This window comes from Bubalus kerabau, chromosome 21, assembly GCF_029407905.1.
Source record: "Bubalus kerabau isolate K-KA32 ecotype Philippines breed swamp buffalo chromosome 21, PCC_UOA_SB_1v2, whole genome shotgun sequence".
In the NCBI taxonomy this organism is placed as follows: Eukaryota; Metazoa; Chordata; class Mammalia; order Artiodactyla; family Bovidae; genus Bubalus; species Bubalus kerabau.
The window spans coordinates 15,492,493-15,551,022 of NC_073644.1; the positions used below are offsets into that span (position 1 = coordinate 15,492,493).

The following is a 58,530-nucleotide window of genomic DNA, read 5'->3' on the forward strand; positions in this document are numbered from 1 at the left end:
AGATAAATGCTGAGAACACTGTTCTGGAGAGGAAGAGGAGAAATCAAGACACATGGGAGTTTTTGCAACAACACGAGATCAGTTCAGTTCAGTTCAGTTCAGTCGCTCAGTCGTGTCTGACTCTTTGTCACCCCATGAATCACAGCACGCCAGGCCTCCCTGTCCATCACCATCTCCCAGAGTTCACTCAAATTCATGTCCATCAAGTCAGTGATGCCATCCAGCCATCTCATCCTCTGTTGTCCCCTTCTCCTCCTGCCCCCAATCCATCCCAGCATCAGGGTCTTTTCCAATGAGTCAACTCTTCTCATGAGGTGCCCAAAGTACTGATATGTCAGCTTTAGCATCATTCCTTCCAAAGAACACCCAGGCCTGATCTCCTTGAGAATGGACTGGTTGGATCTCCTTGCAGTCAAAGGGACTCTCAAGAGTCTTCTCCAACACCGAAGTTCAAAAGCATCAATTCTTCAGCTCTCAGCTTTCTTCACAGTCCAACTTTCACATACATACATGACCACTGGAAAAACCATAGCCTTGACTAGACGGACCTTTGTTGGCAAAGTAATATCTCTGCTTTTCAATATGCTATCTAGGTTGGTCATAATTTTTCTTCCAAGGAGTAAGCGTCTTTTAATTTCATGGCTGCAATCACCATCTGCAGTGATTTGGGAGCCCAGAAAAATAAAGTCTGACACTGTTTCCACTGTTTCCCCATCTATTTTCCATGACGTGATGGGACCAGATGCCATGATCTTTGTTTTCTGAATGTTGAGCTTTAAGCCAACTTTTTCACTCTCCTCTTTCACTTTCATCAAGAGGCTTTTTAGTTCCTCTTCACTTTCTGCCATAAGGGTGGTGTCATCTGCATATCTGAGGTTACTGATATTTCTCCCAGCAATCTTGATTCCAGCTTGTGCTTCTTCCAGCCTAGCGTTTCTCATGATGTACTCTGCATATAAATTAAATAAGCAGGTGACAATATACAGACTTGATATACTCCTTTTCCTGTTTGGAACCAGTCTGTTGTTCCATGTCCAGTTCTAACTGCTGCTTCCTGACCTGCATATAGGTTTCTCAAGAGGCAGGTCAGGTGGTCTGGTATTCCCATCTCTTTCAGAATTTTCCACAGTTTATTGTGATCCACCCAGTCAAAGGCTTTGGCATAGTCAATAAAGCAGAAATAGATGTTTTTCTGGAACTCTCTTGCTTTTTCGATGATCCAGTGGATGTTGGCAATTTGATCTCTGGTTCCTCTGCGTGAACATGCAAAGATGGGCTCGATAAAGGACAGAAATGATATGGACCTAAAAAAAGCAGAAGATATTAAGAAGAAGTGGTAAGAATACACAGAAGAACTGTACAAAAAAGATCTTCATGACCAAGATAATCACGATGGTGTGATCACTGACCTAGAGCCAGACATCCTGGAATGTGAAGTCAAGTAGGCCTTAGAAAGCATCACTATGAACAAAGCTAGTGGAGGTGATGGAATTCCAGTTGAGCTCTTTCAAATCCTGAAAGATGATACTGTCAAAGTGCTGTACTCAATATGCCAGCATATTTGGGAAACTCAGCAGTGGCCATAGACTGGAAAAGGTCAGTTTTCATTCCAGTCCCAAAGAAAGGTAATGCCAAAGAATTGTGCTCAAACTACCACACAATTGCACTCATCTCACACGCTAGTAAAGTGATGCTCAAAATTCTCCAAGCCAGGCTTCAGCAATACGTGAACCATGAACAACACAAGATGGTCAAAACAAAATATCATTGTTAGTAAAAGAAAACTAGATATCTCAAATTAAAGAATTTAGTGCTTTTCTGTGTGTGGGAAGATTCAAGATTCTGGTCTCACTGAAATCATTCCTTTGATATGCCCCTTAGCTCTCTGAGGCCAACATCCTGTGCTTTCAAATCCTGAGTTCCCTTAAGCTGCACCATTGGGGGTGTCTGCAGTCTGATGATTGCTAGATGGCAGGCATTTCTTATTTCCATGATGAGTCCCTTCAGGTCTTACCATCTGGGAGGTTGTTAATGTGGTGTCTAGATCCTTTATTTACTGATATGACAGGAAATCTTTTTTTCCACAATATTCTAGGTGGGAGAGAAAGCATGTACAAGTCTTCAATTTATGTGTGCAACCGACATGTACAAGGGACAAGGAGACCATCAGTGTGGACTTATCCTGGGGCACATAAGTAAGAAGGAAATTTGTGCAGCCTGTGGAGCTTTCCATAACTAAGTTATAGGTTTTGTTCTCAGTCCATGGTTAATGGATGCTGGGCAAACAAGAATAAGTCCCTCTCTCTGGATGTTCTCAGAATATGAAAACAAGAGAAAGTGTTTCCCCAATTGATGGAGTGAAGTAGAGCATATCTGAAAGCCTCTTCTAAGCAATGGTCAGAAGGAGGTCATGACAGCAACTGTCTCACCTTGTCTGAGAGTAACTCATTTTAGATTTTTCTTAATGTGTTAAATCAATTTAAGCAGTAATTTCAGAATCGTGGTTTGCATCCTCAAAGTTGTGTCATTCCACGGTCAGTAGATGCTTTGATTCTGTTGGTGGAAATGAAACAAACCAAAAATGTGTGTGGACCAGTGAGCTCCTGCTATTGAGTTTTTTTGTTTGTTTGGGCTGTCTTGGGTCTTCACTGCTGCATGCGGGCTTTCTCTAGTTGAAGCAAGCAGGGGCTACTCTTTGTTGCAGTGCATGGGCTTATCATTGTGTTGGCTTTTCTTGTTGCAGAGCACAGGCTTAGTTGCTGCAGGGCAAGTGGCATCTGCCCAGCCAAGGATTGAACTGGTGTCCCCTGCATTGGCAGGTGGACTCTTAACCACTGGACCACCAAGGAAGTCCCCCTACTATAGTTTATTGCTGTCTAGTCCTCTTTTCTCCATTTACCTCCTGTCTTAGGCTAAGCTCACCCTTTCTTATTTCAACCACAACCTGCACTGCTGAATCTCAAGTTGTACCTCCAGGTAGACTTACCTGTGGGAAGTCAATTTTCATTTGAAGTGGTGCTGAGGAGTGTCTTTTCCCTTTGATTGCAATTTACAGAGCAGATATGGAGAACTGGTACAGAAAAAACTAGTGACTGAATCAGAATGTTCCAAATCAGAGAGCAGGCCAAACTAACAAAGAAAATAAGCTATTAAACTCAAAACAGAAAGCACTGATTACCTCCACTTTTACATTTTGTTATGCCTTACAGTGTCTTCTAATGTAACATTAGTCAAGCATTATTACATTTTCTGTTTTCCACGTGTCTCTCTCTTTCTAGATTTTAACTCATCAAAGGCAGGAAATCTTACTTATCCTATATCCCTGATGCTTAGACCAGGGCTTAGTACACAGAAGCACTCACATACAAAACAAAAAACCCTAAATAAATGAGTATAAAAATTAAAAATACAGCCGAAAGTTTTTGGCTCCTCCACAACAGCCATTAGATCTTAGCAGATTCACAGCATCTCTGAGGCACAGAGTCCACACTGAGAGAGTTCTTAAAGGTCTTCAGGTGCGGCCCCACCTAACAAAGGACCTCCCTCGGTTGGTGCCATCTGAAGACAGAGGATGTCAGAAGACACACTGCCTTCTGAAGCCCTTTGTTCATCCTTTGAGCAGCTTAAATTGTTAGAAAGTTGTTTCTTTTATGAAGCTGACATCTCTGGTTTCCTCCCACACATTCTAGTCATGCCCTTAGGGCTTTCAGTGAATAAATATAATCTCTCAGAAGTTTCTTTGCCATTGATTTGAGAGCCATGTCTAGGCCATATTCGATTTCAGACTGAACTTGTTCCTTGGCTTTGTCTTTTCATTCACAAACCCTAATAAAAGATTATTAGAAACCCAATTGAGATTGCTCAGCACAGCAATATCAAAGTGATGGCATCTTAGAGTCTGATCCCTGTTTAATCAAGAGAGAAAAGAACTGTAAGTTGTTTTATGCCAACAATGTGTCAGCTTGTGTCCACACACTTCTAACTTCAACTAATTTAACTTCTCCTTTTACAGTGCAAATAGTATCTTCATTCTCCTCTTTAAGATAAGCTAATTAAGCCAAATCCAACCTCCGTACCCTATGCTAAATTAAGTGTCAGAGACAAAGTTTTGGGTGATGTAGAAAAGGCTTCCCTGGTGGCTCAGACTGTAAAGAATCTGCCTGCAGTGAGGGAGACCTAGGTTTGATCCCTTGGTTGGGAAGATTCCCTGGAGAAGTGATGGCAACCCACTCCAGTATACTTGCCTGGATAATTCCATGGATGGAGGAGTCTGGGAGGCTACAGTCCATGGGGGTCGCAAAGAGGACACGACTGAGCAACTAACACTTTCACTTTCCCAGAAAAAAAAGAGCTTTATTGCTTTGCCAGGCAAAGGGAGTCTCAGTGAGCAAATGCCCTCAAAATTGTGTGTCCCAATCTGAAGGTGTAGTGAGAAGTTTTATACTAATAAGAGGGCAGGGCGTGATCAGGACACTGTTCTGATCAGTTGGTGATGAGGTAATTGGGAGTCAGCATCATCAGCCTTCTGGTTTCAACCCACCTGGGGTCTGTGTGCTTGTGGGCAGTATACAGGTAAATTCTCACACCTAGTGGGGGCTTCAGCATCTGCAAAACAGCTCAATGGTATTATTATGATCATCCCTCGAGGGGGAACCAGGACCTGCCACAAAGCTGTGCTGTTGTTTCTCCAGAAGGTCTCTGCATCCCCTCCCTTCCCTAATTAGCAACTGTTTAAATCCACTCCAGGAACTCAGGGAAGGTCCTGGAGGTTGAATGAAGCCTACTTCCTATCATCAAGAAATTGGAGACACAGAAAGGCTTTTGTGCCCTGAGCCCCACAGGGTCTTGCTCAGTATCACTAATAAGCATTAATAAGTTAAGGGAGCCAATTGTCCCTGGCTTATTTGACTTTAGATAGATTGGATGAAGGATTGTCATAAATTAATGCATGAATTTTAAAATGTCATGAACTCATGCATCACTGGCCAAGATATTGTCTTCCGCTAGGAGGGCGCCATGGACTTTGGAATCAAAGGGTCTTGGCTGTTTCCTGGTTCTGCCTCTTCGTGCTAAGTAACCTAGAACAGTTCCTGTCACTTCTCTGGGAGACAGTATCTTAATCTGTGAGGAGATGGCAATAACATACACTTGGAAGCGTTGAAGTGAAGATAAAGTGGGCTCATGGATATTGAGTACAATGCCCAGGACATGACACAGTGAACATTGTGCTAAGTTGCTCCAGTCATGTCTGACTCCATGGACTGTAGCCTGCCAGGCTCTTCTGTCCACGGGATTCTCCAGGCAAGAATACTGCAGTCAGTTCCCATTCCCCTCTCCAAGGGATCTTCCCTACCCAGGGATCAAACCCGAATTCTTAGGTCTCCTGCTTTGGCAGGCAGGTTCTTGACCATTAGCGCTATGTGGGAGATGCAGCTAAAGGTCACATAAACTTTTGGAGACAGTAGGCACTTTGGCAAATACTCAGTCAAATCTTAAATATATACATGAAATATATGTATTATAATTTGATATAATAAAACCGGAGAGGACCCAGGTGATAGAGCAAGTCAACACTGACCATCTATCCTAGGTCTGAGTTCTTCCCTATAGTCAGAGTCTGCAGCCTGGGTGGGTCCTCATGGTCTTACACGGGTCAGGCCAGAAAGCAGCAGGCAGAGGAGCCCAGGCCCCCAGCTCGTCCTCCAGCCTGAATACAGGGCGCAGGAGAGAGAAGACACAGGGCTCCCTTCCCAATTAATCACTAAAGACAGTCACATGAAAAATGAATCTTCCTTTCCAGGGGGTCTATCTGCTCCCACCACTCCCCTACATGTGACAGCTGCCTGCTCAGGAACGCATTGAACAGTCGAATAAAACGCTGCCATCAAGGCTGCCTCACTGGGGATGAAAGTCAAAAGGACAGGGCGCATCTGGAGGCAACAAGCTCATCCTCCTTCCCTGCAGCCACGCTCCCGTTCCTGAGGAGGATGAGAAGAGCCTGTCAAGGCGGCTTCCCCAGGATGTGGGGCCCTCAGGCAAACAGATGCGCTGAGTGCGAAGAGGAGTTTTCAAAAGCCTTCCTCACGCCCTGCCTGGGGCAGAGCAAACAGGGCTGGGATCATCCCCGCCAGCCTCTTACCTCCAAGGCGGCAGCCCCAGTTACTGGATTTTAACTTCACCTTCTTACTCTCCCCTGCCACAGTCAGTTTTATGGGTTTTGTTCTTTTCATTTGGGTACATGATTTTTCTTGGATTTCCTCTATCACATTGATGTGCAACAGAAAATAGAAAATGAAAACTGTAAGCTTCTGTCTAATCATGTCTGAGTGACAAAGGTGTGATATCGACAGGGAAGGAGGGGTGAAAAGGGCTGAATTCTGTTTCCTAGTAGCTCTCACTCCTCTTTATCCCTTTGTCCAAGGTGCCCAGTCTAAACAGCAGAGTGAAGGATGGAAATCATCGCTTCTGTACTCTGAACTTTCTATGGGGAAACCACATCTCCCCCATTTCCAATCCATCTTCTATTTCCAATCCATCTCCCATGCCCTGGTGGGTGAATGACTCATGTCTGACCCATCAGAGCAGAGAACTCACCCACACACACTGATGAACATAGGCATGGCTGTGTGATCCAGCCCTGGTCCATCGGTTGCATAAGGCTTTTTCTTACTAATGGAAAAGAATTACATTCTTTCATCTGCTTACTTTAATCTGGAAATACATGAGCCTAAAAATACTAGAGGCCACCGCATGAAATTAGAGAGCAAAGGCTACCCAGTAGAAGGCAGAGCCCAGAAATGAATAAAAACCGAACTCTGATGAAATCATTTTGAGAGCTAGATCTAGCAATGACTGACACCATAAATTATCCTTCTTGCCAGTTTCTGAATCTGTTATTAGTAAAACGAAAGGCAACTGGTACAGTTTCATCTGATAATCTACATTAATAAAGATTTTGGTACGGCAGATTCAATGTGAAGCTGCATGAATTTGCTAGCACAAAATATTGAAATAAAAACCTCATGGGTTATTTCATAACATAATTTGGTTTTGGGTTTCATAACATAATTTGGTTTCTTTGGCTAGTACCACATGAGAAGAAAATTGTCAGGGATAAAATTATTTTAGTGATTTAGTTACTGATATGTCTTGAACAGTATCATAAAGTACCCACCCGTTTACGACTCAGATGAATTTTTTTCTGAACTCCAATTCTCGCTTTGTAACAATGTTTTCCTATTTTTCCTAGACTATGAGCACCCTACCTGGGTTTCTTCAGGTCCAAAAGGTCAGTTTGAGTGGTGTTCCTCCAAGGAAAGAGAATTAAAAGTGTTTTCAATGCCAGAAGGTGAAGTGCTCTTCGATAATAGCCACTGGTGATATCTGTTTGTGTGCTCAGTCACTCAGTCCTGTCCGACTCTTTGCAACTCTATGGACTGTAGCCTGCCAGACTCCTCTGTCCATGGGATTTTCCAGGCAAGAATGCTGGAGTGGGTTGGCATTTCCTTCTCCAACTGGTATGTGTGGCTGGTAGTTTGAGGAGGTACAGAGACTACAGTTTCCAGCCTAGAAACAGTTTCTCTAGATCCCAGTGGGAGACATTGGTCTTTCTTTTGCAGTGCGATGTCCAAATACTGGCACTGCATGCCAAAGCATTCTAGAATCTCAGTTTACACACAGAGCCACTCCTTGAGTGATGCCCAAACTACCACGGTAACTGGGTTATATGCAGTTTGTTCATGAGCAACGTACTGTGTCCAGAGATAACAATATGAGGTCGAGAGGAGGGAGAAAGTAAGCCTTTATTGACCTCAAGAGATCAGTTCTGATTTCTGTGATTACTGACAAAACTGGCATTCTCCAGCCACCTGGTGGGGTAAGATCTGGGGGAAGGAAGGCTCAGAGGTGCACTCAGAGGTGCTGGGCAGTAGCCCCCAATAAACTACCACACATCCTCATACAAGTCTGACATGTATACTTTTCCAAGATCACATAATTTAGGAGTGATTTAAATTTTTCTTGTTGACACCCAGAGCAGGATATATATTTTAAATATATTTATTTATTTGGCTATATGGGGTCTCAGTTGCAGCATGCAGCATCTAGTTCCCCAACCAGTGATCGAACTGGGTCTCCTGCATTGGGAGCACAGTGTCTGAGCCACTGGACCACCAGGGAAGTCCTGGAGTATATTTTCTATGAGGAGTCAACTCTCTAATGTATCAAAGACTAGTTTCCATCTGGGAGGAGGCAATAGCACCCCACTCCAGTACTCTTGCCTAGAAAATCCCATGGACGGAGGAGCCTGGTAGGCTGCAGTCCATAGGGTTGCTGAGTCGGACACGACTGAGCAACTTCACTTTCACTTTTCACTTTCATGCATTGGAGAAGGAAATGGCAACCCACTCCAGTGTTATTGCCTGGATAATCCCAGGGATGGGGGAGCCTGGTGGGCTGCCGTCTATGGGGTCCCACAGAGTCAGACAAGGCTGAAGCGACTTAGCAGCAGCAGCAGCAAGTTTCCCTCTGAAACTAGATTCCTCCATCGTGTGCTGCTTCATGCTTCATCACAATAGTGCTTCTCTATTTTAGAACAATGTTAACATACAGTCTGTGCCTGAGTTCCTAACCCACTTTCCACCCAGTGGTATCTCAGGAAATAACACACCTGCCAACCACTCTAAGATATTAATAGCAATGCCCCCAAATATCCCTGTATGCCAGTCTAGGCCTGCTACTTACCATCAAACAGGTTTTCAAAGTTCCACAGCCCCTCCCCACTGTCAAGGAAGGACTGGCCTCACCATGAATTGTCCTGATTCTATGTGAGAAGTACTTAGACTCAAAAGACCAAGTCCTACTAGCAGTCAGCTTTGATGAGAATAATGCCTTAGAATGAGGGCAGTGAGAGCCACCTCCTGTGCACCAAGGACTTCTGAGATCCCAGCAGAAATGCTTCTGATACGACATAAATGATTGTAACATTTCATCCAGGATTTCTCACTCCACGGCTTGGAAGCCTTTTGAGAATCGAGACCTGAAAGCCAGGCAATAACTAGCCATCAGCGACAGTCAGACCATCCTGAAGGACCACAATGCACTGAAAAGGATGAGGAGGATGAAAAGAAACACCTCGGGGGGCTGGACATGGACACAGGAGATTAAGGAAGGAGACGGAGACTTTGCAGGGAACTCTGTGAGGAGACCTGGCCAGCTCTCCACCCAGTGACAGAATGGCCAGAGTAGATAGACAGGTGCCAGCCCAGGGAGACAGACCTCCTCAGTTGAGATGACCTCATACTGAGTGTCCATGTGCCTTCAGGACTCCATGATTAAATGTCTTTCAGACTCTGCCAAACTAAAGAACCAGGATTTGAAGGGGAGGGAGTCGGAGGCAATATGGTAGAAGAGGAAGGGGTCTATTTACATTATGGGATTCCCAGGTGGCACTAGTGGTAAAGAACTCACCTGCCAGTGCAAGAGATATAAGAGATGTGGGTTTGATCCCTGGGTCAGGAAGATCCCCTAGAGGAGGGCATGGCAACCCACTCCAGTATTCTTACCAGAATCCCCATGGACAGAGGAGCCTGGTGGGCTACAGTTATAGGGTTGCAGAGAGTTGGACATGACTGAAGTGACTAAGAATGCCCATGCTTGCTTGACATCCAAATGTTGCATCTTGAGCAGCTATGGATGTGGTGAGGGCATCTCAGTGCTCCCCTGTGGCCAGTTGATGTCCACCCTCTGGAAAGAAGAAGAATATAAGACCATCCAACATGCAAGATTGGAAGATGAGACCATGACTCTTTCATCTCTCCTTGTGCTCGGTGAAGGAAGGGAGTGAGTGTTGTATTTGTTTGTGTTTTGAGTGTGGGCTTTCTTGTTTGTTTTCAGTGAAACTGTCAATTCTGAGAGTAGCTGTGAGGGAAGTGGAATCTGCTCCTCCAGATGGAGAGGCTGGACCCCGCTCCTGGCAGCGGGGCTGTGGGAAGGAGAACAAGAGGAAAAAGGACGTGGGAGCTGGTAGGCAGTGGGGAGAGCGGGGTGAGAAGGAGGCAGGGTGGGCAGAAGGGACAGGCTTGTATGGAAATTGCTGGTGTGAATCAAGATCCGGGCGGGCCCGAAGTTCTAGCAAAAGCGCTGGGTGAGACCTACCTTTAACCTGCAGCCAAAGGGGGAATGAATCTGGGACCCTGAGGGGGATGAAGTCTTGTCCGCGAGGCAGAGCCATCTGTGCTTAGTCGCTCAGTCATGTCCAACTCTTTGCGACCCCATGGACTGTAGCCCACCAGACTCCTCTGTCCATGGGGGTCCTCCAGGCAAGAATACTGGAGTAGGTTGCCACGCCCTCCTCCAGGAGAACTTCCTGACCCTGGAATGGAGCCGGGGTCTCCTGCATTGCAACCGGATTCTTTACCAGCTGAGCCACCAGGGAAGCCTGCGGAGCCATCAGCCTAGGCTTGAAACTGGAAGTTGGAAGATGAGCAGGATGGAGAGTGGCCCCAAACTCCTAATTCTTGGTTGATGCTGCTGCTGCTGCTAAGTCACTTCAGTCGTGCCCAACTCTGTGTGACCCCATAGACGGCAGCCTACCAGGCTCCCCCGTCCCTGGGATTCTCCAGGCAAGAACACTGGAGTGGGTTGCCATTTCCTTCTCCAATGCAGGAAAGTGAAAAGTAAAAGTGAAGTTGCTTAGTCACGTCTGACTCTTAGCGACCCCATGGACTGCAGCCTACCAGGCTCCTCCGTCCATGGAATTTTCCAGGCAAGAGTACTGGAGTGGGTTGCCATTTCCTTCTCCAATGCATGAAAGTGAAAAGTGAAGGTGAAGTCGCTCAGTCGTTTCCGACTCTTAGCGACCCCATGGACTGCAGCCTACCAGGCTCCTCCATCCATGGGATTTTCCAGGCAAGAGTACTGGAGTGGGGTGCCATTGCCTTCTTCATCAGTATGGCAGATAGCTATTAAATTCAAAATATTTAATTTTTTTCATATTCAAATGCATTTTGGATGCAAATTTTTAAACAGGAGACAAAAATTACAGATGAAAACACTAAAATATGAAAAACTAAAAATTGTACACCCAAACCAAAAATGGCCTAAGTAACCTTTAAAGAATTAAAATGTAATTGTTGTTTAGTCACTAAGTCGTGTCGGACTCTTTTGCCACCCTATGGACTGTAGCCTGCCAGGCTCCTCTAGCCATGGGATTTCCCAGGAAAGAACACTGGACTGGGTTGCCATTCCCTTCTCCAGGGGCTTATCTTCACCCAGGGATCAAACCAGAGTCTCTTACATTGGCAGGAGGATTCTTTACCAGTGAGCCACCAAGGAAGCCTAAAATGTAAATACTTAGGACCAAAGTTTAGTAAGGCAGACTTCTAGTGTAGATGCTGGGGTAGATCACCTTGTTGGATTGATAGTAAAATATGTCTAAAACAAAAGCTGAATGAGTTATAAGCTTCAGTAGCCAAACCTGTTTAATGCTTTCCTTGGCAGGATGCAGATGTAATGTTACTACATAACTTCTAATGAAGAAAAAAATCTTTATTCTCAAACTGTTTAGTTTTAGTCATTATGGATTATGCACAAAGGACTTTTTAGCTGTTTTCAAAACCTTAGGTAAAATATACTGGAATAATTTAAATCCTGTAATAAACAAAGGATATAAGATATAATAACAACTCTAAAATACCAGGGAAAATTAGCTCACTGTAAAATCGGTCTTTAGCAGGTGTAATGAAGAAGATAAATTTCAGCAATTAGGAACTAATGAAGTCTTTGTAAAAAATGCTATTTATAAAGAATAAGTGAGAAAATGCTTGGGAAACATGACATATATTAAGCAATAGGTCTGAATGACAAATGCCCTGAGCTATTAAGGAAATTAGTCAAGAAACTTAATTAACTTACAATGATTTTTTTTCAAAACTCATAGGAGATTGGATACTGGCAACATGGTACCCATTATCAGAAAATGATTGAAAAGAATGAGCTCAGAAATTACCAGGTGGCAATTTTTCCACTAATTGTATTATTAGTAAAATCCTGAGATTAGAATTCAGTGCTTAACAAAAAGATCAGGGTGCCAGAATCATAATAACCAGGAACACATTTTTAAAATTAACCACTCAAAACCAAGTAACCTTTATTATTTTCCATTCAATATCACTGAAATACAGAGGAAAGGAAAATAAAATTCACATCAACTATTGAGTGTGTATTTTTTAAATAATTTTAGAATGTGAAAAATCTAACATTCACTTGCCAAAATGCTTTTAATTGACTTGTTTAGAAGTTGAGCTATGTAAATTGAAACTTGTCCTTGGCAGGGGAAGACTAATAGTTATTATCTTCAGTCAGAAAAAGTCTATTTAAGGGTCACAATAATTGATCAGAGGGCTAATTTTCTATTAGTCTATACCTTATGCTAATGAAGTCAATACTGAACGTTGTGACATTTGTTTGTGTCTCAAGAGCGAGACTGAGTTTAGGATTTAAACTTTCATTGCACAGGGAGTTTGTGGTTAGCACTAATATGGGAAGGAAAAGAGTGTACCTAAAACCTCAAAGCCAGGGGAAAAAATAGATTTAAATGGGAAAATTGGAGACAAGTTGTTGAGAGGAAACAAAGTCTTTAATGAAGATAAATGGGTGGATGAAAGCAAGTAATCAGTGGAAGAGGGATGTTCCCCAGCTGGTGGCAGTCCTAATGAATTATTCACTAGAACCGTGGCCAGCTAGGAGCTGTCCTCTTCTAGCAGGTTCTGCAGTAGTTAACTGGCAAAACAGTGTGAACTTGACTGGAGCACTCTGGGCCCAGCCTGGAGGGGAGTCAGACTATGACACCTTTGGTGGAATTACCTTCTTATTGTTGAGATAGAGAGTAACTTAAGTCCACATTAGACATGGATTCTATGGAGAAGTAAATTCAGTGCCACCTTGAATAGTATTACTATTAAATCACATTCTTCTAAAGGTTGTATCCTGATGTAAGACTGATAGTAACTTTGGGACTTAAGACTTGGCCTTCCAATGCAGGGAGTGTGAGTTTGATCCCTGGTCAGGGAGCTACGATCCCACATTCTAAGATCCCACAATATTACTTCCATTTTATGTTTTACTTTTTGGCTGCCAGAAACCAAAAAGCCAAAGCATAAAATGGAAGCAATATTATAATGAATTCAATAAAGACTGAAAAATGGTTCACATAAAAAAAAAAAAAATGACTGATAGTAACTTCTGACCACATAACAATTAAAAGATTTAGGGACTTCCCTGGCAGTTCAGTGCTTAAGATTTCTGCATCTCCAAGGCAGGGGGTACCAGTCTGATCCTTGGTTCAGGAAATAAGATCCCTCATGCCACACAGCCAAAAAATAAAATTTAAAAAAAAGTGAAAGATTTATGTGTAAAAAAAAAAAAAATCTAACATGATGCTAATTTAGTCCTTAATCTTGGACAAGTTTCTTAGTTTCATTGCCTTTGTTTTCTGTTTTTCAGCAGTAAATAGAGATGATTTTTGAAAAGCCTACTTTATGTGAGCAGGAAGCTTAATGAAGTAAGTAATCACATGTGAAAGTTATTCACAAATTTTCAAGTGTTATCCATTAGTTATTATTTTTGCCATTCTGGGTAGATTATATTTGTACTCCTCTCCAAAGTATTAACATATACATGGGCCCATTTAACAAACATTTATTGTAACTCCTAATCTGTGCTGCAATGACAGGTCCAAGGACACAGTGATGTATAAAACAGTTCTCTGCCCTCATAATTTATGTTGTGTGGGAGAAAAGACTATTACAACATTATGTGACAATGAATCTGATTTTTTAAAAATGTGTATACATGGGAGACACACTTATTCCAGTCTTAGAATAAGGAAAGCATCCTGAAGGAAGTGACATCTAAGATGAAGCCTAAAGATGTGTAAAATTTAGAAAAGTCAGAGATTTTGATGGGGGAGTACAACCCAGATAGAAAAAGCAACATGTGCAAAGACCTGGAAGGCACCTTCATAACATATTTCTGGAACTCCACACAGTCCAGTTTTCATAAAATGAATAATGTAATTCTGTGTATAAGGAGAGATGAGTTAGACTGTTTTATAGAAATGAAATCTTGAAGGTCTTATACAACATACAACAGAGGCTGGACTTTTTCCAGAGGGCAACAGAGTTTTAGGCAGGCTATGGCATGATCTCAACATTCAGAAAACGAAGATCATGGCATCTGGTCCCATCACTTCATGGGAAGTAGATGAGGAAACAGTGGAAACAGTGTCAGACTTTATTTTTCTGGGCTCCAAAATCACTACAGATGGTGACTGCAGCCATGAAATTAAAAGACGCTTACTCCTTGGAAGGAAAGTTATGACCAACCTAGATAGCATATTGAAAAGCAGAGACATTACTTTGCCAACAAAGGTTCGTCTAGTCAAGGCTATGGTTTTTCCTGTGGTCATGTATGGATGTGAGAGTTGGACTGTGAAGAGGGCTGAGTGCCGAAGAATTGATGCTTTTGAACTGTGGTGCTGGAGAAGACTTTTGAGAGTCCCTTGGCCTGCAAGGAGATCCAACCAGTCCATTCTAAAGGAGATCAGCCCTGGGATTTCTTTGGAAGGAATGATGGTGAGGCTGAAACTCCAATACTTTGGCCACCTCATGAGAAGAGTTGACTCATTGGAAAAGACTCTGATGCTGGGAGGGACTGGGGGCAAGAGGAGAAGAAGACGACAGAGCTAGGAGACAGCTGGATGGCATCACTGACTCGATGGACGTGAGCCTGAGTGAACTCCGGGAGTTGGCGATGGACAGGGAGGCCTGGTGTGCTGAGATTCATGGGGTCGCAGAGTCGGAGACGACTGAGCGACTGATCTGATCTGATCTGATGGCATGATCAGATTCGAATTATTGAGGATTGGATGAAAGATTTAGATTAGGGCTATTGCAGTAATCCAGATAAAATTCAGTAGTAAAATGTTCTAAGACAGATCGGCATGCATTTACTGTTCATAAAGTTTTACTGAAGATGGCTGTATTCACTTACATATTGTTTTTGTCTGCTTCAGTGCTGCAGTGGTAAGGCTGTATGGTCATGACAGAGACTGTTTAGCCCCTCAAACCTGGAATACTCACTATCTGTCATTGACTAAAAAAGTTTGCCAACTTGATCTAAGGAGAAAATATAATAGGAATGAAGAACAGAAGGCATTGCAGAAAAATCACAAATTGACAGTTTGTAACTGATTAAAGCTGGAAGGGATTGGGGGCAGGAGGAGAAGGGGACAACAGAGGATGACATGGCTGGATGGTATCATTGACTCGATGGACATGAGTTTGAGTAAATTCTGGGAGTTGGTGATGGACAGGGAGGCCTGGCGTGCTTGATTCATGGGGTGGCAGAGTCGGACACAACTGAGCGACTGAACTGAACTGAACTGAAATGTAGAGTAATAAGAAAGATAAATCTAAAAGATTTTTGACATGGACTGAATTAACAGGTACTAAATAAATAAACTGTATCTGATACCCTATCTTTGTGACTATTCAACTACTATGATATAATCACACTCTGATATTCACAGCTTAGTGTTGAATATATCTAACATGAGCTTCTCTGGTGGCTCAGACAGTAAAGAACCTGCCTGTAATGTGGGAGACCTGAGTTCAGTCCCTGGGTTGGGAAGATCCCCTGGAGAAGGGAATGGCAATCTACTCCAGGAGTCTGGCCTGGAGAATTTCATGGACAGAGGAGACTGGTGGGCTGCAGTACCCGGGGTGGCAAAGAGTTGGACATGATTGAGCAACTAACACTTTCACTTTTTTTAACATTCATCTATAACATACTGCAAAATATTAAACCTCCCAAAATGTCAATCCATATGGTTTAACACATATATTTAATAGACCAGTATTTTATTTAAACTGAAAATTAGAATGAATATTATTTTCCAAGTAAAGTTAAACGTGCCCCTTCAAATCTGATTTTGTTTTTCTTTAATGAATCTTATAGAAGTTTGTAAATTTAAGTGTGCATCTTGGGAAAACCCTTTCAAGTCTCAGTTTTCTCATTTGCAGAATCATTATTTATATTATCCCTAACATCTAAAAATTGAAACATTAATGATTCTAGAGCATTATGATTTTCGTTTGACTTGCAGCAGAGGAAAAGAGCAAAAATAGGGTTTGTGCTGCTGCTGCTAAGTCGCTTCAGTCGTGTCCGACCCTGTGCGACCCCATAGACGGCAGCCCACCAGGCTCCTCCGTCGCTGGGATTCTCCAGGAAAGAATACTGGAGTGGGTTGCCATTTCCTTCTCCAATGCATGAAAGTGAAAAGTGAAAGTGAAGTCTCTCAGTCGTGCCCGACTCTTAGTGACCCCATGGACTGGAGCCTACCAGCCTCCTCCGTCCATGGGATTTTCCAGGCAAGAGTACTGGAGTGGGGTGCCATTGCCTTCTCCGAAAATAGGGTTGAAGTGGCTATAAATCTGAGAAATAAAACATCAAGTGAGAGAATCATATGATAAGAAAGATATTCCTAGGCTAAAAAGGAAAGTTCCAAGCGCTTGGGAGACATATATCCAGTTAAGTATAAAACTAGACTGGATACACAGTATGTTTAGTTGGTTCACACTTTTAAAATGTTTTTAATGACCTATTTCTACTTTCTAGACGCCCTGATGATTTATCTCTATTGAGCCATGCCATGCCAAGTTGCTTCAGTCGTGTCTGACTCTTTGCGACCCTGTGGACTATAGCCTGCCAGGGTCCTCTGTCCATGAGATTCTCCAGGAAAGAATCCTGGAGTGGGAGTTGCCATTTCCTCCTCCAGAGGTCCTTCTCAACCCACGGATCAAACCCAGGTCTCCCACATTGCAGGCAGTTTTTATTTCTCAGCTGCTCTCTTGAGCAGCTCAATACAATTACTGACTTGTTTCTCTGTCTTTATTGTCTAGAACCAAACAGTGCAGTTGGTCTTTCAACTGACCAATCAGTGTCTTGGAAATTTTGAGACGGTTCAACGGATATATAAACCTTGGTGAGTTGCTTTGATTTATGATGTTCTAGAGACTCTTCCTTTCAAAAGTTTCCTTTGCCTTGTCTTTATTTATTTATTATTTTCTTAAGTCCTGATAGAAGGAGAGATGTTGGGTCTTTTGTGGTATGATACATTTGGTGGACTCTGAAGACGTTATTCAGAAAAGGAGATTGGGGGAGGAAAAGTCACATGCACACGAGGTAAATGTTGCATTGTCTATTACTTGAGTACTTAGGTACTTACATTTAAAACCCAGAGCACAAATATTGTAAGTCAGGATCAATTTTGCTTTAAATCAGTTGGATAGAGGCAGAGCCAAGGCATACTGGCAGCCAAAGGACCTGTTTAGGGAGATGATAAATTGAGTCCTTAAGTCCTTGGCAGAAGAGCCGACTTATAGATAGGAGATAAGGAAATGAGTTTGCAATAGAATCTCTACTGATTAGTTGGGATGGAAATCAGAAGGTCTTCTGTGGTCTGGATTGCATTTTATATTATCTTTGCCACTTATTTAGTACATCAGCATATTTTGCAACTTCCCTCCCACCCCTACCACCAACTCAGTCCCTTCAGTAACATTTTTGCTTGAGTGAGCAGTAAATAACAAGGAGAACTAGGGACAATTAACTATTATTGTAGCCCTATGACTAATGAAAATTCGTACATTGCACATTGGGGAAAAATGTACTTATTAACATGCCTGTGGGGGGTAGGTTAATGTTGCTATTTTAACTTTGCTTGGGAGAAACTGAAGTCAAATAACTTACCCAAGGTTATCGAGCCGTCTGTGGCTGTGAGAATTACACAAGCAGAGTTCCTCCTGTCAGTGGCCCCAAGACACTGGTGAAGAAAGTCCAGGGTCCCAGCAGCAACCTCTGGCCGTATCCCAGACTCTAAACACAGGACTCATCTCTGTGTAGTGAGGCTCATTAGCAGGGTTACTAAAAATGCATGCAGCAACTAACAAGTAATCTCAAGGCTTTTCTCATGCACTCACACATTCACTTGAAGATTCACAGAAATCTTCATTCCTTTCTGAAGAATTTTTTTAATTGGAGTATAATTCCTTTACAATGCTGTGTTAAATTCTGCTGTACAACAACATGAATCAGCTCTGTGCATACATGTATTGGCTCCCTCTTGAGCCTCCTTTCCACTCCCCCATCTCCCCTCTCTAAGGCATCATAGAGCACCGAGCTGAGCTCCCTATGTTATACGATAGCTTCCCACTAACTCTCTCTTTTATATGTGGTCATGTGTCTATTGGGCTTCCCAGGTGGTGCTAGAGGTAAAAGACTTGCCTGCCATTGCAGGAGACATAAGAGACATGGGTTCAATTCCCGGGTTGGGAAGATCCCCTGGAGGAGGAAAGGACAACCCACTTCAGTATTCTTGCCTGGGGAATCCCATGGCCAGAGGAGCCTGGTGGCTACAGTGCATGGGGTTACAAAGAGTCAGATGCAGCAAACACACAGTGTATATATGTCAAAACTAATCTCGCAATTTATCCCACTTTCTCCCTCCCCCTCTACACCCACAAGTCTGTTCCCTACCTTTGTGAGGATTTTTTAACCCAGTAAAAACACCAGGACCCCCAAAAGAAAGCTTTAATGGTGAGGTGACAGGTGGCAGAGTTGGCAAGCAGGTTCATTAGGCACCAAATGACACTGTCACTTACTTCTTTATTAATTCAACCAAAACTTATGTGGCACTTAGTGGGTAGTTCAGGGCTGCTGTAGTATAAGCCCTAGTAGAGTTAACGGAGGACTGCGGCATTAGGTGGGGCCGGTACTGAGGATTCTCCTTGTGACATAAAAGGGAGTATTCTGTTGTATAGTTAATGGTTGTTGTTACTCAGTCGCTAAGTCTTGTCCGACTCTTTGTGAGCCCATGGACTGCAGCATACCAGGCTTCCCTGTCCTTCACCATCTCCCAGAGTTAATGGTTAGCCGCTGGAAAAGTCTGAACAGGGGTGTGACTTAATTAGATTTTCTTGACTGCTACTGACAACAATCTGGCAGAGAAGGAAGAAAAACCAGAACTAAGAAATAGCCCTTTTCTGAGAGAGAAGGTAAGAACTTGAACTCGATCTTTAGCCATGGGTTTGGCAAGATGAAGATAAACAGAGATAGTAGTATTCACAGGACAGACAGACAGGAAGACAAGAGTGGCTGGAGGTAGGAGGCAGGAAGGGGGGCGAATTTGGGGATGACTTCTAGATTTCTGATTTGGACGAGGGAGTAGATGATGCTGTCATTCAGTGATTCCTCCTGGAATTACAGGGGGCAAATGAGGTGGAGGCTGTGTAGGGTACAGGAGATGCAGAATAGGAAAATGTCTTTGCTTTGAAATATGCTGAGCTGGAAATGCCTGCAGGCATCTGGACAGTTTCCAATAAGCAGGTTGCTATAGAGGTTTAGCCCTCAAGGAGAAATCTGCACTAACATCAAGATTTGACAGTCTTGATATAGTGGACACTCGTGTATCTTGGTTGGCCTGGATTCCTCACCTAGCCAGTGTCTGATCCTGAATTAAAGGTTATAACCTGTAGAACTGAAAAACTGGACATGGTCATTCACTTTCTCTTTGCCTTTGTTTTTATGTTGTTGCCTTTGTTTTTAAGCCATGAAAATATCTGATATTAGCAAGTACTGGGGAAAATATAAAGTCAAATATCAAGATGTGTCTAAGAAACTTTGATAGACTTATAAATCCCTTATAACAAGGAGTACAACTCACAGGTGTTTATTTTGTTTCCCTTGGTTTCCCTGAGTTTTTTTTTTTTTTTACTTTTGTCCTTGACCTCATGAGAGTCATTAGGATAAAATATTTTGTAAGCTGTAAAACATTAAACAAAAGTGAAGGATTAGAACAGTCATAATGATAAAGATGATTATATTTTAAAATGTAAACATTTTAAACCCAATGTCATTTAACACAATGGCTTCACACCATAATTATTCAATCAATATTATATTTCTTAGTCACTTCAATGGAACCAAATGCTTACAACATCTTTAGCACAAGAAAACTAGAACAATTCTAATAATCAAACCACTAGTTGTAAGAAATCAATTCTTAATGTTCCATTCACTTTGTATTGATTGGCCTTTGACACCATTTTAAGAGTTCCTTCTGGTTCTGTAATTTCTGCTCAGTGCACCAAGATGATGGATGTAATTAAGGAGGCTTTTTAATCAGACAAGATTTATTTGTTCAGAAGTGTCTCTGGAAATAAACTCAAAGTTGACTACTATTAACTTTTGAAAAATAAAATTAAAAAGCAAAAATTTTAGTTGAATTCTAATATATCTATTCTAGTTTAGCTCAAAAGTATTTCTTTAAAATAAACAAGTTGTCATCTGTCTAGAATAAGTGAAAAGGAAATTGTGGTTCAGTTACCTACATACAGACTAATAGCAACACCAAGTGGTAGCATATTGGAATTGTTTTCAGTCTGTTTTATAAACGCCTAAGAGAAATTACAATCTAGGAAAGTGGCTATTGTGACCAGCGTAATCTGTAATTGGCCTCTAAACTGTTGCAGATTTGAAGTATAATTACAACTAGTGCTTCTGTAATAAAAGTTTTATTTCCAGTCCAGAGTCAGAGTCAAAAATGACTCTCCATATGGACAATCTTGGTATACAAATGAGCATAAGGAAGGTTGCTTATCTTTTGGAAAGAAAGAGGAGGCAGGTGCAGCTCAGAGGGGCCATCAGCCTGCTACGGGGGTCACTGCTACCCCTTACTGATGAGAGGAACTAATGGGAAGGGTAAATCAAGCAAGGTTAAATCCTTCTCTGCTGCTTGTTGGATATATGATTTCCAGTTCATTATTTTAAACTGAATATGTGTGGTTTTTTTTTTTCATCTTTAAAGTGGGGACAGCTACACTCCAGTTACAGAAAGGGGAGGCCAGTTACAGAGAGATCCAGGGTGGACAGTGAATCTGTCATCACTTTCAGATAACTGGGTTCCTCTTGTCTCACCTTTACCTAGGAACAACACCTGAGAAGTTCTCCAGGTTGCAGGGTATATATGATGGGCAGATCCAGGGGGCAAATAGGAGATGACAATAAGAGAGGAGGAAGCATCGAATGTGGCAAAGATATGAAGCCACATGGAATATGAATCAGGCTACCAAGTTCACTGTAGCTGAAATATAATATACAAGTGAGAGAAAAAAGGGAAGCAATGAGAGTAAAGAATTAGTGAGGGGACTTCCCTGGTGGTCCAGTGGTTAAGAGTCAGAACTTCCACTGTAGGGGGTGTGGGTTCAATCCCTTTTTGAGAAACTAAGATTCCATATACCATGCAGTACAGCCCTCCCCCCAAAAAAAAATTAATTAGGGGCAGATCATAACTGGTCATGTCACTTGAACAAGTTTGGATTTTATTATGAGGGCTTTGAAAAATGGAAAGTGGTTGAACAATATTTATTATTTAGAAGTATGACCTTAATAACAAGTTAAGGATTAAATTCAGGAGGAAGTGGATAAGACTGGAGCAGAACTAGTGAAGCATTGGCAGGATGGGAGAAGCACATGAATTTATAAAACAGTCAGGGTTTTTAACCAATCAGATATTAATTAATTGGGGAACCAGAGAGGTAGAAATCAAGGATGATGCCTAGGCATCTCTTGTTTTCCTATAGATGATATTCTATCAATGGAGAAGGGAGGGCAAAAACAGCTCTCTAATCACAATTTCTGGTGGTGAAAGTCTTAGGCTTAGAACAAAACAGACAGTGGAAAAGGAGTTTGAAATTCAAGGATCTTGAATACAGGTCTACTTTTCTCATTCTTCTCCTTCCACAGTCCAGGACTGCCACCAAGATTTGTGCTACTGAACACTTAATCCAGAAATATTTAATAAACTGATATAACATGTGAGGTGATCTTCTGGATGATGGACAGGCTATACAAACTCTCTGGGTCTTAGATTCCGTAAAATAAGGGTGAAAAGTGAAAAGTGTTAGTCACTCATTAGTGTCTGACTCTTTGCAACCCCATAGACTGTAGCCTGCCAGTCTCCTCTGTCCATGGAATTCTCCAGGCAAGAATTATGGAGTGGGTAGCCATTCCCTTCTCCAAGGGATCTTCCTAACCCAGGGATCGAACCCAGGTGTCCCTCATTGCAGGTGAATTCTTTACTGTCTGAGCCACCAGGGAAATCATAAAATAAGGGTGGCATCTAGATTATTCCTAAAAGCTCCCCCTATTCAAATACTGAATCTCTGTGACTTTCCAGTAAACCCCTTTTTATTCACTAGTCACCTTTAGCAATAATAAAACTTATTTATCCCTTCCATTCATCACTATGAATATTTCTCTCTGTGATGTCTACCTGAAGGTAAGGAAATCAACCTTGCTGCAGCTGCCCTTGAAAGCAGAAGTCTTAAAACTTCTGGGTTTTCTAGAACAAATCTGATTTCAGATCAGAACAAATATCATTTCAAACCAGAACACACCTGGTTTCAACCAGAAAAAAAGAAAAAAACAAAGGAAAAAACAACACGATTTCCAACCTGTGTTTCTGAAAACACACTTGCATTGTGCCCTGACTGAGGATAATCAAAGCTGTGGTTTTCCCAGTAGTTATGTATGGTTGTGAGAGTTGTACCATAAAGAAGGCTGAGCACCAAAGAATTGATGCTTTCTAATTGTGGTGCTGCAGAAGACTCTTGAGAGTCCCATGGACTGCAAGGAGATCAAACCAGTCAATTCTAAAGGAAATCAACCCTGAATATTCATTGGAAGAACTGATGCAAGCTGAAGCTCCAATACTTCAGCCACCTGGTGTGAAGGGTCAACTCATTGAAAAAGACCCTGATGCTGGGAAAGATGGAGGGCAGGAGGAAAAGGGGGAGACAGAGGATGAGATGGTTGGATGGCATCGCCGATTCAATGGACATGAGTTTGAGGACAGGGAAGCCTGGCGTGCTACAGTTCATGGGGTCACAAAGACTCGGACATGACTTAGCAACTGAACAAACAATAACTGATTAAGGCTTTGAGGGAACTGGTCTTGGCAGAGACAGCTAGAAAGCTTTTCTAAAGAATCGTCTATGTATACCTGTGGCGGATTCATTTTGATATTTGGCAAAACTAATACAATTATGTAAAGTTTAAAAATAAAATAAAATTAAAAAAAAAAAGTAAAAAAAAAAAAAAAAAGAATCGTCTATTAAGCTTTGTGACCTATTGGATAAACAAGGCCTCTCCCAGTGGAAGGACTTTCTGGCAAGCTTCAGTCACCAGCTGTACTTCTCAGGAAGCATAACCAGATCAGCTGCCCTGCCCCCAAACCCTGCACTCCCAGGTGTCACCTGAAAGAGGCTTAGCGGTTCTGTGAATATAAAAAATCTTACTTCCTAAGAACTGCACAAAAGCCACATGAGCCGCTGAGCCCTGCAGCAGCTTTTTCCTCCAAATTTTGGTCCTCTAATCGAATGTCGCTCTCTTTATCAGGAAGTGAAGAGACTGCCTGGAGCCTTTGGTTAACATGTAGCAGGCTTGCCTAGACCCCTGTCTATGACACAAGCCACAGCCCTGGAGAACTATTAGCAGAAGTCTTCATTCTGATAAGAGGAACTTCAAAGACCCCCGATGAGGAAAGCAATGTCCCTGGAAAATGTTGAAATGACAAATAGCAATATTTCCGCTGACAAAAGATGAAGATGAAACAAATGTTAGAACAGAAAACGTGATTTTATTTTGCTGGGCTCTCACTGAAAACTGTCATCAAAGTCTTTGACTGAATGAAAAAAAGGCGTCACTATAACAAGCCCAGTAGAGCCAACTTAGATTTCTAACACTGAAAGTCATCTTTGAAATAGCAAAAGCTTACAAAGTAATGAAAAATTGCAATGCAGAAAGTCACGTGCATGGCCCCAAATAGTCTTGTGCTGCACATTTGGTAGACAGCAATAGAGCTGGAAGCCTCTTAGGGATCATTCAGGTAAACCCTTTCATGTTACAAAGCAGAAGACTTGGAACCCAGAAGACCTGTGGTAACTTTCTCAAGGTCATAGAACTAGTTAGTGACTTCCAAATTCTTAGCAACTGCCCCTCTACATCTGGGGAGCCAATTGCTTCTCCCTGCAAATCCAACTTTGCCCAGTGATTAAGACAGCTCTAATCAGGTGGTGCTAGGGGTAAAGAGTTTGCCCGCAATGCAGGAGACCTGAGTTTGATCCCTGGGTTGGGAAGATCCTCTGGAGAAGGGAATGGCTACCCACTCCAGTATTCTTACCTGGGAAATCCCACAGACAGAGGAGTCAGTGGGTCACAAAGAGTCGAACACGACTGAGTGACTAAGCACACACAGCCAGGACTGAAATTCAAGTTCAGTAGGTCCTGGGGCCTAACGTTTGTCCTGCTATCTCAGGTCCATTCTGTGTTATACTCATTAAGCCATAGACTTGCTGAAACCCACCTCATCACTGCCTCACAGCTGCAGAGTCAGAGGTTTGTGTGCAGACCTATGCCCTCTGTGTCAGATCTGTCTGATGACATATGACCTGGAACACAGGGACCAAGGCTGTAAATTTCAAAAAAGTACTGGACAAAAAGGATGAAGGGCTGATGAAGGCATGGTGCATCTTAAAATTTGAAGCCCACAGAGTTAAACATTAGGGATAAGAGAAAAGATAGAAAACCCAAAAGATAAAATGACTTTTTTCCAAACACTACTTAATATGAGAAGTCCTAAGATCAGTCAACAGATGAGACATTCAGACAGTTCAGCCTTTTAAAAGTTGTAAAAGATTTGGAGTTTTGTGGCTTAATCTGCCTTTCAGATATACAGATGACACATTTTTCAAGAATAAGTAAATTTTTTTAATTTTAAGTAAAAGGCATAGAGCCTATAGAGATGAACCCTCAGATCAAATGCAAAGAAGAGGCATGGAAACTACTCAGAGAAGGGCAATCTGAGAAGGCTTTCCTGCAGAATCTGAAGGTAATGGATGGAAACTGGCTTGTACAACAGAAATCAAGTTGAAATGTTATTTATGAAATTGGATCACACCATCCAAGAGGGAGGAGTCTGCAGTTGAAAAAAGAGATAATTGGCTTACGGAAGGATTGCTGAAAGGACCCTCAATCCATACTATTTCCGCCCAGGGCTCTGCATCCCCAACCACTTCCCTGGCCTTGCCTCATCTAACTCTGTTCTGTGCTCCAGACACAGCTATGAAGTTACCTTCTTGAAATAACACATACTGTCGGCCTTCATTAGCCACAAGTTCACATCCACGGATTCAATCAACCACAGATTGAATTCCACAATATGGAGTGCCAACTGTTCATAAATGTTGCAAGAATCTCAGTGTTAACCAGTTCAAAATGGAACCCTTGGTCCCCACGCCACCTACAACTGCCTAACCCTGCTCCCCCTTCAGCTTTTCCCCAACACAGGAAAAGGACCTCCTTCTGTTCCTTAACTCATGCCAGACCCTTCCATAGCTTAAGTTGCCCTCCCCACCCCAACACGTATCCTGGTACATTTTGTTCCACACTGCGACCTGTGATAACTTCCCTAAAATATGTCTCTAATACGTTCCCTTTTCTAAGCATATTCCTCTACTACTCTAGCCAGATCAGCCCTCATCTCTTGCCAAGACTGTTAAAATAACCTCCCAATTGGACATCTTGTTTCTACGTTTGCCCTATTTTATTCTCCATACAGCAATCCAAATCATTTTTAGAAACTGCAGATGATTTAAATCTTTCCTTCTACGAAAAACCCTTTTAGTAGGTGCCAATAGCATTAATGAAAGAAAGTGAAAGTGTTAGTCGCTCAGTCGTGTCCTCTTTATGACCCCATGGACTGAAGCCCACCAGGCTCCATGGGATTTTCCAGGCAAGAATACTGGAGTGGATAGCCATTCCCTTCTCCAGGGGATCTTCCAGACCCAGGGATTGAAGCTGCGTCTCCTGCGGCCCCTGCATTGGCAGATGGATTCTTTACATTTTAATCCACCAGGGAAGCATACCAATAGTATTATTAGTTAAATATAAATTTTTGTGTGTGACACACCCACCCTTAATGACTGACCCTGCTTCTTTATTTTGCTTCCTTTTCACCCCTCCTTCTCTGGCTCTAAACTTCCCTCGCACACTGTTCCAGTGCTCCTTCAATAAGCATCTTTCAATATCAGGAGTTTGCATCTGCTGTTTCTTCTTCCTGGTACATTTTGCTCATTAACAGCCTGGTTATTGTCACTCAAAATTTAGATCTTAAATGGTACTTCCTCAAAGAGATCTTCCCTCTTTGGCCATCCAAATAAGTCTCCCAGGTGATTCTCTCATTGCCTCCTTTATTCTACTTCTTTTCCTGTTATTTAGGATACTTTGTAACTATATTGTTTTGCATCCCTTTGGTTCATCTTTATGACCTTCACTCCACAAGAGGTAATGGCACAAGAAGACTAAAATGACCTCACTAAAATGCAATATTATTTCATGTTTTGCTAAGGAATTAAAACTTGTGCCGACTGAATTATGATACAATAATTGATGCTTTCCAATTGTGGTGTTGGAGAAGACACTTGAGAGTCCTTTGGACAGCAAGGGATCAAACCAGTCTATCCTAAAGGAGCTCAACCCTGAATATTTATTGGAAGGACTGATACTGAAGCTGAAGCTCCAATACTCTGGCCACCTGATGGGAAGAGCCGACTCAGTGGAAAAGCCCCTGATGCTGGGAAAGATTGAGGGCAGGAGGAGAAGAAAGGGGCAGAGGATGAGATGGTTGAATAGCATCACTGACTCAATGAACACGAGTCTGAGCAAATTTCAGGAGATTGTGAAGGATAGGGAAACCTGGCGTGCTGTAGTCCATGCAGTTGCAAAGAGTCAGACACGACTTAGAGACTAAACAACAACAACAGCAGCAATACTTTATTTCACCTGAAATTTCATGATAAATATGTAAAAAGTTCCTTTGCGTTTAGACATATATTTTTGTATATCTTATTCATATGTATTGATAGAATGCAATATTTGCAAAATAAATCACACACAAAAAAACTTAAAAAAACCTTTAGAATCTGGTTCTTTTAAATGGTTATGGGGCTTAAAACCATAGATGTTAATTTTTCACAACAGTATTCTTTATTATGCTGGCAAGAATTTTGGTATGTGGGCATTACCAAACATGAACAAACACAGTGCTATTATTGGGAGGTTTTTCTTCCAAGCTACGACACTCTTCCTGCAAGCTTTGATGTTGGTGTGTGAAGTGCAACCCTGTAACACACTCACCCACTTGTTCTTTCTTAGGTCCTACAATGTTGCTTTGCAAGAAAATTGGGAATTTCACTCATTCCTCCAAATCTAGATATTCACTTCTCTAATATCAAATTCTGGGAGAAGGCAATGGCACCCCACTCCAGTACTGTTGCCTGGAAAATCCCATGGACGGAGGAGCCTGGTAGACTGCAGTCCATGGGGTTGCTAAGAGTCAGACACCACTGAGTGACTTCACTTTCACTTTCCACTTTCATGCATTGGAGAAGGAAATGGCAGCCCACTCCAGTGTTCTTGCCTGGAGAATCCCATGGACGGAGAAGCCTGGTAGGCTGCAGTCCATGGGGTCGCACAGAGTCAGACACGACTGAAGCGACTTGGCAGCAGCAATATCAAATTCCACATCACTGTTTCACTTCAATAATTTTTAGCATTTACAATAATGTTTTCAATGCCCAGATATAATCTTTAAAATTAATGGCGACTATTCTCAACACATACAACACCAAAAATAACTTGAAATGAAAAAAAAAAAGATACCTTGACTAAAACAAACATGTATGGACTGTGACAATTATATCAAGACATATTTTACTTTCAGAGGTGTAAAAATGTACGAAGTATGGTATAGTCTTTTGCTTTTTTATCAGTTTTTTAATTATTATTTTCTTGTGTGTTCATCTGTCCCGTTTTGAAAGAGGCACATTGAAATTTAAATTGCATCTTCACTGTGAATCGTACCTTTTCTATATCAAATGACAGCATTTTTCCATTTTAATGCATTCCTTAAAGTCCGATTTTTCTGGTATTAATAGCTTGACTCCTGTTGTCCCTTTATTTAAATCTGCCTGATATATCTTTGCTGATTTTATGTCATTTTGTTTGAGATATGCTAATGGAAGACCATATTTGACAAAACACCATTTTTTATTTTCAATGTAAGAGATTTCTATCTTTTAATAAGGAAGTTACATTTAGTTCCATTATTAAATTTGCAATAGTTAGTCTTGCTTCTCTTAGCTGGCTGTAGTTCTTATGGCATCATATTATACCATGATTTCTCCATTCTTTTGTTAAAATGTTTTATTGTGAAATGTATCACAAATACACACAATGGATATATATATGCATATTTAAAGATTAATAGTTAAGTTGAATAAAATTCTAATATCCACTATCCAGCTTAAGAAACAGAGTATCGGGTATAATTCTGAAGCTTCCTGTTGACTTGATTACACTCTTTCCCTGCACTGGATTTAGTACTATCCTGTATTTTGTGTAAGCAGTTCCTTTGCTTTTTCTCTATAGCTTTACTACATATATGTTGCTTTAAACAATTTAATGATCAGCTTGCTTATTGTTTAACTTTATACAAATGCAGTTGACACATGATAGCTTTGCTCTGGACCATTTTATGCTGATGGCTGTGATTAATTCATTTTCCCTAATATACGGTGTTCTGTAAAAAATCGTAGAAGCTTGTACACTGTGTTCTCTATGAAAGGTGCTGACAGTGTGGATGGTGCCCCCGAGCTGAAGAAGGCCATAACCCTGATCCTTTGTATGAATGCAACATAATCTACTCATTTTAATAATTCAGCATTTTTCCTAGGGTTGTTTTTATAACTTTTTATTCCTTTTTTTTTGGCCATGCTGCATAGCATGTGGGACCTTATTTCCCTGACCAGGGGCCAAACCTGCCCCTGCACTGAAAGCACAGTCTTAACCACTGGACCACCAGGGAAGTCCTCCTAGGTTTCTGGAGCTTTCTTTAACAGTTTTTCCTTGGTTTCTTGCAATAGTATTGCCATGAGCATTATTTTACATGTCTCTGGAACATATGGTTTCTCTAGGGTTTCTAACTAGGAGTGGAATAACTGGTAACAGTGCATACACATACATATGTCAATAAACTTTTGTTCCGGACTTCCCTAGTGGACCAGTGGCTAAGGCTCCATTCTCCCAGTGCAGGGGTCCCAGTTTGATCCCTGGTCAGGGAACTGGATCTTACACGCAGCAACTGAAAAGATCCCATGTGCTGAAACTCAGACCTGGTGCAGCCAAATAAATAAAAAATAAACAAACTGATTTTCTCTTGTTAATCTTTTTGTTAACAAGTCTCAGCTGGAAACCTAAAACAGTGGATAGAAGATTCCCTTCCTTACAAAAGCATCAGATGGATGGGGGACCACCATTGCTGGCGTTGAAAATGGAAGAAGCCACAAGAAAGGTCCTCAGCTGACAGGCAAAGAGGAAACAGGGACCTCATTCCTATAAGCACATGGAGCTCAGCGCTGCCAGTAACCTGAAAGTCCCTGGAAATGAATTCTCCCTCAGACCCTGCCAAGGAGGCAGCCTGGCCAACAGCCTGACTTTGACCCTGTAAGACCTAAGGCAGGGCAGACAAGTCACTTACCTACAATATTGTGAGAAGAGATCTCTTACTCAGTGTTAGTGGATCAGTCTGTCCAACTCTTTGTGACCCCATGGACTGTAGCCCACCAGGCTCCTCTGTCCATGGGAGTCTCCAGGCAAGAACACTGGAATGGGTTGCCATGCCCTCTTCCAGGGGATCTTTCCAACCCAGGGATCAAACCTGGGTCTCTAGCATTGCAGGTGGATTCTTTACCCCTGTACCATCTGGGAAACCTTTACTCATGCCACTGAGATTGTAGCAATCTGTCAGGAATAAAAACCAGTACATTTGGTGAGCCTAGTTTATGATAGTTTTGATGATTCAAATGCTTTCAAACAGCCTGATCAATATTATTTCAAATTAATCATTTTTCTAGTTGTGTCAATCTTTAATTGGCAGGAGGAGGCCATGAACTAAGAAGCATCACTGCTCAATTAAAGGCAAAACAGGTTGGGTGGAAAAGAGACACCTGATCAGTCTTCCAAGCAACGTATTATAGTAACTGTCTCTAGTTCATCTCTGTGGTTTCCAGACACTTTGCCCATGTTTTTTGTTCTAGAATGGACAGCTGTGGAGCAAAATTTGGCCAGTCCATATTGGGGTTAAAGGGTGGAACTCTGCTTCAAGTTCCTTGGGGAAAGAGAAGGAAGCTGACACACAGAGAAACAATAAAACCTGAGATGAAGAAAGAACCTAAGGCACTTGGGTCCAAGCTTCTGATTATTCCTCACACACTTTTCCAAACTTGATATCAGATAATAAATTGCTTTTCACTAAGACAGAAACGTGTTTCAGTCATTGGCCAATGAAAAGAACCAGTCTTGAATGCTGTATCCATTTCTGAATGATAAATGTAGCGACTTATTAGTAAAACACCACACATTCACTATCTCAAAGCTCTGCTGTTCAGAAGTTCAGTGCAGGTCTCTGGGCTAAAACCAAGGTCCCAGCAGAGCCGAAGCCCTGTCTCAGGGCTCCAGGCCAGAATGCATGTCCTTGCCTTCCAGCTTCTCCATCCACACTTGGCTGGGCCCATTTCCTCCATCCTCAAAAGTCAGCAACATTGACTCTCTCTCTGCCTTTCCTCCATGGTCACATCTCCCTCTGACCTCTAATGCTTATTTTAATTTGTTTACTTTTATGAATGACATTGAGCATCTTTTCATGTGTTTACTGACCTTTTCTGTTTTCTCTTTTGTGAGGTCTCCGTTTCAAGTCTTTGTCAACTTTTCTATTGGGTCGTTTGCTGCTTTTCTTCCCATTTCTTTCATGGAACTATTTCACATTTTGGAGATTTATCCTTTAGCAGTTAAATCCATTAAACTATCATCTCCTCTTTTGTGCTTATATTTTGATAATTTTATGGCTTTTAAACTTAACCTGTATTTTAATGTAGTTGATTTTGTCCATTGTTTGTCTTACTTTTCTATATATTGATGAAGAAATTCTTCTTTTTTCCTAAAGTCAAAGGATATTCTGCTATATTTTATTGTAAAGGATATAAATTTTTCTTTTCTAATTAAGTATTTACTCTGTCAATAATTGTTTTCTCTTTTTTCCCCAATTAATTAATTAATTAATTTAGCTGCCTCGATTCTTAGTTGCATTCTGGGCTGCTCTCTCGAGTTGTGTGACTCGCGGTGGGTTTAGCCGCCGTACAGCATGTGAGATCTTAGTTCCCCTACCAGGGATCGAACCTGCATCCTCTGCATTTGAAGGCAGATTCTTAACTACAGGACCACCAGGGAAGTCTCATTTTCTTCTTTTAAATAAGGAAGTTTGCACAGAACATTGTACTGGGCTGTCATTTTCTTACTGATCTCTAATACCAGTTCCTTTCTATTTCACATTTTCATACATGCATTAAGTATGCTTCTGGGCTCTTTATTCTGTACCATTAATCGGTTATGTCTATCTCTGAGTAAACACCACAGTATATTACCAGTAATTTATAATAAGCTTCACTATCTAGTAGAACCAGAGCTCTTCAACTTGATCTTTTTCTTTAGAATATGTTATATCTTTTTGGCCTTTTGCTTATTCATATGCCTTTTAAAATAAACTTGTCAAGTTCCATAGAAACATGGCTGGAATTTGGATTAGAATTACATCTATAGGACAAGTGGAGGAGAACTGACAATTTTTAACTCAAGGTCTATTCTTGACATGAAATATGTCCATTTATTTTGGTCATCTTTAATGGCTGTCAATAGCACTTTATAATTTTTAGTGTAACAGTCTTACTTAGGTTTTGTTAATCGTTATTCCTGAGAACATTATATTTTTAGTGCAAAAGTAATTACATTTTCTCACTGTTGTTTCTTAAGTGCATAAAAATGCAATTAACTCTTGTCCAATAATGTTCTAAAGTGAAAGTGTCAGTCATAGCCGTGCCTGATTCTCTGTGACCCCATAGACTGTAGCCCACCAGGCTCCTCTGTCCATGGAATTGTCCAGGCAAGAATACTGGAGTGGATTCCCATTCCCTTCTCCAGGGGATCTTCCCCACCCAGGGATCAAACCCAGGTCTCCTGCATTGTAGGCAGGTTCTTTACCATCGGAGCCACCAGGGAAGCCCCCAGGTTCTTTATCAACTCATTAAATCCTCTCATCAACTCTACGAAGGGGAGATCTGTTAACCATAATCACACTTTATTTCAGCATTCAAACCACCGCGTCAATTTGGCAACCGGAATTTGGAGTAAGGCAGAGTGTGTAGAAGCGAGAAGAGAGAAGTAAAGCGATTGCGCCTCTTACGGAGAAGAGAACCTGCCACAGAACAAAATGCTGTTGGTTTCCCGGTGCCTGATGAAGAAGAGGAAAGGGTGGTCTGCACAAAATTTCGGTTCCATTCTGCAGCACCGGGAGTTCCTGACCACGGCAGTGGCCCCGGCTGCCTCTGTGCCCTCCTCATTGACCTCCACGAAGCATTTGTGTGCAACCTTGGACATGGGCACATTCTTCTTAGCTGACATTCCGGAAAAGTCTGCCTTGGCTTCCTCGAAAGCATCAGTCATTCCTAAACTTCGAAGAAAAGCCTCCAAGTCATAACTCGCCTCCAGCTTTAATCTGGGAAGAAAAACTTGAACTTTCTCCTCAGTCAGCTTTTCTGGACTCGTCCAGGTTCTGAACTTCTCATATGTAAGTGCTTTTTCCACCTGAAATAATGAAGAGTTAAGTCTTAAAAGCTAGAGGACAATAGCCCAGTACCCACCCACCTATTGGCTCACTAACCCCTCCCCCTCATGACCTGTGACTTGACACTGAGTTCTGTTCCAGGATAATCTACAGGATATTTCCTCTTATAAACACACCAAAATTTTCCCTCTATTTCTTGCATTTTCCCTTTTTTATGGATACAAGAGAGTAACAGCTAGGAAACACCTGAGACAAAGATAGGGTTTTATTTTGAACTATCTGGAGCAAATTCATGTCAAGTTGGTTTTTTAGTTTAGGAAATTCTCATAACCAATTTATTGTATTTATGTAGATGATACCACTTTAATGGCAGAAAGTGAAGAGGAACTAAAGAGCCTCTTGATGAAGGTGAAAAAAGAGAGTGAAAAAGCTGGCTTAAAACTCAGCATTCAAAAACTAAGATACGGCAAATAGATGGGGAAACAGTATCAGATTTCATTTTTCTGGGCTCCAAAATCAATGTGGACAGTGACTACAATCACGGAGTTAAGACGATTGCTCCTTGGAAGAAGAGCTATGACCAACCTGCTGCTGCTGCTAAGTCACTTCAGTTGTGTCCGACTCTGTGTGACCCCATAGACGGGAGCCCACCAGGCTCCCCTGTTCCTGGGATTCTCCAGGCAAGAACACTGGAGTGGGTTGCCATTTCCTTCTCCAATGCATGAAAGTGAAAAGTAAAAGTGAAGTCGCTCAGTCGTGTCCGACCCTCAGCGACCCCATGGACTGCAGCCTACCAGGGTCCTCCATCCATAGGATTTTCTAGGCAAGAGTACTGAAGTGGGGTGCCATTGCCTTCTCCAATGACCAACCTAGACAGTGTTTTAAAAAGCAGAGACATCACCTTGCTGACAAACTACGTATAGTCAAAGCTATGGCTTTTCCAGTAGTCATGTATGGATGTGAGAGTTGGACCATTAAGAAGGCTGAGTGCCAAAGAACTGACACTTTTGAACTGTGGTGTTGGAGAAGATTCTTAAGAGTTCCTTGGACTGCAGGGAGATCAAACCAGTCAATCCTACAGGAAATTAACCCTGAATATTCATTGGCAGGACTGATGCTGAAGCGGAAGCTCCAATACTTTGGCCACCTGATTGGAAGAGCTGACTCATTGAAAAGACCCTAATGCAGGGAAAAATTAAGGATGAGATGGTTGGATGGCATCACTGACTCAATGGACATGAGTTTTAGCAAACTCAGGGAGATGATGAAGGACAGGGAAGCCTGGCATGCTGCAGTTCATGGGGCTCCAAGAGTTACACATGACTTAGCAACTGAACAACATCAAATGCAATACAGTATCGTGAGTTTGAGAAGCTGTTGACCAAAGAGAGAAAAGCATGACTTAGAACTCGGCTGAATGAAAAAGGGAGAACTCCATGATTCTGGGGGAGGAGGGCAGGATGGGAAATCCCACAGGACTGTTGCTTCTGGCATCCTTGCTTGCCCTCTGCCTGTTCTGGGGGTAGCTTCAAGCCCTCCCAGATCCAGCCTTCATTCTTGTTTATTAACAAGGAAAATATACAGAGGAGCATCTTCCCCTCAACCAGCAGAAGTCCAGGTGAGAGCTCCTCTCCAGTGGCAGATGTTTGGATGGCAGTTCTATTCCTAGACTTTCCTAATTTTCTTTTTTTTGGGGGGGTGAGGAGCTTTTGAAAAAATTGAAATATATGTGATATACAACATTGTATAAATTTGACATGTCATGTTAGTGTCATACATTTATATATTGAAATATAATTGCCATTATGGCAATGATTAATACCTCATATTATATAACTATCATTTATTTTTTATTTGTTTATTATTAACTGGAGGATAATTGCCTCATAATGTAGCACTGGTTTCTGCCATTCATCAACATGAGTCAGCCATACGTGTGTGTGTATATATATATATATATATGTCCCTCCCTATTGAACCTCCCTCCCACCTCCCACCCTGTCCCAACCCTGTAGGTTGTCACAGAGCACGGGGTTTGAGCTCCCTGCATCATAGAGCAAATTCCCAGTGGCTACCTACTTTACCTGTGGAAATGTGCATGTTTCTATGCTACTCTCTCAGTTCATCCCACCCTCTCCTACCCCCGCTGTGTCCACAGGTCTCTTCTCCATGTCTGCATCTCATTTTCTTAAAGTTGCCATGACAGATCTCTTCCTTGCTTTATGCCAGGAGGTTCCTGATTCCATAGAGAAGCCAAGGAAATCAGGCAGGCCCTCCCCTCACAGGTGTGGGCCGGCGTGTGCCGGCGTGCTGGAGCTAGCTTGCATCTTCTGCAAAAGTCAACTGTTAAACCCTTGGGAGCCTAAACCTGGCCATGGTGCAGGTATTCACACCACAGGAATCAGCACACATTGTAAGTGAGGGCTTCCCCCACACCTCAGGGGCCAGATAACCAGCACACTGTTGCTCCTGCACCTCCCACCCTGTAAATTTACTTTCCCCCAACCTGAACCCTCTTTTCCTGTCATGGGAAAATATCCTTTTCTTCCTGTCTAAGAAAAATTCCTCACCTGTACTTTAGACTCTTGCTCCTCAAAATTGGGTTTATGACCAACAGCATCTGTATCACTTGGAATCTTGTCAGAAATGCAAAATCTCAGGCCATAATTCCCCTAACTCAGAATCTGTATTTTAACAGGATCCCATTAGATTAATATGCACATATTAAAGTGTTTGAGGAACACTGCTCAGAACTATCTTTATCTTTTTCCTGTTCTTTTGTTCAATAATTACTGGGCTCGCAACGAGCCCCTCCCTTCAGAATAAATAATAGTGTTCTTATTTTTGGAACTCTCTTTGTTTAGGCTTCATCAGAATTTGTTTATTCCAGAAATTCCACTCCTAGGTGTACACTCAATGGAAACGCACACACATGTTCATCAAAAGTCACGCAGTGGTGTTCATTTAGCACTCTTTAGAACAACCCTCTGGAGAAAGAAATGGCAACCCACTCCAGTATTCTTGCCTGGAGAATTTCGTGGACAGAGGAGCCAGGCAGGCTACAGTCCATTGAAGACTTAGACACAACTGAGAGACTCTCACTCACTTACTCACTTAGTACAACCCTAAACTGGAAATGCCTCAAATGCAATCCAGTGGATGCACTTTTGAAAATGAGCTCAGGCTACTTAGGATTGCCAAGGGGAAGGACTGGGGGAAGGGATAGTTAGGGAGAGTGGGGTGGACATGTATACACTGCTACATTTAAAACGGATAGCCAGCAATGACCTAATGTAGAGCACAGGGAACTCTGCACGATGGTACATGGCAGCTAGATGGGAGGGGAGGTTGGGGGAGAATGGATGCAAGCATATATATGCATATATGGCTGAGTCCCTTCACTGTTCACCTGAAATTATTACAGCATTGTTAATCAGCTATATCCCAATACAGAATAAAAAGTTTAAAAAAAAAAAAAACATGCGCAGACTGGATCCGTAGACACTCAGACTTCATGTCAAGGGCTTACCACAGCAAGATCCGTGTTCTCATCAGGCAGAAGGATGAGCATGCTCAGCTCGGCCCCCACGTAGGGCAGCTCCAGGACCTGGGCAGGCACCTCCTCCACGTGCCCCATTTTAAACTTGGCTTGCTTGAACATCATCTGTACTGTCTTCTTCTCCTGATAAAAACATGAAACTAAAATCAAATCACTGAAAAATAACACAGAGTACTAAGAACTGGTATGTCTAATTCACAGAACCCTTGTTGTTCAGTCACTAAGTCATGTCTGACTCTTTGTGACCCCATGGACTGTAGCCACCAGGCGCCTCTGTCCATGGGATTCTTTAGGCAAGACACTGGAGTGGGTTGCCATTTCCTTCTCCAAGAGATATTCCTGACCCAGAGGTCGATCCTATGTCTCCTGCATTGCAGGCGGATTGTTTACCACTGAGCTACCAGGGAAGCCCGTGGAACATAACATATCAGATCAGATCAGATCAGTCGCTCAGTCGTGTCCGACTCTTTGCGACCCATGAATCGCAGCACGCCAGGTCTCCCTGTCCCTCACCAACTCCCGGAGTTCACTGAGACTCACGTCCATCGAGTCAGTGATGCCATCCAGCCATCTCATCCTCTGTCGTCCCCTTCTCCTCCTGCCCCCAATCCCTCCCAGCATCAGAGTCTTTTCCAATGAGTCAACTCTTCTCATGAGGTGACCGAAGTATTGGAGTTTCAGCCTCACCATCATTCCTTCCAAAGAAATCCCAGGGCTGATCTCCTTCAGAATGGACTGGTTGGATCTCCTTGCAGTCCAAGGGACTCTCAAGAGTCTTCTCCAACACCACAGTTCAAAAGCATCAATTCTTCAGCGCTCAGCCCTCTTCACAGTCCAACTCTCACATCCATACATGACCACAGGAAAAACCATAGCCTTGACTAGATGAACCTTTGTTGGCAAAGTAATGTCTCTGCTTTTGAATATGCTATCTAGGTTGGTCATAACTTTCCTTCCAAGGAGTAAGCGTCTTTTAATTTCATGGCTGCAGTCACCATCTGTAGTGATTTTGGAGCCCAGAAAAATAAAGTCTGACACTGTTTCCACTGTTTCCCCATCTATTTCCCATGAAGTGGTGCGACCAGATGCCATGATCTTCGTTTTCTGAATGTTGAGCTTTAAGCCAACTTTTTCACTCTCCTCTTTCACTTTCATCAAGAGGCTTTTGAGTTCCTCTTCACTTTCTGCCATAAGGGTGGTGTCATCTGCATATCTGAGGTTATTGATATTTCTCCCTGCAATCTTGATTCCAGCTTGTGTTTCTTCCAGTCCAGCGTTTCTTATGATGTACTCTGCATATAAGTTAAATAAACAGGGTGACAATATACAGCCTTGACGAACTCCTTTTTCTATTTGGAACCAGTCTGTTGTTCCATGTCCAGTTCTAACTGTTGCTTCCTGACCTGCATACAAATTTCTCAAGAGGCAGATCAGGTGGTCTGATATTCCCATCTCTTTCAGAATTTTCCACAGTTTATTGTGATCCATACAGTCAAAGGCTTTGGCATAGTCAATAAAGCAGAAATAGATGTTTTTCTGGAACTCTCTTGCTTTTTCCATGATCCAGCAGATGTTGGCAATTTGATCTCTGGTTCCTCTGCCTTTTCTAAAACCAGCTTGAACATCAGGGAGTTTATGGTTCACATATTGCTTAAGCCTGGCTTGGAGAATTTTGAGCATTACTTTACTAGCGTATGAGATGAGTGCAATTGTGTGGTAGTTTGAGCATTCTTTGGCATTGCTTTTCTTTGGGATTGGAATGAAAACTGACCTTTTCCAGTCCTGTGGCCACTGCTGAGTTTTCCAAATTTGCTGGCATATTGAGTGCAGCACTTTCACAGCATCATCTTTCAGGATTTGGAATAGCTCAACTGGAATTCCATCACCTCCACTAGCTTTGTTCATAGTGATGCTTTCTAAGGCCCGCTTGACTTCACATTCCAGGATGTCTGGCTCTAGGTCAGTGATCACACCATCGTGATTATCTGGGTCGTGAAGATCTTTTTTGTACAGTTCTTCTGTGTATTCTTGCCATCTCTTCTTAATACCTTCTGCTTCTGTTAGGTCCATACCATTTCTGTCCTTTATCGAGCTCATCTTTGCATGAAATGTTCCTTTGGTATCTCTGATTTTCTTGAAGAGATCCCTAGTCTTTCCCATTCTGTTGTTTTCCTCTATTTCTTTGCATAGATCGCTGAAGAAGGCTTTCTTATCTCTTCTTGCTATTCTTTGGAACTCTGCATTCAGATGTTTATATCTTTCCTTTTCTCCTTTGCTTTTCGCTTCTCTTCTTTTCACAGCTATTTGTAAGGCCTACCCAGACAGCCATTTTGCTTTTTTGCATTTCTTTTCTATGGGAATGGTCTTGATCCCTGTCTCCTGTACAATGTCACGAACCTCATTCCATAGTTCATCAGGCACTCTATCTTTCAGATCTAGGCCCTTAAATCTATTTCTCATTTCCACTGTATAATCATAAGGGATTTGATTTAGGTCATACCTGAATGGTCTAGTGGTTTTCCCTACTTTCTTCAATTTAAGTCTGAATTTGGCAATAAGGAATGGCAAACATAACATATAGGTACATATAATTATTGTTTCTATGCATTTATGCTGATTGATGCAAAATCTTCATTAGTACATACTAGCGTTGAGTAATAACATTCCATTGTCCCAGCAGATCAAGTACTACCATGTGGGAGAGAAAAAATTGATGAATAGAGACATAAAACTCTTTATATTATCCTCAGAAGAAATTGTGTTTTTTCTCTTTTTAAAAGATAAGTAGAGTAGCACTCGCAGGGACCTTTTAATTAAAAAATTATTTCTCGAAGTTAATAGGAAAATGAACTAATATTCAAATCTTTACCCTGGAAGATTTATTTAGAAAAGGTATATAGGCCAGAGGGAGTTACACTTTTACTCTGAAAAGTTGCTCAATTATATAATTGGCGCTACGGCCTTGCTTTTCTTGGAGGGAAAACCTTGATGAGATGTCCAGAGTCCACCATTTTTAGAGACTGCAACAAATGTATTCTGGGCATGTAAATTTTTGTGCAATATGCTATTATCAAGTGGATGGAGGTCAAATTCCAAGCTGAGAGTTATTGACCTCAGCCATTATCATATTCAAAAGTGAAAGGAGAAAAGTTTTTTAAAGTTAGGTATAGAAGTCTAAAAATCAAACACATAGCATGATGACTATGGTTAATAATAGTGTGGATTAATAATATAATAATATGGAATGCTGGACATTTGCTAAGAGGGTAGATTTCAGGTGCTGTCATCGAGAAAATATATGGTAACTATGTGAGCAAAAGATATCTTAATTAGCTTCACTGCAGTAATCATTTCACTGTGTATCTCAAATCCTCTTCTTATACACCTTAAATATGTAAACTTTTTATTTTTTAAAAAAAGATCCAAAAATAAATAAAAACAAAGCTGTCCTGAACATTTGCTAACACTTTTTTTCTTGTATTCCAAATTGTACAGCCATAAATTCTAAGGCAATAAATAGGCATAGTTGTCATTGACAATTGCGAGAAAAAGTCTAAATACACTCAGTGATCAAATAATACAAATATAACGCCAAGGCTTAGAAGAAATTTTCTTTCAATCCAAATAATATGACCAGAGACAGATCGACTTGACCAAGGATCCAAAAACAAAAAGATCAATATAACAATTATTTTGGTATTTCTCTTTCCCATTCCAGTAAGAGATATACAGGGGACATGAAATTTATTCAGAAATACATTAAGAATCAAGACAGTGTAAAATAAATTATTTTTCCATTCCTTCACAGTCTTTAGAAAGTAGCAATATGTCTGCAAAATGTTTTCCTACCTGGTTAGTCTTAAAGGGCATTCCCCTTGTGTGCTTTCTGTCAAACTGCTCATTCCACTTTCCTTTGAAATAGATGGCATTCACCAGGACCAGCTTAGTCAGAGGACCGACTGTGCCAGCCCCCAGTATCTCTGATATCTTACCTATAAAGAATATAAGAGAAAGTTACTGCTATTGGGGGAGAATAAACTTTTCTTTTATAGAAGTTCTCTCTCTCGATATTGAAAAAAGGCTGGAATTCTGCCGTTCTGGCTGCCTGAGGACTCAGGGAGATGATGTTTCATGCGGGGCACACATATAGTGTAGTATTTGTCTTTAAACAACAATCTTGAAGCAGAGACTAACACTAGGTTTAAGCATTTTTCAGAAATCACCACTTCATAAGCCCAAGAAAAATATCAGATTGGCATTGGGGCTTCCCTGATGGCTCAGATAATGAAGAATCTGCCCGCAATGTGGGAGATCCGGGTTCAATCCCTGGGTCGGGAAGATTGCCCTGGAGAAGGGAATGGCTACTCGCTCCAGTATGCTTGCCTGGAGAATCCCACGGACAGAGGAGCCTGGCAGGCTACAGTCCATGTCAGAATGGCATTACCTGCTTCAAAACCCAGCAAACATACACACAGGCTACTGGAAACAGCGTCAGAGTGGTCACACCGAGGAGGTCACATCCGGGCGGTCTTGGCTCTGTCTCCCTTATAACACTACCTCTCCCAAAATGAAAACCGCTCACCTTCCGTCTTCTCCATCACCCAGTCGTTTATGTGTTTCCTGCATTCTTCAGTGTCTTCAGCAAAGGACAGCTCCTCCAGGTCAGCCTGATAGAACTTCTGGCAGGATTCTTTAAAAGCCTACAAATGCAGAATACCAAGGGTGGCCATATTCTACTTGGCAAAATTTCCTAAAAGTGTGAAAACATTTTTTTCTTAACATGTTTCTGGCATAAATGCTTGTACAGGGCACTCTGTACTTTAAAACTCATTTGTGCAATTAATCAAAATTTACAGACCACTGGCACTGTGCCAGGTGCGGGACGCCAGGGTAAAGACAGGACTTTGGACCTGAGGTGGCTCACAGTCTGCGGAGAGAGAAATATATATACCCAGAGAGTTGCAAGATGTTTTGAGAATATGGACAGCAGCAGCTATGCACAAAACAGCCTGCGAACTTTCCTGTCAAACACTTAAACTCCATGTTGACCTTCTGTTTGATTTTTATCTCCTCCACTATGTGGTCTAATCACGTTTTACTCATTTCTGTATGACCAGAACAGACCAGAGTGTCCAAAACATCCTTATGGAATGATTGGAAGACTTGAACTAGACTATCAAAAAATCTTCCAGGTCTTCCAGGAGTGGAATCATTGTGTGTGTGTGTGTGTGTGTGTGTGTGTAGGGAATTAGGGAAAAAAGTAGCAAGGGATAAGCCATGAAATGTAAGTTGGGGTCAAATCAGGAAGGGCATTACATGCAACACATTAAAATCCACAGGTAACTCACCTCACAAAAACTTGTTTTCTGATATAATGTGCCTGGCAATTGGCTCCCATCCTCCGCCCATCTCCTGTCCTCAAACATGTTAGTTTCTACGGAGGAAAGAAGATGCAGAAAGAAGAAGAACCCAAGCGACCATGAAAAGTGGAGAACAATCCTCTGTGTCCTCAATATTCCCCAATTACAATATTCAAAAATCTGGCTGATATTCAAAAATGAACATCCATAAACCAGGATTTCCTGGAATCACAAGTACTTATCCTGCTGCTGCTAAGTCGCTTCAGTCGTGTCCGACTCTGTGCGACCCCATAGATGGTGGCCCACCAGGCTCCCCCATCCCTGGGATTCTCCAGGCAAGAACACTGGAGTAGGTACTTATCCTAGAAAACCTAACTAGCTGAAGGACTCAGAATCATCTCCAAGGATACTGAACCCCAGAGCAGGCAGTCTGCACTGGGTAGCACCCAACAGCAGCCAGGACAAGGTTATATTTGAGTCTTACATAATAATCCTTGGAACTGCTGACTGCTAAGATGGCCAGACTTACCCTGATCATTTCGTTAATCTTAAAATAACATCTCTCTGTTTACAGTAGAGCACAATTTTTTGGATCTCACTTATTGAATAATGGACTAGAGACCTTTGGAATTATACACTGCAGTAAATAGGAAATACTCAGATTCAAAATCTTATTTTTTAGCTACAGATTTTAATTTTAGAAAGACTATTCTATCATTTACCAACAAAAGTCCGTCTAGTCAAAGCTATAGTTTTTCCAGTAGTCATGTATGGATGTGAGAGTTGGACTATAAAGAAAGCTGAGCACTGAAGAATTGATGCTTTTGAACTGTGGTGTTGGAGAAGACTCTTGAGAGTCCCTTGGACACCAAGGAGATCCAATCCTAAAGGAAATCACTCCTGAATATTTGTTGGAAGGACTGATGCTTGAAGTTGAAACTCCAATACTTTGGCTACCTGATGTGAAGAACTGACTCATTTGAGAAGACCCTGATGCTGGGAAAAATTGAAGGTGGGAGGAGAAGGGGCGACAGAGAGTGAGATGGTTGGATGGCATCACTGACTCAATGGACATGAGTTTGAGTAAACTCCGGGAGTTGGTGATGGACAGGGAAACCTGGCATGCTGCAGTCCATGGGGTCACAAAGAGCCGGACACGACTGAGTGACTGAACGGAATTGAATTCTATCAGTGGCGTGCAAGGACCAGGCTGCACTTGGAGAGATCATTTAGAAAACAAACTAACAGTGTAGAACCTGTGAGAGCCTGGACACAGGCAATGACGATGGTGATTCAGAAGAGGGGACAAATTTAAGAGACTTTGCATGGTCAGCTCCACAGAAAGTGCCCAGTAAAGATGAGACCAGGGTTAGGGGTTGTGGTCATTGAGATGGGGGTGGGGGAAAGGCAGGTGTGGGTGCAGGAAGACGGACAAATTGAAATTGACATCTGGGAGTATGATATATCAGAAACAGTCATTTTTTTTAAAGGACACAGTTCAGAAGCAATCATAAAATTCTCAAATACAGAAGTATAATTCTAAGCACATTTTTAAGGCAGCACAACTATACTTTATTTCTGCTCTTCCATAATTCTGTTTTATTTTCAGTGTCTTTTTTTTATCGATGTGGGAGCACTACTTACTGGCAGGAAATCACATGTCTTTTCCCCAAAGAGTCTGTTGGCAGTTCTGAGCAGGCACTGTGGGCCGGACGTGCTGATTTCCCTGAGGAGTGACTGGAAACCTCGATGGACATCTCCACTTTCATTCAGACAAAGTGCCTGGTGATAGAAGACAAGAACACTAACTTTTTTTTTTTAATTTTATTTTATTTTTAAACTTTACATAATTGTATTAGTTTTGCCAAATATCAAAATGAATCTGCCACAGGTATACATGTGTTCCCCATCCTGAACCCTCCTCCCTCCTCCCTCCCCATTCCATCCCTCTGGGTCGTCCCAGTGCACCAGCCCCAAGCATCCAGTATCGTGCATCGAACCTGGACTGGCAACTCGTTTCATACATGATATTTTACATGTTTCAATTCCATTCTCTCAAATCTTCCCACCCTCTCCCTCTCCCACAGAGTCCATAAGACTGTTCTTTTAACATGCCATTTTCTCCCTCAAAGAGCTCTTCCCAAGCAAATTTCTGCACTGAAAATAACAAAGGATCATATTTTAAAAGGAGTTTGGTTTGACCATCTAGCACAGAGTTTCTCAACCTTGAAATATAGACTTTTGGGGCCACAAACCTGGGGGCTCAGCGGTAAAGAATCCACCTGCTAATGCAGAAGACATAGGAGAGATGGGTTTGATTCCCGGGTTGGGAAGATCCCCTGGAGGAGGAAATGGCAACCCACTCCAGTACTCTTGCCTGGGAAATCCCATGGACAGAAATCCCAAGGTGGGCTACAGTCCATGGGGTCTCAAGAGTTGGACCCGACTTAGCAACTAAACCACCACCACCACTTTGCTGTGAGGCTGTCCTGCACACACTAGAATATTTAGCTGCACTTCTGGCCTCTGTCCACTAGATGTCAGCAGCACCTCTCGGGAACGACAACCAACACAGTCCAGACCTTGTCAAGTGTCCCGGGGATGCCGAATCGCCCCCAGGTGGACAGCCCTGCTCTAGCAGGTTTAGCTCTGCCAGGAAGGCAGTGCATAATCATTCAGGAAGGAGACTGAATAGAACAGGTCATGCAATGACCTCTAGGATACAAGAATGAGCAGGAATAGACATGGGAATGTTTCATTGGGAATTCCACAGAAGTCCTCCACTCTTGACGGGATCAAATCGGAGTGAGAATTAAGTCTGTTCCCTTATCTCCCAACACCACCAGCCCAAAGCCTCCCTCCTCCAGGGAGCTGAAAGAAACAGCCACCCGGGACTCATCTGTGGCTGAGGAAGGATTCTGAGGAGGGTCCCTGCACCCTGATATTTGGGGAACATGATGCGTATATGACAGTTTTCTGGGACCCTTTCACCACGGAGTCTACCTCCCTAAAGCAATAGCCACTACCTCCCTGGTGCATGCGTGTGTGCTCAGTCACTTCAGTCGTGTCTGACTCTTTGCAACCCCATAGACTGTACCCACCAGGCCCCCTTGTCCATGGGATTCCCAAGGCAAGAATATTGGAGCAGGTTGCCATTTCCTTCTCCAGGGGATCTTCCTGAGCCAGGGATTGAACCCCGCCTCCTACATCTCCTGCACTGGCAGGCTGATTCTTTACCCAGTGAGCCACCTGGAAAGCCCACTTGATTGGTAGCCAAGGTCATATATAAACCATGTCAGGTCAATCAGATTATATATTGATTGATTGATTATATATACACACACACATATATATATATATATATATATATATATGGCTGAGCTCTTTCTATATATATATATAGTTCATATCCTAAAAATTCCAGAAGATATAAGTCCCCATTTGTGTTGCACTTTTTCCACTTATGCGTAACATTATACTAGAAACAACACATTAAACAAAAAATTCATTTACACAGTAGCATTTCCATTTGAGATATGACATTAGCAAAAGTTTAAAATAGAACAAAGTTGGAATTCTTGGCTTTTTTGTGGAACAGAATTGTAGTTTCCCTGGCTCATCAAGGGAAACATAGCAAACACCCTCTTCCAACAACACAAGGGAAGACTCTACACATGGACATCATGAGACAGTCAACCCCGAAATCAGATTGATTATATTCTTTGCAGCCAAAGATGGAGAAGCTCTATACAGTCAGCAAAAACAAGACCGGGAGCTGACTGTGGCTCAGATTATGAACTCCTTATTGCCAAATTCAGATTTAAATTGAAGAAAATAGTGAAAACCACTAGACCATTCAGGTATGACCTAAATCAGATCCCTTATGATTATACAGTGGAAGTGAGAAATAGATTCAAGGGATTATATCTGACAGACCAAGTGCCTGATGAACTATGGACAGAGGTTAGGGACATTGTATAGGAGATAAGAATGAAGACTATCCCCATGAAAAAGGAATGGATAAAAGCAAAATGGCTGTCTTAGGAGGCCTGACAAATAGCTGTGAAAAGAAGACAAGCAAAAAGCAAAGGAGAAAAGGACAGATAAACCCATTTGAATGCAGAGCTCCAAAGAATAGCAAGGAGAGATAAGAAAGCCTTCCTCAGTGATCAATGCAAAGAAAGAGAGGAAAACAATAGAATGGGAAAGAACAGAGATCTCTTCAAGAAAAGTAGAGATACTAAGGGAACATTTCATACAAAGATGGGCTCAATAAAGGACAGAAATGGTATGGACCTAACAGAAGCAGAAGATATTAAGAAGAGGTGGCAAGAATACACAGAGGAACTGTACAAAAAAGAGCTTCATGACCCAGATAATCACAATGGTATGATCACTCACCTAGAGCCAGACATCCTGGAATGTGAAGTCAAGTGGACCTTAGAAAGCATCACTACGAACAAAGCTAGTGGAGGTGATGGAATTCCAGTTGAGCTATTTCAAATCTTGACAGATGATGTTGTGAAAGTGCTGCACTCAATAGGCCAGCAAATTTGAAAAACTCAGCAGTGGCCACAGGACTGGATAATGTCAGTTTTCATTCCAAACCCAAAGAAAGGCAATGCCAAAGAAGGCTCAAACTACCGCACAATTGTACTCTTCTCACACAGTAGTAAAGTAATGTTCAAAATTCTCCAAGCCAGGCTTCAACATGAACCCTGAACTTCCAAATGTTCAAGCTGGATTTAGAAAAGGCAGAGGAACCAGAGATCAAATTGCTAACATCCGCTGGATCATCTAAAAAGCAAGAGTGTTCCAGAAAAACATCTATTTCTGCTTTATTGACTATGCCAAAGCCTTTGACTGTGTGGACCACAGCAAACTATGGAAAATTCTTAAAGAGATGGGAATACGAGACCACCTGACCTGCCTCTTGAGAAATCTGTATGCAGGTCAGGAGGCAACTGTTAGAACTGGACATGGAACAACAGACTGGTTCCAAATAGGAAAAGGAGTACGTCAAGGCTATATACTGTCACCCTGCTTATTTACCTTATATGCAGAGTACATCATGAGAAATGCTGGGCTGGAAGAAGCACAAGCTGGAATCAAGACTGCCAGGAGAAATATCAATACCCTCACATATGCAGTTGACACCACCCTTATGGCAGAAAGTGAAGAAGAACTAAAGAGTCTCTTGATGAAAGTGAAAGAGTGAAAAAGTTGGCTTAAAGCTCAACATTCAGAAAACAAAGATCATGGCATCTGGTCCCATCACTTAATGGCAAATAGATGGGGAAACAGTGGCTGACTTTCTTTTTGGGGGTTCCAAAAGCACTGCAGATGGTGACTGAAGCCATGAAAAGACACTTACTCCTTGGAAGGAAAGTTATAACCAACCTAGATGGCATATTAAAAAGCAGACATTACTTTGCCAACAAAGGTCTGTCTATTCAAGGCAATGATTTTTCCAGTAGTCATGTATGTATGTGAGATTTGGACTATAAAGAAAACTGAGCACCGAAGAATTGCTGCTTTTGTACTGTGGTGCTGGAGAAGACTCTTGAGAGTCCCATGGACTGCAGGGAGATCCAACCAGTCTATCCTAAAGGAAATCAGTCCTGAATGTTCATTGGATGCTGAAGCAGAAACTCCAATACTCTGGCCCCCTAATGGGAAGGACTGACTCATTTGAAAAGACCCTGATGCTGGGAAAGATTGAAGGCAGGAGGAGAAGGGGACCACAGAGGAATAGATGGTTGGATGGTACCACCAACTCAATGGACATGAGTTTGAGTAAACTCCGGGAGCTGGTGATGGCCATGGAGGCCTGGCATGCTGCAGAGAGTCAGACATGACCCAGCAACTGAACTGAACTTGCTCATCAAAGATGCAGGAAACAACACTCAGTGTCTCCTGTGAAAACTAGGAGATTTCTCTCACACAATTCTTTCCACTTTCAGGTCTGCATTCTTTCCATCACTCCAGTGCCCCTCCCAGACTCATTGGCATCCATCAGCGGGTGTGAGGCAGGAACAGAGCAGCCCTGTGAAAGCAGAGGAACCCACATACCTGGGACATCTGGGCCGCCGTGTTCCCCTTGGCCCCCATTAACACCATGGTCAGGACAGAGGAGAGGCTCAGCGGAGAGAAGAACACGTTTCTCAAGTGGTCCTCTTCACCCAACATTTTTAATAAGTTGATGGCAAAAGTGCCATTTGCTTCGCAGAGAGCATCCATCAGTAGAGGTCTGTAGCAAAAGCCAAACACAGGCACGTCAGCCACGCCCTCCACTAGTCACCTGCATTCGTGCCCCATCTGTGGACACTGGGTGTGGTCAGCAAAGCAGCTGCACCCTCAAACATGCGCGTCGAATCCTGGAAACCTGTGGGTGAGACTGAATTAAGGATCTTGTGATGGAGAGCATCACCTGGATCAGCGGGTGAGCTCGGTGTAATCACAGGCTTCTTATAAGAGGACCGCAAGGGACTTCCCTGGTGGTCCAGACATTAAGCTCTGTGCTCCCAATGCAGGGGTTCCAGGTTCAATCTCAGAGAACAAGATCCCATGTACCAAAACTAAGACTCAGCACAGCCAAATAAATAAACATTAAAAAAAAAAAAAAGGCAGGAGGGTCAGAGGCAGAGAAGGAGATATGAGGATGGAAGCAAATATCAGGATGATGTGGGGTCAGAAACCAAAGAACACAGGCAGCCTCTCAGAGCTGCAAAATGCAAGGAACTGGACTTGGCCCTAGAGCCCCGAGAGAAAAAAAAAGTAGCTCTGCCAAACTCTTCTGGACCACTGACCTCTAGAAGTGTAAGATAAACCCCCTATTACTGATCATTCTCCCTCAGTTTGGTGTCTCTAGCATAATCTTTAAGCAACATTCTATGAGTTAATAACAATTTTCTGTAAATAAAAATGTCATTTACATACATACATCTTCTTACATAGTTGCCTATATAGTTCAGTTCAGTCACTCAGTCGTGTCCGACTCTTTGTGACCCCATGGACTGCAGCACGCCAGGCTTTCCTGTCCATCACCAACTCCTGGAGTTTACTCAAACTCATGTCCATTGAGTTGGTGATGCCATCCAATCGTCTCATCCTCTGTTGTCCCCTCCTCCTCCTGCTTTCAATCTTTCTCAGCATCAGGGTCTTTTCAAATAAGTCAGTTCTTCGCAACAGGTGTCCAAAGTATTAGAGTTTCAGTTCAGCATCAGTCCTTCCAATGAACATTCAGGACTGATTTCCTTTAGGATGGACTGGGTGGATCTCCTTGCAGTCCAAGGGACTCTCAAGGGTCTTCTCCAACACCACAGTTCAAAAGCATCAATTCTTTGGCACTCAGCTTTCTTTATAGTCCAACTCTCACATCCATACATGATTACTGGAAAAACCATAGCTTTGACTAGACAGACCTTTGTTGGCAAAGTAATGTCTCCGCTTTTTAATATGCTGTCTATGTTGGTCATAGCTTTTCTTAAAAGGAGCAAGCGTCTTTTCATTTCACGGCTGCAGTCACCACCTGCAGTGATGGGCTCTACAGAGCCCCCAAAAATAAAGTCTGCCACTGTTTCCATTGTTTCCCCATCTATTTGCCATGAAATGATGGGACAAGATGTCATGATCTTAGTTTTCTGAATGTTGAGTTTTAAGCCTATTTTTTCACTCTCCTCTTTCACTTTCATCAAGAGGCTCTTTAGCTCTTCTTTGCTTTCTGCCATAAGGGTGGTGTCATCTTCATCTTCTGAAGTCATTGATATTTCTCCTTGATTCCAGCTTGTGCTTCATCCAGCCCAGCATTTCTCATGATATACTCTGCATATAAGTTAAATAAGCAGGGTGACAATAAACAGCATTGACGTACTCCTATTTGGAACCAATCTGTTCCATGTCCAGTTCTAACTGTTGCTTCCTGACCTGCATACAGATTTCCCAGGAAGCAAGTCAGGTGGTCTGGTATTCCCATCTCTAAGAATTTTTCAGAGTTTGTTGTGGTCCACACAGTCAAAGGCTTTGGCATAGTTGTATATATAATATCCCTACAATTGTAGCATTCTGTTCCTTTCATTCATCATTATAGCACATTTTCCCTCATTAAAACTATTTGTAAACATGTTTTCCCTTTCCCCACCAACTCCCAAACCCTGTTGTTGTTGTTGTTTCTCTGTTGTCACACTTTTTTTTTTCTTACCATGCTTTTGTTTCTTTTAAGCCAAAGACAGAGTGTTGTCACACTCTGACACAGGCACAGAGGATTGAGTTAATCATCTTGCTCAGTTCATGGGCTTTAAAAAGGCCTCCTCCCCGCCATCCTAATCTCAATCCCATATTATCTCACATGAAAACAGCCAGAAACAGACTTCCCTGGTGGTCCAGTGGTTAAGATTCCATCTTCCAGTGCAAGGGGTATGGGTTTGGTCCCTGGTCTCAGACCTAAGTTTCCACATGCTGTGGGGTTCAATCAAAATTTTTTTAAAAAGAAAAAGAAAACAGCTAGATGGATTTCAATGGTATTGGAGGGTTTGTTTGGGACAGCCTTCCCTAAAATGCAGGTTCCTGGAAAAACACAAAATGCACTTTAAATCAGAAGGACTCAAAAAAAAAAAAAAAAAAATACAGTTTTCCACTGGTGGTGTTGAAATTGGACTAAGATCTGTGAGAGGGGGCCCCCTGGGAATGTAGATAGAATATGAAGCCCAGATCTCAAGTCATGGGGTGGGCAGTTTGAATCAGGAACTCATTACCGATGCAGCCTTGACCTTCCCCCAGCTTAACTAAATTACAGACAAGATTCTTCCCAACTCTGATCCCTGGCCTCCCTTTCCTTAAAGAACTTACTGTAGGCAATTGGTCATCATAAGTTTTTTCTCTGCTTCTTGGCAGCTAAACATTTTGAAAAGCCTCTTTCTTATTTTACAACCCTAGACACTCTTTCTCAAGCCCCTAGAAGCCAGCTCTTTAAAATAAAATCATCAAGGAAGATGGTCTCCATGGGACAGGGCGAGAAAAACGTCAGCAGCCACCTTGCTGCCAGTTGCGAGAAGTTTTTGCAGCTGATTAGTATAATTTTAGAAAAAAATTATAAACCTTGCATTTATCTCTATTAAACCTTCTCAAAACCTTGGCTCCTAGTCAGTAAATTACTAAAACTCATCAACTCATCTCAGTTTCCCTGAGTCTCTTTACTCTTACAGTTGAGAGCATTTTGGAAAATAAAAGGACAAATCATCACCCATAATCCCATGATCCTATAAGCTCATCTTTTCTATTATATGATCCTTTTAAAAAATGTATATGTATCTTTTTAACTCAAAAATTGTAAAGTGACACAAGAACAATATGTTCCAGTTTGAAAAACTAGCAAACGAGCAAAACCAAAAGTACTGGAAGCTCTACCTAGAGATATGGGTCATCACGCCTTTGTTCATTTTTATAAGCAGATGGGTCACCCTCTGGTCCTTCATCTTTCAGTCTCCCAGTGGACTGACCGGGCTTCCTGAAACCGTCTCGAAAGTGAATCTCATTAAGCTTTGGAGGGGCTCAGACAGAAGGGGCAAGTGAAGGGGGTGGGGGAAGGGCAGCATTTCAACCAGAGCCTCCTCGCTGTTGAATGGTTCCTTTGAAGCTGCTAAGAAATTGTTTCAAGAGAAGATGTCTTTGGCTTAAAAGAAACAAAAGCATGGTAGGAAAAAAAAAAAAGTGTGACATTCACCCTAAGTATAAAACAGTCCCATCCAGAACAGATTACTTAAAGTTTGGCGGGAAAAATGTATTAAAACGTCATCCAAGAAAATACAACAGTGCTCTATAGTTAATACTTAATAGAGGGACAAAATGTTGTTTTTTTCGGCCCTCACTTCAGTAAGTCTCTCCAGGGACTTCAGCTCCTAGGTTCCAACACGAGGGCTGCAGGAGTTGGAAGGCTGATATACTTGCAGTGGGCAAGTCCCACACAGAGCAGGACCCAGCCTGCCTCCTCGCCACTTCTGGTCAGAAAATAAAAACCTAGGAGCCAGGAAACCATTATTCACTCAGTCGTGTCAGACTCTTTGTGACCCCATGGACTGTACCCACCAGGCTCCTCTGTCCATGGGATTCTCGAGACAAGAATACTGGAGAGGGTAGCCATTCCCTTCTCCAGTGGATCTCCCGACCCAGGAATAGAACCGGAGTCTCCCGCATTACAGGCAGACTCTTTACTGGCTGACCCACCAGGGAAGCCAAGAGGGATATTGAAACCTGATAGCAATGCACCTATCAGAAAGTGGCAGCAAAGAGATTCAAAGAAGGAGAGAATTCGGTACCTGGAGATGAAAGACAGGAATAAATTTGGATTGGATTTTACAGGAGCATAGAAGCTTTGGAAAAATGCACAACATGACTTTAAGTTGTGAGTTAAGTTTTACCCAGGATCTTACTGAGGTAAACTATAGTAAGGGAGATAGGCTCTCTGACATAGCTCCGAGCGGGCAGGCAGAAAAGCACGATTTGAGCTACAGAATGCCTGCAGTCAGCCGTTCAGCTCGGTAAAAGGTCACTGCTAGTCACGAGGACCAGAGAGCACAGCTAGTGCTTTTAGCGCTTTGTGATGTAGGGGAAGATGCAAGAATCTCGGCTTATTAATTTTTTTCCAGTGAAATCTCTAAGGAGCCTGTTTTCCCAAAGTACAGAGTGGCTTATCCTGTTTTTCATTCTGATTTCTGTTCAGGGTACACTGTCAGCCAGCGACTGCAGCAGCTCAACACCTGATCCTCGTAGAACTGGAAGGTGAGCAGCATTCTTTGTGTCACAGGAGCCAGGGTGAGGCTGGCATAAGCTTATGCTGGTGAGTGAGTCTGCGCACGTGTCTGTGTGTGTCTGTGAGTGTGCAGTTGTCCAATCTGCACAGGCAAAGGAATGAACTGGAATATCACATGAATTTCCTCTTTACATTTTAACTGCTCTTAATTGTAAATGTCTAATTTCAGGTTTCTTCCACATTTCCCCTTTCTTCATCTCATCTCCTCACCTCCATTCCTTTTCAACATCTGGGTGCTAGCCTGTGGCTGAGTATTTTCCATCATCATGTCCCCCAAGCACTGAAACACCCTTGCACACACTCACACGCAAGTGCACCTCTCAGATGCGTCCCAGCTCACACCAGTGAAAAGATTTTACTTTCAGCCAATAAAATGGATTGGCATTAAACTTGTTTTCCTTTTACGGTGAACAATGTCAGGACAATTAAAATACTGTCCTCAGGTCTCAGAAGAAACTAGCAGATTCAGCCACAAAAGCAAGCCTTCTGCTTCCAAGGAGATCTCTCTCAGTATCCATGAGGGGTTGATTCCATAAGCCCCCTGGATACCAAAATCCAAAGACACTTAAGTCCCTTCTATGAAATGGTGTAGTATTTGCATATAAACTACACATATTCTCTTGTCTACTTTAAATCATCTCTAGATTATTTATAATCCCTCACACAATGTAAAATGCTATGTAAATAGTTGCCAGAGGGTGCAATTTCAAGTTTTGCTTTTGAGAACTTTCTGGAATTTTTTTTTTCAAACATTTGCAGTCTCTTGTGGGTTCTGTAGAAGCAGAACCTCTGATAGAGTAGAGGACTGACTGTATTCAGCATCATTTCCTCCTGGGACAGAATGCCTGTCACGTCCCTGCTCTACCCCTCACCTCCAACCAATGAAGTGAAGTGAAGTGAAAGTTGCTCAGTCGTGTCCAACTCCTTGGGACCCCATGGACTATATAGTCCCTGGAATTCTCCAGGCCAGAATGCTGGAGCGCGTAGCCTTTCCCTTCTCCAGGGGATCTTCCTCACCCAGGGATCGAACCTGGGTCTCTGGCATTACAGACAGATTCTTTACCAAATGAGCCACCAGGGAAGCCCAAAATTCTGGAGTCAGAGGCGCTACCATTGCGCCACAAGGTCACAAAAAACAGAGACGCCCAAACAGGGTCATGAACCCTGGCCCCTCAGATTAAAAGTCTGATGCTGTACCGACTGAGCTATCCAGGCATACATACATCCAACCCATACATACATCCAAAAGTGAATTTGTTCAAAGAGCGTTTATGTCGAACTTTCCTTATAAGATTTTGGAAGATTAAAAAAAAAAAACAACAAAGGCCATAATTCCTGACTGTGAAGAGGAAAAGTTAAAATTTTATGTAACCTCCTGCTCCTTCTACCTCTGTAACTCAGCTTGCTCCTTGCAAAGTCTGGATCACGCAGGTCACATAGTCTCAGAAAGTGGGGACTTATAATACTAAGAACTGGAGCTTATCTCACTCATCCTCGTCCTGCTCTTTTCAGCTGTCCCGCCTCTGCAAACTTGCTTAATCATGCCTGTCCATGTAAAGGTCAGGCATTCCCTTCCCTATCTTGACTGCTGTTCCCGCTCACACGTAACCCCTTAGTTAAAACCAACCTATTAACAGCTAGTGTTGCCCACTATGCTGCTGCTGTTAAGTCACGTCAGTCATGTCCGACTCTGTGTGACCCCATAGAAGGCAGCCCACCAGGCTCCCCCGTCCCTGGGATTCTCCGGGCAAGAACACTGGAGTGGGTTGCCATTTCCTTCTCCAATGCATGAAAGTGAAAAGTGAAAGGGAGGTCACTCAGTCATGTTCGACTCTTAGCGACCCCATGGACTGCAGCCTACCAGGCTCCTCCGTCCATGGGAGTTTCCAGGCAAGAGTACTGGAGTGGGGTGCCATTGCCTTCTCCGGTTGCCCACTATAGTCTGTCTATAAAAACTCTGTAATCCCTTTGGGCTCAGGGCTTGGAGTGTTAACTCCTCTGGGTCCACCTGCATAATAAATCTGAGTTCTCCAACTCTCCGAGTGTGGTGCTTGGTTTCTCAAGTACTGGTTTCTGCAACAACTGGGAGCTCCCACCCTTGGGGAGATACACACGCATAAATGCATGGTTTCAAGCTGGCCTGTACTCTGTATCAGGATAAACAACAAAGTGCTAAGGAAGCCAACAGTAAAGCAGAAAGAAATCTCTTCAAAAGCCCAGGAGAAGGGGAGCAGTAAGTTGGTTCTCAAAGACTGGCAGGAGCTCTGGAAGGGAGTGAGTGTCAGGGCCAGCAGGTGCACAGAATGGACAGGAAGCACATGGTCCACGTGGGGCCCAGGGAGCAGGTGAGTGCAGCTTCCTACCAGAGGCACAGTGCCTGGGACAGGAAGGGGGCACCCCATACACCAGGTTGAGAGTTTGGGACTTGAGCTATGATCTAGGAAGCCAGGCAGTTTTCAAACAAAGACTTTATATGAGTTTTAGAAAAAGATTGTGGCTCATGGTTTGGTGTAAAAAAAAAAACTGGGGACCCCTGTTACTGACTAGAGACTCCCCAACACAGAGAAAAGGTCTGCACTAGAGAGTGGAGGATGGAACTGCCAGGCTCAGGGGTTGATCACGTGAGGATAAGGAGGAGGACAGAGTCCCAGGAAGAGGCTCTTAGCTAATCCATCCAAAGGGTGGGACACCAACCACAGGAAGTTATATGAGTCAGCTTGGAATGGGGAAGGTGCTACATTCTGTTTGAGATGAGTGGAACATACCATTTCAAGGGCTCCGGTAACAAAGACTGCCCAGGGTTGTTTGTGAACACAGGGAGGGGACTTAAGAGGATAGGAGGCTCTAGAGCAAGAGATTGACAGCCCTTAGTCTGCATCCACATTCCAGGAACCTCTAGGTAAATGGATGGAATTAGAACGTACAGGTGGAGGCCTAAGAGGAAAAAAAAAAATCTACTTTGTTCTGGGGAATTTCCCATTTTCACAGGTAGTGAGAGGAAAAGCCAAGAGACTAGGACCCAGCAATCCTGATGTCCTGGGAGAACTGGACATGAGTAAGGGACCAGGGAAGTGGGGAGGATGGAGGAGGAGAGGAAGGCAGCACCCCAGGCTGGACCAGGGAGCGGTGGGGGGTGGCAGTTCAGACCTTAAATCCCTCAGCAGAGTTGGTGGGAGCAGGAACCAGGGAGCTGGAGGTATCCGGGGAGTGTGCAGTCTACACTGTGACTGCTGAGGATGGGGAGACGGGGAGGAAGCTGTTTGTTTCACGTGAGAGAGAGGGCTTCCCTGGTAGCTCAGCTGGTAAAGAATCCGCCTGCAATATGGGAGGCCTGGGTCGGGAAGATCCCCTGGAGGGAGGGCATGGCAACCCCTCCAGCATTCCTGCCTGGAGAATCTCATGGACAGAGGAGCCTGGCGGGGTAGAAGACCCCATGGGGTCGCAAGGAATCCGACGTGACTGAGCGACTAAGCGCAGCAGAACACAGAGAGAGGAGCCCATGAATAAGAACAGATGAACAGATGTTAAAGAAAAAAAAGAAAGAAATACAGAAAGAAAAGGAAGTAAAGAAGGGAGGGACAGAGGGGAGGAGGAACACATAGAAGAATGTGGAGGAGGGGAGGGAGGGGGGCTGGTTACACCCAATAAGCTGGAGGCCCGGCACCTTCCTGAGCTCACCGGAGGCTTCACTCACCTGGAGTTTTCCAGGCGAGGCTGCGGTGGGCGCCACAGACCTCCAGCTGCGCCCCGCCACCACCCCCCCCCACCACCCGGTCCCCCGCCGACTCCCCCTCTCCCCGTCCGCCCCCAACCTTGTTAGAAGTATCACAGACTTTAGAATTGATAATAATCATGGTCTGTTAACCGTTTTTGCCCCTGGGAAACAAAACTATTAATGGAAATTCAGTATAGTAATTAAAGAGCCTATAGGCTTCCCTCCCCCTTCTCACCCTTCACCCCCCGCCCACACCAGGGCTCCTGCCAGTCCTCCTCCCGGAACCGCAGCCCGGGCGGGGCTCCCGGCCGCGCCCTCCCTACCCGCAAATCGCAGCGCAGTGGAGTCAGCAGGCCCATGTCGCCCCAACTCCGGGGACCACCCTGTGACCCAGGGTGGGTCTGCACTCCAGAGCTCGGGCATCCTAGTCCCGTCCTTGGAGATTCACCCTTGAGATCCCAACCCAGCGGGCCGGGATCCCGCGGGTGCGGCGGGGCCCGGGGCGACCCCGGCCCCGCGGCTCTCCTGCCCGGATACCCCTGCGGGCCTTCCCCTGGTCCTCTCCACCTCCCTGCTCAGACCCGCGTTGCCTCCGGCTTCCCGCCGTCCCTACAACTACAACGTCCCCAGGCTAGAGGCAGCCGCCTGGGTACCCGGAGGGCTCGGGAGCCCCCGGAGACCGGGTACCTGGGAGATTCCTGCTGCGGCGGCGGCGGCTCTTCCAGCTCGGTGGATGTTTCACGTCAGCTTTGAGTTGGGGCCAGGCTTCCGGCGGTGACTCAGAACTACGGGAGATGGCCCGGCCTGTGTAGCAGCTGGACCGTGGGCGGAGGCTGAGCCTCGCGCGTATCTCCCTTCCCCGGGCCCGAGAGAGCAGACGGATTGGTGGTGGAGGCTAGCGCCTGATCCTCCGAGGGTGTTTGCAGAAGGCCTCGCCCGTTAGGGAATGGGTTTGCTTTCCTGGGTTAATTTGCCATAGTCTTAGGACTTCCCTGGTGGTTCAGATGGTAAAGCGTCTGCCTACAATGCCAGAGACTCGGCTTCAATCCCTGGGTTGGGAAGATCTGGAGAAGGAAATGGCAACCCACACCAGTATTCTTGGCTGGAAAATCCCATGGCCGGTGGAGTCTGTAGGCTACAGTCCATGGGGTCGCAAAGAGTCGGGGACAGGACTGAGCACTTCACTTTCACTTTTCCTTAGCTTATTTAGAGGGCTCCCCAGGTGGAACTAAGTGGTATAAAGAACTTCCCTGCCAATGCAGGAGACATGAGTTGTGGGGCTCGATCCCTTGGTTGGGAAGATCACCTGGAGAAAGAAATGGCAACTCACTCCAGTATTCTTGCCTGGGAAATCCCATGGAGGAGCCTGGTGGACTGCAGTCCATGGGGTCACAAAGAGACAGACACAACTGAAGTGACTTAGCACACATGCCCAGCTTGTTTAATACGCCTTGTTTAGTAAGCCTATGGAAGAGAACTTTAAAAATCCAGATTCCAGTCTGTCTAGTTACATTTTTAGCCACTACACGAATGTCTGTATTATTGAACATGTTGTTCAGTCGCTCAGTGCTGTCTGACTCTTTGTGACCTCTTGGACTGTAGCCCCTGGGTCCCTCTGTCCAAGGGATTTCCCAGGCAAGAATACTGGAGTGGATTGCCATTTTCTTCTCCAGGATTGAATTTGCATCTTCTGCATTGGCTGGCAGATTCTTTACCACCAGAGCCACCAGGGAAGCCCATATGCTCTTTAATTACTATACTGCTTTTTCCATTAATAGTTTTGTTCTCCCTGGGGGAAAAAGGGAGATTAACAGACCATAATTATTATTTATTGTTCTAAAGTCTATGATACTTCTAAAAAGACAGGCTATATACATTTGCACTAAAGGAGAAAAACAAATACCAGGGAATACTTTAAGCCTCATTATTGAAAAAGCCTGATGAGTGCACACACATACATGTGTGTCCAGGATGACTGCATTTTATTTTGCAATCATTTTTTGTACTAGCATCTACTTTGAGTCTATTTCCCCCTCGAGTTTGTAAGCTTCATGACTCCAGGAGACAGGGGACAAGGGTCCATCTGTGTTCAGAAGCAGAGTCTTATGCCCCAAATATCAACTGATACAGCATAGATATCTAGTAACCATTTTTTAAATGAATGACTGCCTGAATGCATCTTCCTAGCCTGCAGTTTCTACTATCATCCTTTTTCCTCTTGTTTGGAAAATATTG

At 43.0% G+C, this 58,530-nt stretch overlaps 1 protein-coding gene, 1 long non-coding RNA gene and 1 other non-coding gene across 5 annotated transcripts; 1 reads left to right on the forward strand and 2 right to left on the reverse strand.

Annotated features, from left to right (window-relative positions):
- Window positions 1–6,144: 6,144 nt before the first annotated feature.
- On the forward strand, window positions 6,145–17,036 carry LOC129636126 (uncharacterized). The gene is made up of 3 exons (XR_008706661.1): window positions 6,145–6,300; window positions 7,250–7,288; window positions 16,962–17,036. It is a non-coding gene; the product is annotated as an uncharacterized LOC129636126 (long non-coding RNA).
- A 15,311-nt stretch (window positions 17,037–32,347) lies between these two features.
- Window positions 32,348–57,185, reverse strand: LOC129635992 (serpin B8). Of its 3 annotated transcripts, none has more exons than XM_055559258.1 (7): window positions 56,983–57,185; window positions 47,846–48,023; window positions 43,418–43,555; window positions 40,996–41,113; window positions 40,263–40,405; window positions 36,384–36,536; window positions 32,348–32,874 (listed from the first exon to the last, which is right to left on the reverse strand). In XM_055559258.1, the coding sequence occupies exons 2-7, from the start codon at window positions 48,011–48,013 to the stop codon at window positions 32,470–32,472; spliced, it is 1,125 nt and encodes a 374-aa protein (XP_055415233.1). In that variant the 5' UTR covers window positions 48,014–48,023; window positions 56,983–57,185; the 3' UTR covers window positions 32,348–32,469. The 3 variants fall into 3 exon arrangements, with proteins under 3 accessions (XP_055415233.1, XP_055415234.1, XP_055415232.1); XM_055559259.1 differs by lacking the exon at window positions 56,983–57,185 and adding an exon at window positions 56,619–56,905; XM_055559257.1 differs by lacking the exon at window positions 56,983–57,185 and adding an exon at window positions 51,179–52,851.
- On the reverse strand, window positions 53,723–53,795 carry TRNAK-UUU (transfer RNA lysine (anticodon UUU)). Its single transcript has one exon. It is a non-coding gene; the product is annotated as a tRNA-Lys (tRNA).
- Window positions 57,186–58,530: the final 1,345 nt, after the last annotated feature.

Coding starts and splice junctions, on each gene's coding strand:
- LOC129635992 (XM_055559257.1), bottom strand. CDS start 51,246: ATGAAGGACCAGAGGGTGACCCATCTGCTTATAAAAATGAACAAAGGC. Junction 41,114..43,417: donor AGACATGTGATTTCCTGCCA/GTAAGTAGTGCT, acceptor CTGCATTTGTAG/GCTTTTAAAGAATCCTGCCA. Junction 36,537..40,262: donor TGCCCTTTAAGACTAACCAG/GTAGGAAAACAT, acceptor TGTTTTTATCAG/GAGAAGAAGACAGTACAGAT.